This window comes from Mercurialis annua, linkage group LG3 (assembly GCF_937616625.2).
Source record: "Mercurialis annua linkage group LG3, ddMerAnnu1.2, whole genome shotgun sequence".
In the NCBI taxonomy this organism is placed as follows: Eukaryota; Viridiplantae; Streptophyta; class Magnoliopsida; order Malpighiales; family Euphorbiaceae; genus Mercurialis; species Mercurialis annua.
The window spans coordinates 12040911-12112999 of NC_065572.1; the positions used below are offsets into that span (position 1 = coordinate 12040911).

General features: G+C 32.8%; 5 protein-coding genes, 1 long non-coding RNA gene, 1 other non-coding gene and 1 pseudogene across 8 annotated transcripts; 4 read left to right on the forward strand and 4 right to left on the reverse strand.

Moving 5' to 3' along the window:
- Window positions 1-2608: 2608 nt before the first annotated feature.
- On the reverse strand, window positions 2609-5101 carry LOC126674581 (uncharacterized). The gene is made up of 3 exons (XR_007639570.2): window positions 4861-5101; window positions 3243-3318; window positions 2609-2796 (listed from the first exon to the last, which is right to left on the reverse strand). It is a non-coding gene; the product is annotated as an uncharacterized LOC126674581 (long non-coding RNA).
- Window positions 5102-5705: 604 nt separating this feature from the next.
- LOC126672270 (uncharacterized) lies at window positions 5706-6992 on the forward strand. Its single transcript, XM_050366218.1, has 5 exons — window positions 5706-5729; window positions 5834-5872; window positions 6107-6164; window positions 6292-6389; window positions 6549-6992. The coding sequence occupies exons 1-5, from the start codon at window positions 5706-5708 to the stop codon at window positions 6990-6992; spliced, it is 663 nt and encodes a 220-aa protein (XP_050222175.1).
- A 20358-nt stretch (window positions 6993-27350) lies between these two features.
- On the forward strand, window positions 27351-28527 carry LOC126674084 (uncharacterized). Its single transcript, XM_050368458.2, has one exon. It carries the CDS (start codon window positions 27469-27471, stop codon window positions 28465-28467), a length of 999 nt encoding a protein of 332 aa, XP_050224415.1. The 5' UTR covers window positions 27351-27468; the 3' UTR covers window positions 28468-28527.
- A 688-nt stretch (window positions 28528-29215) lies between these two features.
- On the reverse strand, window positions 29216-29287 carry TRNAG-UCC (transfer RNA glycine (anticodon UCC)). Its single transcript has one exon. It is a non-coding gene; the product is annotated as a tRNA-Gly (tRNA).
- Window positions 29288-46942: 17655 nt separating this feature from the next.
- LOC126671285 (cyclic nucleotide-gated ion channel 18-like) lies at window positions 46943-54129 on the forward strand. Its single transcript, XM_050365045.2, has 6 exons — window positions 46943-47598; window positions 47889-48101; window positions 48211-48521; window positions 52351-52462; window positions 52648-52884; window positions 53178-54129. Exons 1-6 carry the CDS (start codon window positions 47113-47115, stop codon window positions 53955-53957), a joined length of 2139 nt encoding a protein of 712 aa, XP_050221002.1. The 5' UTR covers window positions 46943-47112; the 3' UTR covers window positions 53958-54129.
- Window positions 54130-54300: 171 nt separating this feature from the next.
- On the reverse strand, window positions 54301-56866 carry LOC126672272 (nodulation receptor kinase-like; annotated as a pseudogene).
- Window positions 56867-57770: 904 nt separating this feature from the next.
- Window positions 57771-61732, forward strand: LOC126673796 (protein DELETION OF SUV3 SUPPRESSOR 1(I)-like). Of its 2 annotated transcripts, none has more exons than XM_050368067.2 (3): window positions 57771-57875; window positions 57975-58076; window positions 61391-61732. In XM_050368067.2, the coding sequence occupies exons 2-3, from the start codon at window positions 57983-57985 to the stop codon at window positions 61519-61521; spliced, it is 225 nt and encodes a 74-aa protein (XP_050224024.1). In that variant the 5' UTR covers window positions 57771-57875; window positions 57975-57982; the 3' UTR covers window positions 61522-61732. The 2 variants fall into 2 exon arrangements, with proteins under 2 accessions (XP_050224024.1, XP_050224025.1); XM_050368068.2 differs by having other exon boundaries at window positions 57772-57875; window positions 57972-58076.
- Window positions 61519-63205, reverse strand: LOC126673795 (UDP-glycosyltransferase 90A1-like). The gene has a single exon (XM_050368066.2). The coding sequence runs from the start codon at window positions 63139-63141 to the stop codon at window positions 61720-61722; it is 1422 nt and encodes a 473-aa protein (XP_050224023.1). The 5' UTR covers window positions 63142-63205; the 3' UTR covers window positions 61519-61719.
- Window positions 63206-72089: the final 8884 nt, after the last annotated feature.

Sequence of the window (72089 nt, forward strand, 5' to 3'; positions counted from 1 at the left end):
TCTCGGAAAAAAACTTATTTACTTCTTATATGGTAGTAGTATCATTAAGCCTTGCAACAATGGATCTTCCTATCCATTCATTGTTAGGTAATGACAAGTTCCCATCGAGCATAACCTTGATATAATTCAAACTAATTTTAGAAGAAGAGTTTTCTCCTAAATCAGTCCTGGATATAATCTCTCTATAAGATTGTTTATCACGCAGCGCAGAAGAGGCAATCGCCTTGGAACTGTTCACAGAAGATGCATGTGTTAAATCTGCAACGCCCATCTTCTTCAAAGGATATTTTGAAGGAAAAGCTCTGAGTTTGAATCGTCCGATAGAGATCACATTAAGGCGAGACAAGATCCATGAATTATCCTTGCTTGATTGTGGTTGAAAGAAACCAAAACTGCACTTACGTTGTGTCAGTTTTGTTGCTAGAGAAACTCTTCCCACAAATCCATATCTAGCAAAAACCTTGCCAAGTCATGGTATCTCCGCATCCTTGGAAAATTCACAAAGTAAAACACCCTGTTCTCAGCTTAAAACGCTTCAGGTTGCGGTCTAACAATAACAGATCGGATTCTGTTGACAGTTTGCATCGAACGGACGTCTTAGGCAGCATATCCAGTGGCCAGTGCATAGTTGATCGCCGGCTTAGGGTCAGGGTTTATAGGGGGTGGGTTTTGGGAGGTCATCACGTTTTATTGCACGCGCTTATAACAATTGCCAATTATGAAGTTGGAAGAATTATTTGTACCATCTTATTATAAAACTAAACGATTATAAGCAACTTTCATAAAAGGAAAAATAGAAAAATATACCGAGCAAATTTTTAAACTTAATGATAAAGAAAATTTCTTGTAATTTATTACGCGAATTAAAGGAATTTATATAAGAAACTCATTTTTATGAAGACCCATTTTTGTCTGTTTTCCGAAGTGCCTCATTCTTACTTCATACGAAATATATAGTTGTTAAAAGTCATATGAAGCTTTACTAGGTAAAATTGACTGCAGTAAAACGAATTAAAAAATATTCAGTGCATAGAAAGTCTTGCAAGCTATAATAACTATCATTACGAGCTAAATCTAGTGACAAATGTTTTTCAAGAATAATGCAGGAAGCTTATTAACTAATTTTTTTTAGCTTTATGATATTATTAGATATTTTTAAATTTTTTTGTTTAAAATTTTATCTTTTAAAATCTTCAATTTTAGCTTATTTTTCAAGTTTTACTTTCAATTGTAGCTATTTGTCTAAATTGGAACAAATTTGTTTTTAAATATATCATTTATATTATTTCATATTATTCTAATATGTATTTTTATCATAATTAATTTGAAAAATGAAGCAATAGGAGAGATTAATATGGATCTTTTTCACTCTAATTCAAACAAACTGTTATAATTGAAAGTGAACTTTGAATTTTAAAAAATGAGGATATGAACGGAAAAAAAAACAATAAAGGTAGAGTATTTTGGAAGATAAGGCCATAGTTTTTTTCCTAGAAAGATGTTGTATTTAAGAGAATTATTAGTACCTTCCTATTCTTAATATTCTTAATTAAGCGAAAATAAGAAATATTCATTATAGGAATATAAAAATATATTTGGAGAATATTATTAGATTTATTTTTATTTCCTAAGTACACTATAAATATTACTCTATAAATAAGATTTCAATTATATATAATAGTTAAATTTGAAATTAACTAATAATATATGAAAAGGGTATTCATGATTTTTGTAATTTCGGTATTTTTATGAAATAAAACTTGAATTGAATGCCTATATTTCAAAAAAAAAAAAAAAACTTTCTCATAAATTTTTAATTAACTCAACATGTTATATAATACTGTCGTGCGACATTTAAAGTTCGAACTAAATAAGATTTTAGTTTTCTCAAAAAAAATTAAAAAAACTAAGATTTTAGTTCTATCATTTTTTCATTTGTTCATATTTTTCTTTTGTGCTAACATTTCAATGACTAGCATTAGGGGTGAGCGAAAATCGAACCGGACCGAGGAACCGAACCAGACCGAAATAGACTATGGAGTGGTTAATATGGTGTAAATGGTGTGGCTTGGTTTGAGAATTTTAAAATTCTCGGTTTCCGGTTCTGGTTTGGTTTCAGAGCGCGGCAAACCGAACTGAACCGAAAACCGAGGAACTAAAACTACGTCGTTTTATATATAAGGGAGGAGGGGTGATTTTGGTATTTACCCTACCTAAAAATGTAACCCTAATCTGCTAATACCCCTCATTCACTCACAACCCCTCATTTCTCTCAGACTCACTCTCTCTCTAGAAACCTCTCGCCTGTCTCTTCATTTCTCTCTCGTTTTCTCTCTGAAACCCTAAAAATGAAACCCTAATCTCTCATTTCTCTCTGGTTTTGTCACGACCCAATTTCATGAATCGAGACCGGCGCTAGGGTATGGGTATGGTTGTACCAAAACCCGTAGCAAGCCTCGCGGAAATCAAATAATCATTTAAACCTGCAGAAAACTGCTCGGGGGCAACCGAGACTCCAACCTAAGTCTAGCAATTTATACTACAGTTCTAATATAAATAACTTCAATATCTCAAATGTTCAACATCATGCCTTATATATAACAATATCGTAATCCAGAGTAATCATGTCAAATATAATAATCGAATATATCGACAATCCCAAAGTGTAGTATCAAATGAAATAAATAACTAGTTCTACTGCGGTCTAAGAGTTTGAAAACAGAAACTAGTTTAAATAACATAAAAACCTCCGAGGAATCAAAAGAATCGGAGTGGACCAGCTTTCAAATCATAAACCTGGAAAATTTGGGAAAACAACGGGGTCAGATTTACTGAGTATAGTTTATATAACCATTTACATTTATTAAGTTAAAAACCTTTAAAACGTTTAATAAAACATTTTCATTATGGATTATCAATGAAACCCTAAACCACAATTCTAAATCCATTGTCGTGTCGGTGAGACGTATCTCAATAACCGATCCCCGACTATCACTTAATAAATAGTGAGCCCAGGAGACGTATCTTCCACCGGTGCCCTCACTAAGGTGAGACGTATCTCAAACCTACCTCAATAACATAATCATTACCGGTGCGCACGCAGTCCCGATGATGCCCATCGAGTAGCACGTTCCAAATCAAATCCACAATGCCGAAAACAGTTCAAAAGCTGCTTATACATATATATATATACAAAATAATACATTTGCTTAATAAAGAGGTAAATAGAGATATAAACTCACTGCTTGCAAATCCACGTGAAAAACCTGGCAAGCAACTAAACCTGTTTCGACTCCGAAGCACGAGCAGTCGACGTGTCTAAAAGAAGGCATAAAACATAATTAATATCATCCCCTAACTCTAGAGAGTACTAGACAACACGTAGGACTAGCACAGATATCAACCAATCCAAAGTACATACCATCAATATGTAACTACACATATTTAGCCAAAATGTCAAAGCATTAACCGAAGTAGAGTAATCATACATATTCAACATAACCAAAGTCATACGATAGTCAAGTCCAATTGAGTTTCCACTTTTAAAACATAATCTGGAAAACCATTTCAATAACTTAGTTAAAATCATAAAACCAAGTTTAAACCAAAGTGGTGAGCTAACCGAGTTATCACAACTGCCAAGCCTATACTCACGAATTGGGCGACCCAAGTCTAACCCGAACCAAACATCCAACCAAAGTAAAACAATTCGTTTAAAGTCCGGAATCATTTAAATATACCAAAGTTTCAATTTAGAGAAATAAGGGAATTCAAATTAAACATTAAAACCCAAGTATAGCATCATGATTATAATTCGATAAAAGTTCGCAAAGGACAAACACAACCAAATAAGAAAAACACCAATATACAACAGCCCTATCATGCTTAATAATCACATTTTATATAACACATGTCATAGCAAAACATTTGCAATCAATTAATATATTTTTCACGACATCAAGCCAATTAAGAATTCATGGCACTTAGCCCAAAACTAGACCAAACATGAATCGCCAAAACAAAACACCTTAGATCAGTTCATATACATGCCATAATCAATAATATGAAAGTAATTCGGATCTTAAGTCATTACAAAGCATCGAATCTGAAATCAAAGCATTTTAGTGTAAAACTAGCTAGTTTGCAAACTAAGCCAACACGTACCAAAACATTTATAATTCAAACTCCCAAACTCATTTAGATCAGTAGTATATCATACATAATTTCAAAATACCAAACCAACTCAGATCTAAACTCATGCCGACATCCCTTAAACAATCGATAACGCATTTTCGCTAGAATTTGCCTAAACATGCTAAACAAACCAAATCATGCATTCGACAACCCAAATCATATAGCCACTGATCCTAAATCATATAAACATCATATATATCATCTTAGAACAGTAGGTACATCATCGCAAAACATTTATGCAATTACAACTCTTAAAGAACCCAAATTCAGCATTTTACGCAATTTCAGCTAAAACAATCGAGAGCATGCCAAAGTGTTGATACAACCAACAAGATCAGTTCATAAACATCAAATCCATCAAACATATCATACATATCAGTAACCTAAGCATAGAATCTCAATTTCATAGATTCAAACCAGTAAATCGATTAAAATACAACAATTGCTAGAAAAATCCTAACATTGATGAATCATGCCAAACGCTTTTCAAAACATGTAACATCAGTTTATATATGTACAAACCATCAGTTTATCCATACAAACTCAGTAGCATAAGCATGGCATGACAATAGCAACAATTCACTTCATTAAAATCCTATATTATGCATTTCTAGGCAAAATCGCATAGCAATGAATTCATGAATCAAATGGATATGAAAACAATACCTAAGGATGATGAACAATAAGATAAATAATGTATTAACCCAAGGTTCAAGGGGCTGGACCGAATTTAATTTAATCCACAAGCCTCCAACGAAGAACACAACGTAGAAATCGCGTAGATCTTGCGAGTAGGATGTAAAATCATATTCTTAGCGGAATGAATCGCATCCGGACTTGTTAGAAAGAAGAAATCAAGTTCTTTGAGTGAAGAAATTCGTTTTTAGGGTTTGGAGATTAATGGGGGCTAGGGTTTGCAACTTAAGGGGTCTATTTATAGACTCCCGTGGGCTTTATTTGGGCTGCAATTAAAGCCCACAGTTTAAAAGGTAGTTTTAGAGTTAGAAACCTCCAAATAACAATCCAACCGACCAGATTTTAGTAAATCCTCTTAGGAACAAAATATCCAAAGATGAGCCCGATCCGACCGTTCAATTGTGAGATATCAACGTTTTACTAACACATGGCAGTTTTGGAAAACATGGGAAAACAACTTCAATAAATACCCGAAAATGAATCGAATCAATATCTAATACCCACACGATATATGTGTAACATACAAGATACAAAACAAGGCTCAATCAAGGTGTCTCAATGCAAGAACCAATCCGAAATCAAGTAAAAACATAACGAGAAAAATACGGGGTATTACAGGTTTCTCTCTTGTTTCTTGCATTATCAACTTGATAATGGATTAAACACTTCTTTCTGTTACTAATCCATCTGTTGGTAATGGATTCAACATTTTATTTGTTCTATTGGGTTCTAGTTTTTCTTATATGTTCTAATAAACCACGTTTTTCTTTTGCATGTTAAATTTCTGGTTCTAAGAGTTTGAATCGATAAATTTTATGAAGAAATATTTGAAATTAAAGGTAATTTCGGTCGACTGAAATGTTTTTTAGTTATTTCTTGTTTATATTTCCTTTCATGTACTCGATCTAACATTTTTTCTGTCTTTTGATGTTTTTGGTTGCAGATCTGGTATTTCTTAACAAAAAGACTCGATTTATTTGAGGTATAGCAGAGTCTATCTGCTTTGGTTCTTTTTGTTTGTTGATTCTGGATTTATTTTGGGTATTTGAACATATTTGCTCTGTTTGCTTATACAATTTGTTCTTGTTTTTTTTTTTTGCCTTTCATGAACAATAACTCGAAGGTTATTTGAAAATACTTCGGTAGAAGCTTTGTTTGATCATTTAAGAGGTAATATATCTCTTGTTTCATTGTTTGTGTGATTTTGGAAGTTTAGTTTCAATTTGTTATTCATATTGTTCTTGGTACTTGTTGCATGTCTGATGATTTTGAAGGTTATTTAGAAATTACTTCGGTGGAAGCTTTATTTTGATCATTTAAAAGGTAATATAGTGTTGTTTCATTGTTTTTGTGGTTCTGTAAAGTTCATTGCCATTTTGTTATTCAAACTGTTGTTTACAGATGATAAGTCTTTGAGCATGGAATTTCAGCATTATTTCATGGAATTCCATTGGAATTCCTGCATTATTTCATGGAATTCCATTGGAATTCCAGTTGCAGTTGAGTTGCATTTGATGGAATTACATCAAATTTAGAATTCCAGCTTGACTAATAATAGAATTCCAATGGAATTTCATGCTCAAAGACTTATCATCTGTAATATTGTTGGTGGTGCTTGTTTCATGTCTGATAAACTTGTTATGAATTTCATTTTGTAGATGGAGTCTGTAATTTATATAGCTACCCAACTTGAGCCTGGAATTGGCCAAGAAACAGTTGGTGTGGAAGCTAGCCCTAGCCCTATTCCTGTAGTTGATGATACGCCTGCTGACCCTACTGTTGCTGGACAAACTGCACATGTGGAAGCCAATTCAAAAAAAAAAGAGTATGTGCAAAGGTCAGTAGTGTGGGATCATTTTGAATCGATCAAAGATGGCAAAGGTGTTATTATGCAAGGAAAATGCAAATATTGTGCTCGTATATATAACTGCAATGCTAAAAAGAATGGGACTTCCACTCTCAGGACTCACATGATGAAATGCACTAAACACCCTCACTCTATGGAAACCAGACAAGCTCTTCTTTCTTTCCAACCTGTGTCAAATGTTGGTCTTGCTGGTGGTTCTGAAATGTTTAGTCTTACTGCTTGGAAGTTTGATTAGGATATAGTTAGGCAGGTTGTTGCATATATGATAGTTGTTGATGAGTTACCTTTTAAATTTGTTGAGAAGGAGGGGTTTAGGAAGTTAATGAGTGTTGCTTGTCCAATGTTTAAAATTCCTTCTAGATTCAATGTGAACAAAGATTGCTATAGTATGTTTGTTGAGGAGAAGTTGAAACTGAAAAAGATTTTCAAAACTAGTACACAAAGAGTCAGTCTAACTAGTGATTGCTGGACTTCTAATCAAAGACTTAATTATATGTGCATCACTGCCCACTATATTGATCATGATTGGAAGCTAAACAAAAAGATCATTTCTTTTGTCCCTTGCTCTAAGCATAAGGGTGAGTATCTTTCTAAGGCAATGGAAGCTTGTTTGCAAGAGTGGGGGGTTAAAAACATATTTTCTGTAACTTTGGATAATGCTGAAAATAACACTGTTGCAATGACTTTTTTTATGAAAAAAATGCTGAGTTGGGGTAGTACATCTGAAAGATGCAAGTATGCACACATGAGATGTATAGCTCACATTGTCAATCTTGTTATTTCTGATGGCATGAAAGAGTCTAGTTCTTCGTTTTAAAAGGTTAGGATGGCAGTTAGATACATTAAGAATTCACCACTTAGGTTGAGTAAAATTAAAGAATGTAAACTGTCAACTGAAACTGAAACTGAAACTAAGCGTTCCTTGTGTCTTGATGTGCCAACTAGATGGAATTCAACATATCTTATGTTGAGTACTGCTTTATTATATCAGAAAGTGTTTGAAGAGTATGAGGATGTGGAGTCCAGTTTTAAAAAAGACTTAGGTGATGATGTGTCTAGTTTTAGTGATTGGAAAAATGTTAGACAACTGTGTAGTATGTTAGAATGCTTTTATAAAATGACATTGAGAATTTCTGTGTTCTTTTCATGTGACTGCTAACAACCATTTGAATGAGATTTCTGATGTGTGCACTATTCTACAAGATTGGATGGCTTCTACTGATGTGTCTATGAGATTAATGGGTACTAGAATGAAAACTAAATTTGACAAGTATTGGGGTGATCCTTTGGTTATGAATAAAATGATCTTCTTTGCTAATATTTTGGATCCTAGGGATAGGATTATGTTTATGGAGTATACCCTTAAACAAATGTATGGTTCTGTAAATGGAAAATTCTTGTTCACTAGTTTGGTTCATGATTTGAGTCTGTTGTTTGATGATTATGATGTGCAATACAAGAAAGAATTAGCTGGTACTAGCCAGAGTAGCAGTCCTTCTAAATCTCCAGGCCAATTTTCTCAAGCTACTTCTGTGTTGAAAGAAAGATTCATGCAGCAAATGATGGAGACTGAATGTGTGGGTGGAAGCCAAAAATCTGAATTAGATATATACCTAAGTGAGGCAGTAGTTCTTAATGATGAAAATTTGATATTTTGAGTTGGTGGAAGTTCAATTCTCAAAGGTTCCCAGTCCTCTCTAGAATGGCAAGAGATATACTTGCAGTACTAGTCTCCATAGTTGCTTCAGAGTATGCTTTTAGCACTAGTGGCAGAGTTCTTGATGATTTCAGGAGTTGCCTAACTTCTAAAATTGTGGAGGCTTTGATTTGCACTCAAGATTGGCTTAGAGACCCATCAAAGCCTGTTTCTGTTGAGCAGACTTTGGAAGAGTTAGAAGAGTTAGAAGAAGGTTACTAATTCAGTTTCCAAATTTTCTTTATTTAACTTTTTACTTTTAAACTTCTACTATTAACTATGCTTATGTTTCTTTTCAGGGTTTCAAGATGCGGCAAATGATTAATAGTTTGTCTATAAGACTATAACTATTTAATCTTTTTTCATTTACTTGATGAATGTTTGCTTTGAATACCTGACCTGGTGGAAGTTGCTTGCTCCTATTCTGATGCCTTTTACTTATTCTCTGTTTCCCTTTTAATACTAATGAAATATTGGCATACTTAGACATTGTAGAGATCTGCTTGTGGTTTGTCTTGCTGTTTAACTTGTCTGGTTTTTCTGTCTAGGTATTAATATGCTAATGGCTATGATGATGCTTGCCTATCTAAGTAAGAATGCTTTAGATTGTAAACTATGAGGCACTTGTTTTTGTGTTACCACCTTTTTATGATCTTTAGTATTTTATGCTTGATATACACTGAAAATCTGAGTCTTTCTTATCTTAGTATGCTAAATGGCTACGAGGCACTTGTTTTTGTGTTGCCACTTTTTTATGATCTTTGGTTTATTATACTTGATTTACACTATTTGAGCCAAATTTAGCAAATTGACATTGATGAGATCTGTTGAGTAGTTTGTTGTGTAGTGAAAATACTTCTAGATTTCTCTGTCTTATGTTAAATATTCATTTCTGTTCTTGGCTATGATGAAGCTTCCATCTTTAAGTCCAGAACTACTTGATTTTTAATTGTGCGACATCAAATTTTTGTTACCTTTTAAAAGTTGGGTTATCATTGGCTTAAAAACTATGAATGCTGAGCCTAACTTATGAGAATTGTATTATCTATTAGTTAGTTTTATTCAATGTTCAATTGTTTGCTTTATACAAAAACTTATTGAATTTTTGTGTTTTTTATTTTGCAGTTGCTGTTGTTTTGGGGAAGATTTTGAAGGTGGCTTGCAAATTCCTTTTTTTGAAGCTGTCCAGTTTGTGTATATAATTTAGATCTTATACTTAGCCTAAATTTTTTGAATTTGTACTTAAAAATGGTTGTAATTATTTAGGTTTTATTTTTTGATACTTACATTGTACTCCTTGCGTTCCAATAGAGTTGTCAACTTTGCATTTATCACACAGTTTAAGAAAAGCACTTATTGTATATAGGTTTTGTAAATTTTACCTTACTTTTCTTGTCATAACCCTATTTGATATAGGGTCCACTTACAATTTACTTTCAATTTATTCATTAATGGATTTTTAATAGGAGTAATATAGAAAAAAATTAATTATTTTTTGAAAGTGGACAAGAGTTTTTGGACAAAAAAATTTCTCAAAGTGAACAACTCTATTAGGACGAAGGGAGTACACAAGTATAAAATTTTTGTGCAATATATTTAGCCATTTAGGAGTTGGCTAGTTAGGTTTGATTTAAGTCTGTAAAAATTGCTTATTTCAGCTTTGTAATATTTGCAATTTAATTTCAATTTAAGTGTTAATTTAAAACGGTTAACCGACTAACCGAACCGCGGTCAACCAAATTTTCAATTAACCAAACCGAATTAACTGCTAACCGAAGAGGCACAATTTGATATTCATTTTTAAGAATTGGTCTAGTTTGATTTCAGATTTCTCTGAACCGAAACGAGCCGAACCGAGCTCACTCCTAACAAGCATAGTCATTTTAATGTAAAAGTGTATATCTGTATACAATTTATCTTATTTGACGTATATAAAATCACGCCAAATCAAATTTGTGCTGCTTTAAACTAATGAATTGTTATTATATGTTACAATCCTCAAATACTGAACCAAACTTGTCAGGATTAAAATTAGGGTATTATATTATGATAAAAGAAGGCCTAATTACTTAAAAAAATCCCACTTTATAACATTTTTTTTGTTTATATCCTGAACTAGGAAAAAGTTCATTTGTACCCTTTTTTTTGATTTTTTATTTTCGTCTCTACCTTAAAGAGCTAATTTGACCTCTTTTCATTTGAAAAAATATTCAAAATAATCCTTTATATTTAGCTTATATTCTAATTAAACATTAATATTATTAATCATTTATAATGTTTTCATTTTTTAGTTAATTTAATTGTCAAAAATTTAAATTTTAGGGTAGAGATGAAAACGAAAATCAAAAAAAAGGTACAAATGAACTTTTTCCTAGGTGAGGGTATAAACGAAAAAATGTTACAAGTTGGGGTTTTTTTAAGTAATTAGGCCAAAAAAGAATTATAGTTGTTTTATTTTTTGCTTAACATGAACTATAGTTGTTAGTTAATAGATTTATTTTTCAATAGAAATTATTTTTATCTGAGATAAAATTGAATTCCATTAGTAATTAGTGGTTATTAGTTAGATTTTTTTTCAAATTTTAAGATGATCTTAAATAATTAGTCCTACTGAAATTTGAAACGGAAACCTCATAAATATAAGTTAGACCTCTCTGACGTACGAATGGATTCAATGATATATAAAAATGAAGAACAATTTCTGCAGTTGTGCATGTTATAATGGACCCATATGAACTCCAACTTCAGTCTCTTAAATATTTGTTTCTGCTGAGTTGTTCATCGATGAATAAGGCTAAATGCCAAAAAAAGGGACCCAAGAAATCCAACCTTTGCTCTTATGTAGAATCCCACCCATCTCTTGGAACTAATTGTACAAAAGAAAGTCCCGTCAAGCAAAAAATATGGTACAAAAACAGTAAATATTTATCTTTCCTTTCTTTTGTTTAATTTAGTCTTTTTTTTGCTAAAGAAAAAAGGTAAATTAGATTAATTTAAATTCAAACATATCAAGATAAATTAAACGCTATATTTTTTTAAACTAGTTTCGCATTACGTGCTATGCACGTGACTCGTAACGTAACTTTTCAATGAATATATTAGTAATTTTATTATAATTATATCAATTTTTTATTTATAATTAATATTAAATTAGTTAAAAATTCTTGTAAAAGTAAATATAATATATTCGGTTATTAAATTTTCTTTTTTTGGTTTTATAATAACTATAATTAAATAATTAATTTAATTTTATTAATAATATTTTTAAAAATAAATAAGATGGAAATTTCAATAATAATATATTGACCAAATACAGTATTTTAATTTTGTAGTTCAATCAAACTAAAAGATAGGTATTCCTACTAATTTGGAGACAATTTAGCTATTTTGTACATACTAAAAATTAAATTGGAGATAATTTAGCTACCTATTCTAATTAGGACTTTAATTATAATAGTGATTAATTGAATAACTAATTAGTTAATGACTATAAAATCTTTATTTAATAGTAAACTGAAAAGAATTATTCAGTAAATTTGCCTGTCCCCCCCCCCCCCCATCCGTGCTTTTATATATAGTACTAGCGTTTCGCCACGTGCTACGCACGTGAGCGACATTTATATGACCCGTTATACTCATTAAATATTAATTAAATTATTAGATATATAATTTTCATTTTAAAAAATTATTTTTATTTATTTTTAAGTTACAATAATTTGTTTTATTTTTATTTAAGTTATAACTCGTGATTTATATTCATATGACCCGTTATATACATCAAATTTAATTAAATTATTAAATATTACATTTTTTAAATAGATCGTTAAAATATTTAATTTTTAAATTTTATCCAACTCAACAAAAACTAATTCTGATATAGAAATTAGCTACTAATGGAATTATAATAGAGTTAGGATTGCCTTTTCTTTTTCCGTACAAGTGAAAAATAATTAAATGTATGAGAGTTTGATTTCAATATGATTTACAGTTCTTTCTAAATACAAAAACAGAAAAACAGAATAACTCAAAAATAATTATGGCAATAGAACCATCTATTAAAATCATATAATGCGTGAAATTCAGCTAACTAATTTATATTATAATACTCATAATATATGCAAAATTGATTACTTTAATGCAAATAAGTTAAACTATCGTCAATTCAAAATTTGTATTTGAAAAATTCTGAAACTTAAATTATATACATAAGAATACAAATTACTCTTAGCCAAAGGTTTACTTCAACTACTGTCAATCTAAGTAATCTATAAGTATGAAAGTTGAAAAAAAAATAGTTCAAGAAATAGATATTTTCATTCAAATTTATATTTATAATTAAAATTAAAATTAATAATCCACACTTTAACATTTTATTGTTGTCAATTTATTTGTTTATTCGGTTCTAAATTGACAAGAATATAACTTGATCATAATCTTAAAAGACAACACTATAACTAAAATCTATCCTATAATATTTTAACAATTTTATATATGAATATATACTATTTTTAATTGGAGTATCGCAAGGACTCGGAAAACGAACCCTTTAAAAATTGGAAAACAATGCATATATATCTTACCTTCAGTGTTCTTGCATGTGAAGTCAATTGAACTCGGGTCTACTTGATCTATCCGAACTATAGTAATCCAAAGAGGAAAAAATGCAATAAATACAACAAACAGCACCAGCACAATAATAAAATATCGATGAAGAATGGACAGTATTTCTTTGCCTATTATTGTTCTTTCATTCTTTGGATTTGCCTCAGATTATATTTAGACTTCTAGTGAGTGTTTGCTATATCAATATGACTTGATAATAACTAATTTATAGACTTTATTTTATTAAAATCTCCTATTTCAATTGAAGTTCTATTATAATTCTTATTTTTTATGTATTTTGCTACAATTAGACCTCTACTTAACTAAACTTTTCTAATAGTATTAGACTTCTATTTAATATTTTATTTGTTTTATTAGAATTAGATTTGTATTTAACTTCGTAAATTTTTTAATTATTGAAGGTTAAGGTTGTAATTTTGCCTGTCCCCCCCCCCCCCTTCACACTTATAGAATAGATATAGACTAGTTTTTCGCCACGTGCTACGCACATGAGAGATATTCATATGACCCGTTGTTTATATTTTAAATATTAATTGATTTATTATATTCAACATTTTATTTGTTAATAAAGTATTATTTTTTAAAAAGGGAAGTTATAATGCGAATGATATTTATATGACCCGTTATATATTAAATATTAATTAAATTAATAAAAATATTATGTCGTGGTTTCTTATTTAAATTGTACAATTAAAAAAATAATTCAAATAGTTTAGATATTTTCTTTGAAAAATTAAAAATATCTTATTATTATTACTATAAAAATATGTTATCATTGTAATGGCAGCACTGATGTTATTTAAAATATATTCATAATAATTTCACATTAATATAAAAATAACCATCCTGTTATGCAGTTCAACCATCCAATTTAGTTCGGTTTTTATGTGACACTTACTTAATAGTAAAAATATAACGTAATGTATTACTTTATTTTCTTGTGAATTTAAAATTGGTTATTTGTTTATATTTTTTTTTTGAGAAGAATAACCAATTTATGTGTCCTAAAAATACTCTAATAATTAATTTCTCAATGTATGTAAATTTTATACTTCTTTTGGGTTATTATATACTCTAAATATAATGGATAATCAAATTTATTTATCAAAAAACAAATGTTATCACCTAATGTTTTCTCTAGATCAAATTTCAATTTTCTTGTAGGCCATACATGATAACCGGTTATATATTCGTTACTCTTTAAAAAATTTCGACTTAATAACTTAAAAAAATTCCACCTTAAACTCTTTGTTTGTTTTTATCCTGAGCTTGAAAAACAGTCATTTATACACAAATTTTGTATGTTTATGTTTCGTCCCTACCCAAAAGTACTAAAATTGTCTCTTTTTGTTTGAAAAAAAGTTTAAGATAATCTTTCAATTTATATTTATATACTAATTATACGTATGATATAACTTTTTATTTAATTGTTTTAATTTTATCATCCTTTAATTCATTAAATTGTCAATTATTCTTGTATTGGGTAGAGATGAAACCTAAAAATCCAAAATTGGGTACAAATGACTTTTTTACAAGGTCACGTATAAATGAAAAAAAAAATTAAGGTGAGTTTTTTTTAAAATAATTAGGCCAAATTTTTATAGCAAATACTATTACTCCTTAAAAGAGCTCACCTAAACTTTGTTTATTTAAAAGATCTCACCACTCTGTTAATAGTATGTACTACTAAATTGCTGAAAATATATAATGAAAACTATAATTACAAATTTTGTAAGAATCCCATCATTTTAGTACTAAAATATAAGTAAGAGTTAGGATTAAAATAAACTCTTATCGAAATTGACTCCTATTAGAAATAAAACATTCAATCCTTATGCTACAATATCTCATATGTACTATAGTTTTGCTAAAACAAAACTTATACCAGGTAAAACGGATTTTAAATGTTATTCATTATAATTTTAACATTTAGCCATCACCGTGAACTTCTGGATGAATTTTGATTGTAGAATATGGATTATAAGGAAAAGTTATAAACTTTTTTTAGAACAAAAAAGAATTAAACTTATATTTAATCAATTGCTATCTTATTTTTATTGGGGACTTATTATGATATATGTATTGTGGTGGGTTCGCACTTTGCAGTATTAGTTCAGTATAATTTTTTTGTTTTTTCTTTATAATTTTCAATATGATAAATAATAAGTGTTTTCACTATATTCGGGGTTTTTAATGATATTGTTGTGTTTTTGACCAAATATTAGACTTATATTTGGTCCAATCTCGTATTTATGTTTATATTTTAATACTTGTGTTCAACTTTAATTTTTTATAACTACGAAAATCTTATTAATCTTTTAGCTAAAGACTTATGATTTAGATTAAAAATATACTAAATTATTATAACCTTTTAATCAAATATTTATCTATAGTTCAATCTCAGATGTTTTGTAGTATTCTAGTGGTTCTAGTATTACTATAGTGTTTCAATTTCACTAAGTTACATAAATAATTAACAATAAAGATAATTGTTGTACAATTATCTATATATAATAGAGTTTAATTTATTTAAATTAAAATTATATAACGTAAATAATATGTATTTGACCAGCTATATATATATATATATATATTAAATTATTAAATATAAATTTAATTTTTAATAAATTATTATAAAATATTTATATTTAATTAAATTGAACTTTTCGAAAAATTGTGAATTTACATTAAGATTTTTTAATTATTATTTTGAAGTTAAAATTTTATATTTTATATTTATTATATATTGAAATTTGTTGTTATTGTAAAAGGAGGAAAATAGTTTGATTTTAGGGAAGTTGAATCCGAATATCAAAACAAACAAAATAAAATAGATTACAATATAATAAGCAAACATGAATTATTTTCTCATAGGCAAATAGCTTGTAACGTATTGCATTCATGGAAGCTATTAGCTTTTATACATTCACCCTAAGATAAATAAGTTAAAATTAATAAGATTATAAGGTAAAATAATAACATAACATGCACCTTCATTGAAACTTGCATCTTCCCTCCAAAAAAAAAACTTGCATCTGCTTCAATTTTCAATTGTTGATAATGAATTAAATTTCATGGACTCTGCACTAAAAAATTTATCACGATGGTATTCTTTTATATGAGTAGTTGTAGTTGTATTTGTATGTTACACAATAACTTAGACATGCATTTAAATTAAAATTTTATTTAGTTATGTTTTGTAAGAGTTAAATTTATACTTAACTTCGTAAATATATTAATTATTGAAACTTAATAGCGTAATTTTGCCTGTCCCCCCCCCCCCCTCCCACTCCCACATATAAGATACGTACTACGCACGTGAGCGACATTTACATGACCCGTTATATTAATAAATATAATTTTTTAATCTTTTTAATTATTTTTTATCTAAATTAAAATTGTAGCACGTTACATGGTCTATTAGATATTAAATAATATTGATTAATTATTAAATATAATATTTTATTTTTCATAAACTATTAAAATTTCTTTATTTTAATAATCAAGTACCCGTTATTAAAATTAAATAGTAATTAAAATAGTAAAACATTTTTTATTTTAAATATATTATTATAACCTATTTTCATCAAATTAATTCAATTATTATTCGTTTTTATTAATTATTTATATGACCCGTGAACTAATTTTATAATAATTTAATTTTTGGTTGTAATATTTTAATTTTATTTATTATATACTAATAACTCATATATAACCCATTATACATTAGATAATAATTAAATTATTAATTATAATATTTAATTTCAACATTCATATGCCATGTAATGTTTTTTTTATTCTTTGAATTACAATCACCTAATTACCCGTGTAATGTAGTGTAATGTTAGACAAACATGTTAGTAGTATGTGCCCTAGGGCCATTTGATCATGTATATTTGTAGAACTAATTTCAATGGCAAAGATATATATGTTCTAATTGAACTAAGTGTCTCATCAACTAAGTGTTCATTTATTACGTATTGTCCTTATCACATTGTGATAGAATCTATTCTTAAGGTGTTAAGAATATGAGTTGCAGATTTCATTATACATGTGATCTAAATAACAGTTCATGATCGATGGGGTCCTGCGAATAAGGGCATCGCATTATCCTGGAAAGATTGTCACCTCTGTTTATTCTCCTGATTAGTAAAGAGTTACTAATTATAGGAAGTAGTGAGTCTCATACTACTTGATGGAGATCAGGATAAACATGTGGACACTCAAGATGTTGAGTGGGTCGAACAAGTGACGCTAGATGACTTATACATGGTATTTCATCAAAGTCATTTAATGTCATCTAGTTAATAATTGTACATATGTCCTTTAACTTGCGGTGACACTATCTTGTATATAGGTAATTAGAGTTTGATACTCCTTATCCCTAGATCTTTCATGAGCTAGGGTCGCGGGATGTGTTGGCTTTAGTTAGTTGTATATGGAGATAGGGGTTTAACCAAGAGAGGATTTATCACTCCAGATGAACGGAGAAAAGATTCTATGCTATCTCAAATTGTTCTTGATGGATGATAAAACCTGTGCGGGTGTATATGACTTACTTAGAAAGTTGTTTCTAGTGGAAGTCATATTTATCAAGAATAAGAACTGAGATGAGGTCATATGATTAAGACAAACAGTGTTTGACTTAACCGTGACACTAGTCGAGATCGGAATCTTAGATGAAGGGAATTTTGAGTGTACGGTAATTATGAACATTGGTTCATAAGAAATGCATCGAAACATTCATATCTATTTGGGGGTCGTGATATGTTGCTAGACATCACTCACGATCTACGAGAATTAATAATTAATGGGATTTAATTATTTAATGTAAGAAAGGCGTTTCTTATGACTCTCGTTGCCATATAGATGTGAACCTAGTTAGTCACACACAATAGGGTTTGCAACCAATTGAGTTTACGAGAGATCGATTTCATATAGATACTAGCATATCTCGGAAATTAATCTAAGATGAAAAACAAGTATAAATTAGGGACTAATTTGTAAGAGTTATAAATTAGTAGGCACCTAATTGTAATTTATCCAAGTTAATGTGATGATGTCACGATGGTGTCATGTGATGATGTCATGTGATGATGTCACGATGATGTCATATGATGATGTCACGTGATGATGTCATGTGATGATGTCATGTATGTCTCTGTGTGTGACACCTAGCATCCGACGTGTCAGAAGGTGGCAACACCTATGCTTGATGTGTGACACCTAGCATAGATGTGTCAGATGGTGGCAACACCTATGCTTGGTGTGTGACACCTAGCATGTGAGGTGTCGAATGGTGGCAACACCTTTGCTTGGTGTGTGACACCTAGCATGTGAGGTGTTGCATTCTTAAGCAAAGCTCTACCCTATAAATAGAGGTTGCCTTTACTCATTCTAAAAACACCACACTTAAGAGAGCATATTTGAAGGAGTTCAAGTAGTCATCAATCACAAAAAAGCTTGGAGAAAGTTTTTCATACATCCCAGCAAAGACGTAATCGAGGCGAGAGTTTGAGCTTAGGGTTGCTCAGCAAGAGAAACTCTTGCAGATTACTTCAAAGCGAGGATTCAATCGGACGTATACTCGTGTGGACGAGTTTGAGGTCGCCGTACTATCGGGACTACAAAAATCGTTGGAGAATCGACATAGGTATTCTTCTTACGGTTTATAGATGCGTGCTTTAATTACTAGATGATATGACGGTCCATTTGTTATTGATATGATCAATTTCTGGATCTGAATTGTTGGAATTGCAATTTTGAATTGAAATATACGATTCAGACCCTCACGTCCCGCTGCACCAACAAAACATTGGTTTATATAACTTTAGAATTAGACTTCAATTCAAATTTCTACTCTATTTCCTTGTTAAAGGAAAAACCTTTTATCCTCTCCTTTTAATAATTCAATTTTTCTGAATTCGCTTTGTTTTCTCCTTTGATATGCTAATTTAAATAATTAAAATTAAAAAATTCACACTATTTATTTGTGTGCCGTTCTTTTAATTGATCTCTTTAGAGGAATTAAATTCTTATTTAAACTCTTCATTTATATTTATTTATTAAAACTAAAGTTTTATTAGCTTTGTATTCTAATATTAATTATACCTTTAATGAAGACTATTATCGTAATTTTGTCTGTCTCTCTCCCTTCCCACATATAAGATAGTTATAGATAGATATATAGATAGATAGATAAATAAACTGAAGAAATTTTGTTGGTAGACATGATAAATGGGCTAATAATTATCTATGGCACCTCATTTTGAGGCTTTGTATCACTAAACTCTCTAAATTTAATGACGGTGCTCGCTAAACCCTCTAAACCTAAAAATGCCTAAAATACTCCTTTTAAGATCAATAATTAAAAAAAATCAAACCTAATCAAACTCAACTAAACCTAATTAAACTCAATCAAACCTAAAACCACTAACCAACACCCCCCTAACCGGCACCGACCCCCCAACTGTCGAACACCCACTGGCAACCCTCATCGCCTCCGGTACCCGCCATCACCTACATTGGAGGAGCATCAGCTCCTCTTCATTTGAAAAGAAGCACTGCTCCTTCTCACGACGGAGGAGCTGCTCCTTGTCGCACGTTAAAAAAGAGAGTCATCTGTTTAGTTATTCTTCATTGAAAATTAGATTCATCTGCTCCTTCTTGTATCGAAGAAGGAGTTACTCTTTCACACACGTTAAAAACATGCTCATATGCTCCTTCTCGATCTGAGAAGGAGCAGAGGTGGCAGAAGCAGTTTCCGAAAAAGAACAATGGTTTTCGAAAGCAGCAGCGGCGACAGGTGGGTGTTGGGTGGTTTTGGATTTGATTGAGTTTAATTGGATTTGATTGGGTTTGGTTGAATTTGATTTTTCAGTTAATTAATGATTTTTAGGGGTGTTTTAGTCATTTTTGAGATAAAAGGGATTTATCGAGCGTTATCATTAAAATTAAGGGATTTAGTGACCGTTTTTAAAATTTAAAGGGTCTAGTGATAGGAGGCCCTAAATTGAGGTGTTTTGTGTGATTATTAATCAATAAATAGAAATAAAAATTAGTGCATATTTATCACAAGTTTTTTTTCATAGCTTGCTTCAATTAATCATTAAAAAAATTGAATCATTAAGAATTTTAATCTAAATTCACAAATACCAAAAGATTTAAAATAATTCAGGATTTAAAACATATAAATAATGATTATCTTTTTAAAATAATACATCAAAACAAACTAAATTTTATGTCGAAGTAAATGTATTGAATAAAAAGTTATATTTATAAAAAAGTTATAAAAAATCAATAAAGACGAGGTTTGGTTAAGATAGAAAAATCGTCATTTTCCACCCACTAAAATCGAGTGAGAGAAAGTGTTATTGAGAAAAGAAAAAGAAAATGTTAGGAGAAAAAAAATAAAAAGTTGACAATTACTTGGTATAAGTTAATTTAGTAGAAACATAATACAGTATTTGGTATAATGGTCTAAAATTCATTCATTTGGGCATCTAGTTGCAGGTTCAAACCTTAGATATGCCCTTTCTAAAATGGTTGGCGCTGGACTGCTGGCTATTATACCTCGAATTTATCAGGTATGTATGTTTGCGGCGTCCATATTCCAAGAATTGACAATAATCTTGAATTTCAGCTCATGGAAGTGAAGCTTTGTCACTAAAAAATAAAGAAAGAAACAAAATATTATAAAGAGCAAATTACTCTAAGCCTCCTCGTATATGTCATAATTTACAGTTTGTTACCTCTTATTTGAAAATTAAACGATTTTGTATCTCAATTTTAATTTTACAAACGCTTACAACCTTCTATTAAATATAGGTATTAAATCGTTAATAGAATTACATAACAAATCGTTTGAAAATGAGGTACAAAATCGTTAATATAATTGAAGTGAGGTAGTAAATCGTTTGATTTTTAAACAAAAATTTGGCAAATATGGGTGGTCTTAGAATAATTTTCTATATTATAAATTAATACTTTTTTTATATTTCCTTTTACTGTAGATGATAACCGACTGCTAAAGTCTCTGGTGTTAGAAGTTAGTCATATAATTAATGGGGTCCTACATATATTCCTTAAGAGATTTAATCTTTTAGTGTTCATTACATATAAAATCATGACCTTTTCACCAAGTTTCAAAAAACAATAGGACTTAATAATAGGACCTTTAAAATGTGTCAATCATAGACACTACCTTTCATTTCTTTTCAATTTAATCATGAGCATATTTTTCGATGAAATTTCACTGGCTTAGACATCCGATTGATCTGCCATGTGTCGTGTCACGTTAGTAAAAACACCATTAAAAATTATCGATATTATTTTTGAAAAAAAAATGAAATGTGATGTCTGTGATTGACACGTTTAAAAGGTTATGTTATTTTAAAACTTGGTGTAAAAATTATAATTTTATATATCATTAACACAATCTTTTAAAATGTGGACGTGGAAGTTTGAACTTAAAACTTTTATCGTGTAGGAGAGCGCCTCCATCACTAAAACACACCATCTAATGTAAATTGGTCTTTCACTTCAAATAAAGTATATTGGTAAAACACTTTAGTCCTTAAAATCGAAATTGGCTCACTTCACTTCCTGTAGTTGTCCATAACGGTTCACATTACACCGCCGTTAGTTTCTTCAGTCAAATGATGACGTGGCACGTAAGAAAAAATTTCAAAAATATCCTTAATATTTAGAATACTTACCAATTTTATATTTATAGTTTTACTATTTTATCACTCTTCTCCATGTAAATATCAATAATTAAAAAATATTTAAAGTTAAAATATTTACTAAAACAATTAAAATAAAATTAAATACTTTGAACCCTCGCTTCAAAATTTAATTAATTAAATCAAAATTTAGTTAAACCAATTAAAATTAAATTTAAACCTTATTAAATTAAAAATTTAAACCTAATTAAATTTAAAAATTAAAATAATAATAAAAATAAAAAAATGCACCGAAAAAGATGAACAGGACGAACCCGTTCGTTTTCTCCGGTTGTTCTTCCATAGAGAAGAACAGCCACATGTTCTTCTATTCCACAACCGATCTGTTCTTTCCCATGGAATAACAGATGGGCTGTTATTCCATGGGGAAGAACAGCCCGGAGAAGACGAACATGTTTGTCCCGTTCATCTTCTCCGGTGATTTTTTTTTTAATTTTTAGTTGGATTATATTTTTGTTGTAAATTGCAGATGTGATTTTCGACAGGTGTTTGATGCTAGGTGGGTGAATTAGATTTAATTAGTTGGATTTTGAAGTGTTTAATTGGATTTCGAAGCGTTTAATTTTATTTTAAAATGTTTAATTGTGTTTCAATTGTTTTAATAAATATTTCAATTTTAAATATTTTTAACTATTGATATTTAAAAGAAGAAGAGGGTGACAATTATTAAAAAAATTGGAAGTATAAAATTGGTAAGTATTTTAAACATTAAATTTTTTTTTGAATATTTTTTCAATATGTCACGTCATCATTGACAGAAAAAAAACTAACGGCGTCAAATTTTTTGGTGTAATGTGAGCCGTTTTGAACAATTATATAATATAAAGTGAGTCAATTTTGATTTTAGAGACTTAATTATTTTTGGTCCACTTTCAGAAGTTAAAGTGAGCCTTTTATCAAGTTTATATAAGTGGGAGCAAAGATTAGATAAGAAAATGTGCTGAAAATGAACAGTGGTGCAAAACAAAATTGAAAAGGAAAAATAAAAGAGATAAGAGGAGAGACCCACTGACACTCACTATTAGTGAAACATAAATGTGAATTTAAAAATAAAATAAAAAATAAAAAAGTGGCCAATTCCAGATTTGTACAAATGGTAATGTCATGTTGCTCTTTTTAGTGGGTGACCACTTTCCACTATACTATGAATTTATTAGAGCAACTCAATATTATATTTAATTAATTTTTTAAATAAAAATATTATTTGCACGATCACTGCTGAATCATCACAATATGTTATTTTAGTAAAATAATTCAGTTATATATAAAGTTTATTGATGAAAGAATATTTTAGTAGATTCAATTTTTATAGTTTGATTCTGTAAAAATAATTAATTAATTTAGTTAATATTATATCATATTATTATAAATAGAATAAACAAATTATGATAGATTATAAATAATAGATGAAATAAATAAGAATACTCAGAATGAAACATTCAAATATATTTTCTGAATAAAAAATCTTTTTAAAATCAAATCAAATTAAATATTTAATATGATCGTAAACTAATAATTTTCCTGCATGATTTTTTCATGGTTGAAAAATATTTGTCATCACATTTGGCTTGTAACAATGATTGTTATAGCTTGCTGAAATCTTCTAGGTATATTAAATATGTTTCAAATAATTTTACTGCGGGCGTCCATTCTACTAAATAAACTTTTAAAATGTTTAAACGTCACAAAATGTTTAAACGTCACTTTATTTCAATTTAAAAAATAGTTCTCTCCCTTCTCTCTAAAACTAAAAAACTCCTTTTCTTCTTCATTTTCTTCAAGGGTGGGAGATGATGATTTTTCCGGTTAACCGGAAAATCATTTTCTCTCCACCCATAATACTATTAATCGCAGATCTACTTTTTTGTCGCAATAATTTATTTTTTAAGGTGTTTATTTGAATGTTATTTTGATTGAATAAAGTCTTTTAACTGCTCTTTGATCCGTTCGAACTTTACATCTATGTTCTTGTAGATCTAAAAATTGAAAGATCACTAATGGATCGATATTGAAGATGTGATTTGGAAAGTTTGAAGTTTTAAGAATCAAGCGTTTCAAGATCGTATTTTCAATTTGAACCATGTATGTTTTAGGTAACCTTTTGATGGTTGAAAAAGCCCTAATCGATGACTGTATTAACAGCTCTCATCATTATTTTAGAATAGTTCTTTTAATTTATTGAAGAACCATTCATCTATTTAATTTTCATTTTCATCAAAGAAAGTTTTAGCCTTTGTTAAAAAAAATTAATATATTTTGTGACAGTATAACAAGTGATTAAACTCTCCAAATATATTTTTTGAGGTTTAAGTTTTGAAATTTAATAAGGCCAAATATCTTAAAAGTAATTTAACATCTAATCTAACTATTAAATTTTATACAATTTTGTTCGACCAAGTTCCATTTGAACCCTAATTTTGAATTTGACAATCAATTTAAAGAGTCAAATCATGTTTATTAGTATGTAGGAACATATAGAAACCATCACGGGTCGAATCGGAACCTTCTAGCGATAATCGAAAAATCGGATATTCTTGAGAAACAGAAGAGTTTCGCGCCCGCTACCCTGAGGTAGTTGCGGGCGCTACTCATAAGTCGCAGGCACGATCATGATTTTATAAAATTAAAATAATTAATTATGATATAAGAGTTTTTAATTTTTTTTTAATTTTAACTATAAAGATTAGAATATGATATTATAGAATTAATTAATTAAAAAATAAAATTATGTACTAATTATAATCTGATTGTTTCCCATATATTATGATCGTGAGTTAGAAAATCATACCAACTTTACTAACAGTGGGCAATATTTTGCCGCCAATTGCAAAACATGCCTTTTAATTAAAGTTGGGATGATATTAACAGTGGAAAATTCAAAAAAATAAAAGCAAATTATATAAAGCAAATAAAAGTAATCAGCGAGAATAGAGCTGACGCGCACGTCAGTAAATTGACAATGTGCGTCATATCTTTTCACTCTTTTTTATGAAATGTGCTGTCAATATTTGATCGGTAAGCTATCAATGTAAATATTTTCTATTTGTTGGTACACGCGTAATAAATAGGAATAGTTAGTATTTTTGTAAAACTGGCAGCATTATTGGATACTTTTATAGTTTTCTCTAGATTTTTTAACATCTCATTAGATAAATGCATGAAAAATTCATGTACCAGATTTAGGTAAGAATTTCCCTTAGATACCAAATGTTATTAGTATTAAATTGAAAGATAAATGTTACTAATTATTTATCGAAAAGAAGATTTTAGAGGAAATTACACCATTTACCAAAAAAAATGATAATAATTATAAAACTACATGTTGACTTTTTTTCATTTACAAAAATCTTAATAATATTTACAAAAGTACAAAAAAATAAAAAATAATATCAAACATACGGTGTATACTGTGAGTATAATGTCAGTATACTAATAAACTAACATATATCAACATTATACCAAAATTATACAAACATTATATATACTGAAATTTTATTAATATTAAATAAAAATTTACCAAAATTACATCAAAATCGTATACTAAAAATTAAATTAATAATATACCAAAATTATACCAACAGTATACCAAGAGTGTACACATCAAAATATACTGAAATTTTATTATTACATCAACATTACATCACATCGCATACTAAATATTAACCTAACAATATACTAAAATTATACCAATAATATACAAATTCTCTAGTTCATTACCAACTATAATAAAAAATACATATAAAAAAAATATACTTGTTATGAACTAGAAAGTATATATAAAAATTTATAATCGATATATCAAAAATATACTGAAATTATACCAATATTAAACCAAATATTATTTTTAAATTATCTGATTTATAGTTTTAATATTCTAAAATTATACCATAATTATACCGACATTATACAAATCGTATTTTTATAATTAATTTTCATTTTTTGGTACTTTTATAATTAATTTTAAATCAGTCGTATTTTTGTAAATAAAAAAAGTTTACAGGTACTTTTGTAAATATTTTTAAAATTTTATGTATTTTTGTCATCGTCCCAAGATTTTATTCACCTCAATCTTGAAAGAGTGTAGATGTCTAAGCCCACATCATTAGTGGTACAAAAAAGAGACGATGACAAAAGTAACTAAAATTTTAAAAATATTTACAAAAGTACCTGTAAACTTTTTTTATTTACAAAAATACGACTGATTTAAAATTAATTACAAAAGTATCAAAAAATGAAAATTAATTACAAAAATACGATTTGTATAATGTCGGTATAATTATGGTATAATTTTGGAATACTAAAACTATAAATCAAATAATTTAAAAATAACATTTGGTTTATTATTAGTATAATTTCAGTATATTTTCGGTATATCGATTATAAATTTTTATATATATTTTTTAGTTGATAGCATATTTTTTTTCATATGTACTTTTCACTATAGTTGGTAATGAACTAGAGAATTTGTATATTGTTGGTATAATTTTAATATATTGTTAGGTTAATATTTAGTATGTGATGTGGTGTAATGTTGATGTAATAATAAAATTTCAGTATATTTTGATGTGTACACTTTTAGTATACTGTTGGTATAATTTTGATATATTATTAATTTAATTTTTAGTATACGATTTGATGAAATTTTGGTAAATTTTTATTTAATATTAATAAAATCTTAGTATATATAATGTCGGTATAATTTTGATATAATGTTGATAAAATGTTAATATAATGTTAATTTATTAGTATACTAACATTATACCCACAGTATACACCGTATGTTTGATATTATTTTTTATTTTTTTATACTTTTGTAAATATTATTAATATTTTTGTAAATGAAAAAAGCGAACATGTGATTTTATAATTATTTTCATTTTTTTTTGATAAATGGTGTAATTTCCTCTAAAAAAACTAGGGCTCCTTCAGAATTTAGACCCAGCTATTGATAAAGAGTCTCACTGTCTAGTTCTAGCTAAAATCAAAGTCCATATAGAATTTAGACCCAGCTATTGATAAGGAGTCTCACTATCTAGTTCTAGCTAAAATCAAAGTCCATATATATTCATCAAAAACAAAAGTCCATATAGCACAAGAATAAGTAATAGAAATGGATACATATAGAATAAGAATAAGTATTAAATAAATACTCTCTCCGTTTTATAAAAATAGACTTAACCAACTTTGCACAAAAAATAAAAAATGAAAGTTAGATTAGTTATTTATTATTAACTTTCTATTATACCCTTAATTTAATAATTTAAATATTTTAAATTTTTTTAATTATTTATTTTGGAAGTAACAATTGTTATTGAAATTGTATTATAATTTTAAAAAACTAAATTTATTATTAATTTTTATATTGGATAGACTAATAATCAACAATGATTAAAAAAATATAGTAAAAATGGTTGAAATTAATAAGTTGACAATAATTATAATTCAAATTTTTGTCCATTTTTACGAGACCGAGAAAGTACATAATTTGAGATATAGTAATTAATTGAATGGAAAGTTAGGATGCTTCCTTTGAAACTTCAAATTAGCTACTCAACAGTCAACACAAGCATTGGTATTTCCACAAGCCTTTTGACTTTATAATCAAACAGATCTAACCTAAGAAAAAAAATCAAGAAAATAGTGAAGAAATGGAGAACAACCAAGTTTTAATGATGAAAAACAAGCTAGAATTCTTGGGCATAATCAAAGAATCCTCAAAAATAATTTTCAAAAATCCAAAATTCATCATCTTCATCCTCCTCACATCCTCCCCTTACTTCTGCACCTTACTTCTTCTCCAAGTCAACTTCCACCAAGCTTTACTCCATTCACTCAAATCCAAACTCACAACTTTATTTGATGATCATCATCAAACTGAACCAACACATGGTCATTTGCACTTCTATTCTCCACCAACTACAACAGAAGTTTTTTTTGAAATATTTCAAAATGTCATCCCACCATTTATATTACCAGCTTTATTCTACTCAACAATTTCACATCTGGTATACCTTTTCACTACCATTTATGCAGTTTATTTAACTTCCATGGTTTATTCACAAGAAGAAGATCATGAACCAGTTGAATTCAAGAAAATTCTACACAGGCCCTTTAAAAAGGTAGGGTTTAAAGGACCTTTAGTTACATTAATTTATGTTGTTGTATTAACTTCACTCACTTGGATTGGAATTATTTCACTGTCCACACATTTTATTATATTAAATCATCTATCTAATACCATACTTAAGGCTGTGTTTGGATTGGCTATTTTAGCTTTGTTAATGAAATACATAGAATGGAGTTGTATTTGGAGCATGGGCATGGTGATTTCAATCTTGGAAGAAAAACATGGTGACGTGGCACTTGGGGTTTCTGCTTATATTAGTAGAGGTAGGAGAAAATGTGGGTTTTTGGTAATGTTGGTGTTTTTTGTTTGGTGGGTTGTGTTGAGATTAATGGGTGTGTATGGAATGTGGAGTGGTAAGAGTAGAAATTGGGTTATGGTTTGTGGTGGGGAAATTTTCTTGGGTTGGTTGGGAAATGTGGGGAATTGGATTGTTGTTACTGTTTACTATTATGATTGTAAAAAAAGATTTCTAGAGAAGAAAATTGATGTGGAGCAAGGATTTGAAGCAGTTAAATTGTAGAATGTATAATTTTCTCTTTGTAATTGGTTATGTTATATGAAAATTTATATAATTGTTATATTTTGCTGTTTTGGCCTATTTTTCACTCTACTTATAATTTAAGTAACATAGAAATAATCAATAAATTATACCAATTCAAATGGTGGATGGATTAGATAGCAAAAAATTCATTAAAAAAAAGATAGCAGAAATTGAGGATAATAATTAAAAAACTGAGTGGAACGGACCGGCTAGTTAAATTAGAAACCGACCAACTGTCCAGTTTGATTTATCTTAAAAATTGAAATTTAGTTGTAACTGATAACCGATTGACCCGATATAAATCACCGATTGAGTCTAATTTATTTTTAATTATAAGTTATTCAATTGGTTGAACCAACAGTTGAAAATTGATAGTTTTACCAATTCAGCTTTCAAAACACTAGTCCTAAAACTAAATCCACTAAAAGCGTCTGAAATCTCCCCTTTCAATAAATCACGCCTAAAACACTGGTTTCTGCATTTTGTTTTCAGTTTTGAAAACATTTTTTAAATTCTTTTTATAATTTGTTTTGATATAAAATACTATTTTGGCGTTATCATTTTCGGTATTTCCATCTTGGTGCTGCATATGTAATGGTGTTAGCATATGCAGCAGAAAAACTGTTTAGGCTCTATAAAAATAAGATTCATAAATCACGCTAAATTATTTTTCTGCAAAATTGATGTCCTATAACCTAAACAATTAAAAATTTAATAGCAAAAAGAATGCGTCTGCCGGGAGTCGAACCCGGGTCTATTGCTTGGAAGGCAATTATCCTAACCGTTGGACTACAAACGCAAGCTGTTTTATTTACTTAGATTACAGTATAATAACAAGAATATTCTTTATTTTATGTATTTTCACAAATTAACTGAAAGGACAATTTATGCTCTTTCTAAAAATAAAAAATGGAGGAGTTTGCTATCTTTCTATTTTTAAAATTTGTGTATCTGTATCAATTCTATCATTGAAGAGTTTACAAACACCAATCATAAGTACAAATTTAAATATATGACCATCTATAATTTAGCATGGAAAATAGCAACATGTTAAATACAATGTATTATTTTAACTTCAACATACAACGCTAGTATTATTTTGACTTCAACATACAATGCTACTCCTACGCCCAGAAAGATAAGCAAACTTGAATTTCCACAAAATTAAAAAATTAAAATTAAAATAGCTTTTCTTTTTCAACTTCCAACAATATCCTTAATTTAATTATTTATATATATTAAATTTTATGAATTTATATTATGAAAAAGAAAATTACGTTTTAGGATTGTAATTAAATTTTAAAAAATTAAATTTGTTAGTTCTTTATATTTAATAAAGTGATAATTAATGATGATTTAGAAAATATAACAAAAATAGTTTAAATTAATTAAAAATAATGTTGGTATTTCAAATTGACTATTCAAATAAATATAGCAACTTTATGTTGAAATAAATTGAATTTGGAAAATAAAATAAAAAGGAAGTGCCTTGTTATTTGAAATGAGAATATGGAGAGTTTATGTGTTGTCCCACATTGCTTAGGAGAATTCAAGTAATTGAGTTTATTAACTTGGGATTTCTCACTTGGGTTTGGGCCCCAAGGGGTACCCAATTTTATGAACGGGCTAGGAGTTACATCCTACCGTATTTACCACACGCGCGCGCCGGCCCGGTCTGGGTTGGGTGGTTCGGTTGGCACTATTATTTTTTTTTGATACATAACAGATTTTTATTTTTCAAATAAACCTTTGAACTGCTCCATACGTTTTTGACTGTTGTAAACAATTTATTATCAAAAACGTTTTCAGTATTTATGTTCCATCTTTATGATTGTCTCAACAGCTCTTTTCCTCCAGCCTATAAATACTGGTCCCTTTTCCATTTCTAAATATACAGTGCAGTGAGAGCAGTATATTTTCCGGCTGTTTTATCCTAGGGACGCCGCGGTTGCTAGTCAGCTTTGCACCACCGAGCTGTGTCGCGAAACGTCTAAAAGAGAGCGACCTAGTCCGCGACTCAGCCTCATCGTGATTCTGTTCAGTTTCAGCAATTGTTCCAACAATTTTTAGACGTTTCCTTTTACAATTGCTGCCATGAACTCCGATGAGGTTGCTGCCTACGGTTCCTCTAATGTTGATGCCAACAAACCATTCCGGTTTGAAGGTTTGCATTTCAAAAGGTGGAAACAAAAGACTGAATTTTTCCTAACAATCAAGAAGGTGGTTTCTGTGTTGACAATGGCAATGCCTGTCGTTGATGAAACTGCCGAGGAAGAAGAAAAGGAAAAACAGAATGGTGAACTTCAACAGTGGATGACTAATGATTACTTGTGCAAGAATTTTATTCTTAATGCACTAAGTGATGATCTCTATGATTACTACAATGATGGAAAGACTGCAAAGGAAACTCGGGAGGCGTTGCAAAAGAAATATGATACTGAAGAGGCGGGGACTAAAAAGTACGCAGTCAGCCGCTACCTCAAATATCAAATGAGTGATGAAACATCTGTCGAGGCGCAATCTCATGAATTGCAGAAAATAGCTCATGAGATCATCTCCGAAGGTATGGTTCTAGATGAACAATTTCAAGTTGCTGTTTTAATTGACAAATTACCTCCTTCGTGGAGGGACTTTAAGAATTCTCTCAGGCACAAAACGAAAGAGTTCTCGCTGGAAAGTTTGATCACTCGTCTTCGGATTGAGGAAGAGGCGAGAAAACAGGATCTAAAAGATGAAGTGTTGGTTGTTTCTAACAACACAAGAAAGTTTAGTTCGATGAGTCTGAAGCCTAATGGCAAGAATTTTAAGAATCAGAATCGCAATTCGAACCAAAACCAAAATGTGAATCGCAACAAAGCGAACCAGAATGGTAATCCTTCAAGGAACCATATTGTGAAACAAGCACCACCTGTTAAGAATGACCTGCCACCATTTCTATGCTTTAACTGTGGAAAACCGGGTCATATGGCACGCAAGTGTCGGAACAAGCCAAGTACTGCTCCACAGGCTAACTTGACTGAAGAGCCTTTTACGGCTATGATAACAGATATGATGGCTGAGATCAACCTTGTTGGTGGATCAAGTGGTTGGTGGGTAGACACGGGCGCTAATCGCCATGTTTGCCACGATCGTGCTATGTTCAAAACATACACTGCCGTGGATGATAAGAAAGTATTACTGGGTGATAGTCACACCACTACTGTTGCTGGAATTGGAAATGTTGAACTGAAGTTTACTTCAGGAAAAACACTAATCTTGAAGGATGTGATGCACACTCCTATGATGAGGAAGAACTTGGTGTCTGGCTATCTTCTCAACAAGGCTGGATTCTTTCAGACTATTGGTGGAGATATGTACACCATTACTAGAAATGGTATCTTTGTGGGAAAGGGTTATGCTTGTGAGGGTATGTTTAAGTTGAATGTTGAAATTATCAATAAAGATGTTGCTTCTGTTTACATGGTTTGTGATTTTAATACTTGGCATGCAAGACTCTGTCATGTAAATAAAAGAATAATTAACAACATGAGTACCCTAGGATTAATTCCTAAAATGAACCAAACTGAGTTTGAAAAATGTGAATTATGTAGTCAAGCTAAGATAACTAAAAACTCACATAAATCAGTAATTAGAGAATCTGAACCTTTAGATTTAATACATTCTGATATATGTGAACTTGACGGTACCTTGACCAGAAATGGTAAAAGATATTTTATCATTTTTATTGATGATTGTTCTGATTTTACACATGTGTATTTGATGAAAAATAAAAGTGATGCACTTGACATGTTCAAGTTATTTGTAACAGAAATTGAAAATCAATTCAATAAGAAAATCAAGAGATTTTGTAGTGATAGAGGTACTGAATATGAATCTAGCTTGTTTATAGAATTCTATAACTCACATGGTATTGTGCATGAAAGAACAGCACCTTATTCTCCTGAAATGAACGGTAAAGCCGAAAGAAAAAATAGAACACTTACAGAAGCAGTAGTGTCTATTTTATTGAATTCTGGAGCTGCTTCTTATTGGTGGGGTGAAATTTTGTTGACTGTTTGTTATGTACTCAACTGAGTCCCGAAATCAAACAGGAAGATTTCACCTTATGAGATCCTAAAGAAAAGACAACCAAATTTATCTTATATGAGAATTTGGGGCTGTTTAGCCTATGTTCGGATTCCTGATCCGAAACGAATAAAATTAGCAAGCAGAGCCTATGAATGTGTTTTCATTGGGTATGCAGTCAATAGCAAGGCTTATAGATTTTATGACTTGACTGCACGAGTTATTATTGAATCAGTAGATGCTGATTTTTATGAACAGAAATTTCCTTTTAAATTAGGAAATAGTGGGGGCGAATCATCTAGTAATGTTCATGTGGTCAGGAATAATGAGATTACTAATGATAAAGAACCAGAGATCAGAAGAAGTAAAAGAGCTAGAATTTCGAAAGACTTTGGAACTGATTTCCATGTCTATTCTTTAGAGGAGGATCCTACGAACCTCCAGGAAGCTTTAACTTCATTAGATACTGATTTGTGGCAAGAAGCCATAAATGATGAGATGGATTCATTAGAGTCCAATCATACATGGCATTTGACTGATCTGCCTCCCGGTTGCAAAACCATAGGTTGTAAATGGATCTTAAAAAAGAAATTGAAACCTGATGGCACAGTAGACAAATACAAAGCTCGACTTGTAGCCAAGGGTTACAGACAACTTGAAAACGTTGATTTCTTTGATACCTATTCACCTGTTACTAGAATAACATCCATTAGAGTGCTGATTTCGATCGCTGCGCTGTATAATTTGGTCGTACACCAAATGGATGTTAAGACTGCTTTTTTAAATGGTGAACTGGAAGAAGAAATTTACATGGATCAACCTGAAGGTTTTGTAATACATGGTCAGGAACAGAAGGTGTGCAAGTTAGACAAATCTTTGTATGGTCAAAAACAAGCACCTAAGCAATGGCATGAGAAATTTGATAATCTTGTCATCTCAAATGGTTTTAAAGTGAATGAAAGTGACAAATGTATTTACTACAAATCTGAAAAGGAACTTTGCACTTTCATATGTCTTTATGTAGATGACTTGTTGATTTTTGGATCAAATATTCATGTTGTGAATGCTGTGAAATCAATGTTGAGTGCCAACTTTGATATGAAAGATCTAGGTGAAGCGAATGTCATTCTTGGCATAAAGATAACTAGATCTGAAAAAGGAATTTCTTTAGATCAATCTCACTATGTTGAGAAGATTCTAAAGAAGTATAACTACTTCGACTGTAAACCTGCATGTACACCTTATGACCCAAGTGTAAAACTTTTTAAGAACACTGGTGATAGTGTACGACAGTCTGAATATGCGAGCATCATTGGCAGCCTTCGGTATGCCACTGATTGTACTAGACCCGACATTGCATATGTCGTTGGATTACTGTGCAGGTTTACTAGTAGACCTAGTATTGAGCATTGGCATGCTATTGAAAGGGTTATGAGATACCTTAAAAGAACAATGAATCTTGGATTACATTATCTGAAGCATCCTGTTGTACTTGAAGGGTACAGTGATGCAGATTGGAATACATTGTCAGATGATTCCAAAGCCACGAGCGGCTATATTTTCAGTATAGCTGGTGGAGCTGTTTCTTGGAAATCAAAGAAACAGACGATTCTGGCTTAATCTACGATGGAGTCAGAAATGATAGCACTAGCTGCTGCTAGTGAAGAAGCAAGATGGCTAAGATGCATGTTAGCTGAAATTCCCTTGTGGGAAAGACCGATACCAGCTGTGTTGATCCATTGCGATAGTACCGCGGCTATTGCAAAAATTGAGAACCGTTATTATAATGGTATGAAACGACAGATACGTCATAAGCACAACACTGTTAGAGAATTCATCTCAACAGGAGCTGTTAGAGTGGATCATGTACGCACAGATGATAATTTAGCAGATCCTTTGACGAAAGGATTAGCTAGAGAGAAAGTCCATAAAACATCAAAAGGAATGGGACTAATGCCTATACAATGACTCATTCATAATGGTAACTCGACCTAACTGACTGGAGATCCCAAGAAATAGGTTCAATGGGTAATAACAAATTATGAATGATATGAGCCAGAACATGCAATGTTAATGCATGATTCCTGAAGCGAGTAGAGGATGAGTTAATAGAATATCTTAATGAAGTCTATACTCCATATGGAGTGGAGTACCTAGCTATAGGAGTACTCTTGATAGCTTCACCTTTGTGAATGTGGAAGTGGGGCCGCTTCCTATGAAATTTGAGGCAAAATTTCTAGAGCGTTCACTAAACTGGGATAGACGTGCAGGGCCATAAATGCACGGGCTTTAGAAAAACACTTATGAAAAGAACGTGCGTGGTTTGATATCCGAGATAGAGTTCAAGACTACGAGTCACTCTTGTTGAATCAGAATCTTACTCACTACGCAAAGGTTCAAATCAAAAGATACCTTTGTTTATGCACAATCTTAACAGAAATTGCTCGAGAAACTATTTTTAAAATTCAAAGTGGGGGATTGTTGAAATTAATTGAATTTGGAAAATAAAATAAAAAGGAAGTGCCTTGTTATTTGAAATGAGAATATGGAGAGTTTATGTGTTGTCCCACATTGCTTAGGAGAACTCAAGTAATTGAGTTTATTAACTTGGAATTTCTCACTTGGGTTTGGGCCCCAAGGGGTACCCAATTTTGTGAACGGGTTAGGAGTTACATCCTACCGTATTTACCACACGCGCGCGCCGTCCGTCCGGTCGGTCGGCCGGCCCGGCCCGGCCTGGTCTAGTCTGGGTTGGGTGGGTGGGTGGTTTGGTTCGGTTGGCACTATTATTTTTTTGATACATAACAGATTTTTATTTTTCAAATAAACCTTTGAACTGCTCCATACGTTTTTGACTGTTGTAAACAATTTATTATCAAAAACGTTTTCAGTATTTATGTTCCATCTTTATGATTGTCTCAACAGCTCTTTTCCTCCAGCCTATAAATACTGGTCCCTTTTCCATTTCTAAATACACAGAAACAAAGCAAAAGAGCAATACTCAGAAAGTGTTTTCAGAGCTGCTTTCACAGTGCAGTGAGAGCAGTATATTTTCCGGCTGTTTTATCCTAAGGACGCCGCGGTTGCTAGTCAGCTTTGCACCACCGAGCTGTGCCGCGAAACGTCTAAAAGAGAGCGACCTAGTCCGCGACTCAGCCTCATCGTGATTCTGTTCAGTTTCAGCAATTGTTCCAACACTTTATCTATATTTTAAGATGCTCAAAATAAAAAAATTGTCTATCTTTGTGTGATAAAGAGAGTATATTAAATGACGAATTCAGAACGATTTTTTTGAAAGATAAATGCATGTATAACGAGAGTAATAATCCACAAATATGACAAAATATTTAGAACTACCCATAGTAGTAGTAGGAGCGTGCCCCTAAATACTAGAATGAATAAGGTCAAATGGTGCAGAAGAAACATAGTTACTAAGATTAAACGGAAATGTATGATCTTTCGAAAGTTGACATGAGATACAATTAAAATGATCATTTTTAACAGGTCCAAAACATCCATTGGAAATAAGGATCCTAATGTAAAGGATGAAATATGACCAAGACGTGAATGCCAAGTGGAAGAGGTTACTGCAACAATAACTTTAGAAGACAGTTGAAGCGAAACAAGCTCAAATAGTCGTCCAACTTTACGCTATGTTCCAAGAACCTTCGCCGTCATGTATCATGTACAATACAACCTCGACTAGAAAAGGTTATATCAACACCAAATTGACCAACATTGTTTGAACAGTTTATGAAATGGAACGAATTTACCAAATACAGTTTCTGGCCGAGTCGCAGACTAGGTCGCTCTCTTTAAGACGTTTCGCGGCTCTACCTCGGATGGTGCAAGCAGTCGTACGTACCACGTCGTCCCCAGGATAAAACAGCCTAACTCCGATGAATACTGCACTGTATTCAGCGGTCAATTACACCTTTCTGATTATTGCTCAAGAATCTCTGTTTTTGTTTTTAATTAAAATAGTTGTTGTTAAGATATGTTTTTCTGATGGGGAAGACAATAGTTTATAGCTGATTGAAAACTGAAACGGTCAAATCAATAAATCAAAACGTTTTCCTTTAATAAATCAAAGAGTCAAATCGTGGGAGGAAAATCAGGGATTGTGTTTTATTCAAAAAATAAAACGTTACAAAAAGATTTCAGAAATAAAAAGTTTATTATGTGCTAAAACCGAACCGAACCTAACCTGACCTGACCGGCCGACGGATGGACGGCGCGCGCGCGCGTGTGTTAAATTGAGTAGGATGTAACTCCTAGCCCATCCACAAAATTGGGTACCCATTGGGGCCCAAAACCAAGTGTGAGTGAACACACTTATAAGCTCAATTAAATGAGCTCTCCTAAGCAATGTGGGATTCCACAATGCTCTCTTTATTCTCATTAGCACTTTTCTTTTCCTTACCTTTTCAAATTCAATTTTGTACCAACAATCCCCCACTTTGAATTTTAAAAATGATTTCTCGAGCAATTTCTGATCCAGTAAGATTGCGCATAAGCAAAGGTATCTTTCGATTTGAACCTTTGCATAGTATGTTAGATTCTGATTCAACAAGAGTGACTCGTAGTCTTGAACTCTATCTCGGACATCTAACCACACACAGCCTTTTTTAAGAGTGTATTCAAACGCCCGTGTGTTTATGGCCATGCACATCTATCCCAGTTTAGTGAACGCTCTAGAAATTTTGCCTCAAATTTCATAGAAAGCGGCCCCACTTTCACATTCACAAAGGTGAATCTATCAAGAGTACTCCCGTAGCTAGGTACTCCACTCCAAATGAAGTATAGACTTCATTAAGAGATTCTATTAACTCACCCTCTAATCGCTTCAGGAATCATGCCTCAATTTTGCATGTTCTGGCTCATATCATTCATAACTTGTTATTACCCATTGAACCTATTTCTTGGGATCTCCAGTCAGTTAGGTCGGGTTACCATTATGAATGATTCATTCTATAAGCAATAGTCCCATTCCCTTGGATGTTTTATGGACTTTCTCTCTAGATAATCCTTTCGTCAAAGGATCTGCTAAGTTATCATCAGTGTGCACATGATCCACTCTAACAGCCCCTGTTGAGATAAATTCTCTAACTGTGCTGTGCTTACGACGTATCAGTCGTTTCTTACCATTATAATAACGGTTCTCAATTTTTGCAATAGCCGCGGTACTATCGCAATGGATCAACACAACTGGTATCGGTCTTTCCCATAAATGAATCTCAGCTAGCAGGCTTCTTAGCCATCCTGCTTCTTCACTAGCAGCAGGTAGTGCTATCATTTCTGACTCCATTGTAGATTGAGCCAGAATCGTCTGTTTCTTTGATTTCCAAGAAACAGCTCCACCAGCTATACTAAAAATATAGCCGCTCATTGCCTTGGAATCATCTGACAATGTATTCCAATCTGCATCACTGTACCCTTCAAGTACAGCAGGATGCTTCAGATAATGTAATCCAAGATTCATTGTTCTTTTAAGGTATCCCATAACCCTTTCAATATCATTCCAATGCTCAATACTAGGTCTACTAGTAAACCTGCACAGTAATCCAACGACATATGCAATGTCGGGTCTAGTACAATCAGTGGCATACCGAAGGCTGCCAATGATGCTCGCATATTCAGAGTGTCGTACACTATCATCAGTGTTCTTAAAAAGTTTTACACTTGGATCATAAGGTGTACATGCAGGTTTACAGTCGAAGTAGTCATATTTCTTTAGAATCTTCTCAACATAGTGAGATTGATCTAAAGAAATTCCTTTTTCAGATATAGTTATCTTTATGCCAATAATGACATTCGCTTCACCTAGATCTTTCATATCAAAGTTGGCACCCAACATTGATTTCACCGCATTCACAACATGAATATTTGATCCAAAAATCAACAAGTCATCAACATATAAACATATGAAAGTACAAAGCTCATTCTCATATTTGTAATATATACATTTGTCACTTTCATTCACTTTAAAACCATTTGAGATGACAAGATTATCAAATTTCTCATGCCATTGCTTAGGTTCATGTTTTAGACCATACAAGGATTTGTCTAACTTGCACACTTTCTGTTACTGTCCATGTATCAAAAAACCTTCAGGTTGGTCCATGTAAAGTTCTTCCTCCAATTCACCATTCAGAAAAGCGGTCTTAACATCCATTTGGTGTACTACCAAATCATAGAGTGCAGCGATCGAAATCAGCACTCTTATGGATGTTATTCTAGTAACTGGTGAATAGGTATCAAAGAAATCAACATTTTCACGTTGTCTATAACCCTTAGTCACAAGTCGAGCTTTATATTTATCAACTGTGCCATCAGGTTTCATTTTCTTTTTCAAAATCCACTTACAACCTATGGTCTTGCAACCGGGGGGTAAATCAGTCAAATGTCAAGTCTTATTGGATTCCAAAGATTTCATCTCATAATTTATGGCTTCTTGCCAAAGATCAGCATCTAAAGAAGTTAGAGGTTCCTGGAGGTTTGCAGGATCCTCCTCTAAAGAATAGACTTGGAAATCTGGACCAAAGTCTTTCGAGATTCTAGCTCTTTTACTCCTTCTGATCTCTGGTTCTATATCATCTATAATCTCATTATTCCTGACAACAGGAATGCTACTAGATGATTCGCCCCCACTATTTCCTAATTTAAAAGAAAATTTATGTTCATAAAATCAGCATCCACAGATTCAATAATCACTCGTGCAATCAAGTCATAAAATCTGTATGCCTTGCTATTGACTGCATACCCAATGAATACACATTCATAGTCTCTACTTGCTAATTTTATTCGTTTTGGATCAGGAATCCTAACATAGGCCAAACAGCCCCATGTTCTCAAATAAGACAAATTTGGTTGTCTTTTCTTTAAAATCTCATAAGGTGAAATCTTATTGTTCGATTTTGGTACTCTGTTTAGCACGTAGCAAACAGTCAATAATATTTCACCCCACCAATAAGAAGCCGCACCTGAGTTTAATAAAATAGACACTACAGCTTCTGTAAATATTCTATTTTTTCTTTCAGCTTTACCGTTCATTTCAGGAGAATAAGGTGCAGTTCTTTCATGTACTATACCATGCGAGTAATAGAAATCTATAAACAAGCTTGATTCATATTCAATACCTCTATCACTGCGAAATCTTTTGATTTTTTTATTGAATTGATTTTCAATTTCTGTAACAAATAACTTGAACATATCAAGTGCATCACTCTTATTTTTCATCAAGTACACAAAAGTAAAATCAGAACAATCATCAATAAAAGTGATAAAATAACGCTTGCCATTTTTAGTCAAGGTTCCATCAATTTCACATATATCATAATGAATTAAGTCTAATGGTTCAGATTCTCTAATTACTGATCCATGTGAAGTTTTCGTTATTTTAGCCTGACTGCAGAATTCACATTTTTCAAAATTATTTAAAGTCATTTTAGGAATTAATCCTAGGTTACTCATATTATTAATAATCCATTTATTAACATGACAAAGTCTAGCATGCCAAACATTAAAATCAGACAACAAGTAAACTGAAGCAGATACTTTATTAATTTCAACATTCATCTTAAACATATTCTCACAAGCATAACCCTTTCCCACAAAAATACCATTCTTAGTGATGGTGTACATATCACCCCCAATAGTTTGAAAAAACCCAGCCTTATTGAGAAGATAGCCAGACACCAGATTCTTCCTCATCATAGGAGTATGCATTACATCCTTCAAAATCAATGTCTTCCCTGAAGTGAACTTCAGTTCGACACTTCCAATTCCAGCAACAGTAGTGGTGTGAGTGTCACCCAACAACACTTTATTATTTTCAACAGCAGTGTATGTTTTAAACATAGCACGATCATGACAGACATGGCGAGATGCGCCCGTGTCTACCCACCACCCTTCTGATCCACCAACAAGGTTGATCTCAGATATCATCTCAGTGATCATAGCCACAAACGGCTCTTCAGTCAGGTTAGCCTGAGGGGCTGCCCCTGCTCTGTTCCGACACTTGCGTGCCATATGACCCGGTTTTCCACAGTTGAAACACAGAAACTGTGGCGGATCATTTCTGACAGGTGGTTGCTGTCTCACAATATGGTTCCGAGCAGGATTACCATTCTGATTATTTCTGTTACGGTTCACATTTTGGTTCGAGTTCCCATTGCGATTCTGATTCTTAAATTTTTTGCCATTTGGCTTCAGAACCGCGGAACTGAACTTTCTGGTGTTGTTTGAAACAACAAGCACCTCATCTTTCTGGTCCTGTTTTCTCGCCTCTTCCTCAATACGAAGGCGAGTGATCAAACTTTCTAGCGAAAATTCTTTGGTTTTATGCCTGAGAGAGTTCTTAAAATCCTTCCACGAAGGGGGCAGTTTATCAATCAATATAGCAACTTGAAATTGTTCATCAAGGATCATACCTTCAGAGATTATCTCATGTGCAATTTTCTGCAATTCATGTGACTGAGCCTCGACAGATTTTTCATCCGTCATCTGATATTTCAGATAGCGACTGACAGCATACTTCTTTGTTCCAGCCTCCTCCGTATCATACTTCCTTTGTAGCGCCTCCCAGATTTCAGTAGCTGACTTATAATTATCTGAATTATAATAGTCATACAAATCATCACACAAAGCATTCCGAATATAGTTTTTGCATAAATAGTCATTGTTAAACCACTGTTGAACATCAGCAGTTTGTTTATCCAGTTCATCACCATCGGCAGTATCAGCAACAACAGGTAAAGGAGTAGTAAGAACAGCAACAACATTTTTCATGGTGAGAAAAAATAAAGTTTTCTGCCTCCATCGTTTGAAATGGAGACCCTCAAAACTAAATGGTTTGTTAACATCGAAGCGACCAGAATCTAAACCAGAAACATCATCATTAGCCATCGCAGAAACTGTATACGTCTTAAAATTGTTTGAACGGTTTATGAAATGGAACGAATTTACCAAATACAGTTTCTGGCCGAGTCGCAGACTAGGTCGCTCTCTTTAAGACGTTTCGTGGCTCTGCCTCGGATGGTGCAAGCAGTCGTACGTACCACGTCGTCCCCAGGATAAAACAGCCTAACTCTGATGAATACTACACTGTATTCAGCGGTCAATTACACCTTTCTGATTATTGCTCAAGAATCTCTGTTTTTGTTTTTAATTAAAATAGCTGTTGTTAAGATATGTTTTTCTGATGGGGAAGACATCAGTTTGTAGCTGATTGAAAACTGAAACGGTCAAATCAATAAATCAAAACGTTTTCCTTTAATAAATCAAAGAGTCAAATCGTGGGAGGAAAATCAGGAATTGTGTTTTATTCAAAAAATAAAACGTTACAAAAAGATTTCAGAAATAAAAAGTTTATTATGTGCTAAAACCGAACCTGACCTGACCGGCCGACCGACGGACAGACGGCGCGCGCGCGCGTGGTAAAATGGGTAGGATGTAACTCCTAGCCCATCCACAAAACTAGGTACCCCTTGGGGTCCAAAACCAAGTGTGAGTGAACACACTTATAAGCTCAATTAAATGAGCTCTCCTAAGCAATGTTGGATTCCACAATACTCTCTTTATTCTCATTAGCACTTTTCTTTTCCTTATCTTTTCAAATTCAATTTTGTACCAACAAACATAGATAAGATTAATTAAGTGACAATTTAGGAAGATAAAAAGTATCATCCAAACATAAATGAGAGTTTGAAATATTTCCAACATTCTTAATTTGTAAAGTAGAATTATCAGTAGTGTGAATAATTGGTGTATTTAAGGGTGTGTAAACAGTCGAAATAATGTAGAGCCAAAGGTCATTTGATTACAACAAGCACAATAAAAAAAGGAAAAAGGGTCATTCATGCCCTTATGGTTTGGGGTCTGGATCAAGTAAGCCCTCAACGTCCAGAAAGGTTCACCCATGCCCCCAACGTTTGTAAAAATGCACAATCAGGCCCTTCGGTTTAACACCGTTTTATTGCTTCTAAGACTCCGTTACTGTGATCCTATATGGCAAAGATAAAAGGATCATTTATGCCCTTAAGGTTTGGCTCCGGGATCAAATGAGCCCTCAACGTTTGAAAAAGGTTCACTTATGCCCCCAACGTTTGAAAAATGAACAGTTAGGCCTCCAGTTTAACATCGTCTCATTGCTTCCCAGACTCTGTTAGTGTAATCCTGCGTGGCTAATTTTACCGTCAAATTTTTCTCTACGGTGACGGTCTTTCTCTCAGCAACAATAGTCCCTTGTTACAAAGCCATTTTATTACAAAACCGAGTTAAACCGATAAACTATCCTTCTCCAACAATCGAATAAGGAATTTTCTTCATTAATCAGTATCTTATTTGATGAAACTTACAATGCCATAGACGGAGAAAAGAAAGTGTTTGGTGAGGTAGAAGAAGACAGTGCATGAGATGGAAGGCCAAATGAAAAGGAATACAATTTTGATTCTTTTAGTTAATTTTTTATATAACTGTTGGGTTTCTAATTTTTGGAGGAATATAATTGTCGATTTGAAATACATAAATAAACTGATTTTTTATAATTTACGTTTCATTATTAATTACGTTTAATCGTCTTCAATGATAGCGGATAATTATTACCGATTCAATATTCGACGCTGGTTACCTATGGTTCGATTAATGGAAAACACTAAAAATTAGCCACGTAGGATTACATTATTAGAATTTGGGAAGCAATGATACAATGTTTGGGGGCCTAACTGTTCATTTTTTTCAAACGTTGAGGGCATAAGTGAACCTTTTCAAACGTTAGGGCATAAATGAACCTTTTTTAAACATTGAGGGCTCATTTGATCTCGGACCCAAACCGTAGGGGCATAAATGATCCCTTTATCTCTGCCATGTAGGATCACATGAACGGAGTCTTAGGAGCAATGAAACAACGTTAAACCAAAAGGCCTGATTGTCCATTTTTACAAACGTTGGGGGCATGAGTGAACCTTTCTGAACGTTGGGAGCTTACTTGATTCAGACCCCAAACTTTAGGGACATGAATGACCCTTTTCCCTAAAAAAAACTAAAAAGTTGGTGTACCTAGAGTGAAGTGACAAATAAGGCTGGAGAAGTAGAAATACTAGAGTTAGGTTGAAGTTGTTGGAGCTGGACTTGTATCTCCTGTAAGGAGTAACTAGGAGAAATATCCCTAGAAGAAAAACTCTCAATGATAGCAACCATTGTAATAAACCAAAAGTATGCTAGATATTCTAAAATATACATCTATATACAGCATTATTTTCAGGGTTAATTCCATAAAAAGTCACGACCTTTACACGAATTTTTATTTTAATCACTACTTTTAAAAATTGCCATATAAAACCACAACCTTTCATTTTTATTTTAAATCTATCACTGACTATTTTTCCGATGAATTTTACCTTTCATTTTTTTTCAAATCTGCCGGATTATGGTGGCCACGTCATCAAAAATAGACCAAAATTGGATTTTGTGATAGATTTGGAAAAAAATGAAAGGTCGTGCTTTGAAATGGCAACTTTTAAAAGTCGTGATAAAAATGAAAATTCGTGTAAAAGTCGTGACTTTTTATGAAATTAACCCTTATTTTTATGATTATACATCTTTATATCTATATAGATGTAATAACAATATACTAGAATATACCGGATAATCTAGATATGTTAAAATATAGGGAAGTCTAAAAATTCACCAACTTTACACGTTTTCTCAATTTGATTATGTTTTTTAAAACTTTTCATAAAAATATACCAACTTTTATTTTTTCCTAAATTCATACACGGTACTGACGTGTCACTCATTCATTGGTTAAAAATAACTTACAATTCAGCAAATTGCACCAATGAATGAGTGACACGTCAGCGCCGTGTATGAATTTAGAAAAAAAATGAAAGTTGGTTTTTTTTATGAGAAGTTTTTAAAAACGTGATTAAATTAAAAAACGTGTAAAGTTGGCGCATTTTTATGACATTATCCCTAAAATATATTAGAATATACATGTCATCAGTTGCCATGTTCTTTTGAATTGTAATGTGCAATTATGGGTCATCATCATATTTTAGTTGTTTGATCAAAAAGAGCATACCAGGGAGATGAGAGGGCACTCTAATTTTCTTATTAGGCTTTAGTTTTATCTTATTTTTTATAATAAAATGAATTACTTAAAAGAAACAAAACATTTTGACAAAAAAAAAAAACGAAACAAATGATAGATAAAAAACCATTAAAAGCAAGAAAATTAATATTAAAGTAATAAAAGAGATACCTTTTTTCCACATTTTTCAATCCTAACAGTGTACATCAATTACTCAACTATGAAAATTGATGGCAAAGTAATTTCAATGGCGATGGAAAGATAATTGCAACTGACGCTTGTCTCCTTTGGCGCGAGCCATTACCGCCGTTCTTCGACAATTATACAAAGGCTCTGGGCAACAAATTGAAATTGATGACGGTTATTAGCGGTTCTTCATGAAGGACCATTGAATTTGCCGCGCCACTTCCTCTTCAGTGCTGCCATTGAATTTCTGGTATTTTCTTTCTATTTTCGTCACATGCATCTTCAGGTTTTTACTTAATTGAATATTTCTTTAATTAATTATCCTTCCCTTGATCAAAGGATCAATACCACCATACCTAATTTTTAAATAATCTTGTTTTGTTTTTTCAATTTTTACTTGCTTTTCATCATTTCTACTACAATTTTTCTTCCTTTTTGCAATTACAGTATGATTTTCTGCAGTTTTGCTTGCTTCCTAAAAGTTCTACATGATTCGCTCAATTTCCGATTACGTAATACATACCATTTTCTATAGAAAATTATATTATCTGATAAGATATTTTTTTTCAACTTCCTCTCTTTTTTTGTCTCTTTAGAATTAAATATCTTTATATTTTAGACTATTCAAATTCAATTATATAAATTTGTGAATTCAAATCCACATTAAGCATGAAGAAACAGTTAATAATTGTCCTTATCAATTTGTTGTATACTCAGTTTGATAACCGGATGTGCTTAACAAAACTGTTTATTCATTTAATTTTTGATTTTATATCGATTATTAAAAACAACAAAATTTAGAGTTTGAAAAGAATAAATTTACATGCATGCAATATTCTTGTGTCTTTTAGGCAGTCTGATTTAAATGATATCTAATCTTGTCAATATATTTATTTTGATGTCTCTTCAGTGACTCCAATTAGAAATAAGTTTTGTATTTCGAATTCGAATGTCTTGTTTTGTTTCATTGGATAATACGTCCATATTTTTATTTGTTTAACTATATATTGTTAAAATATTTTATGGTTAAAATCTTCTAACTTGAAAACTCATTCGAAATTTAATCCTTATTATAAATTTTTATATTTAAATTACCTATTATATATTTCATGTTTAAATATTTATAGAATTACATATTCTTTAACTCATTCGAGATTTCATCTATTACTCATAAAATGTAATAGTAAAAGAAATAAAATGAATAAAATTACCTACTAAATATGAGATTTAAATAAGAGTAAAAAATAACATATAATAAATATGTAAAATAATATATAGTAGGTAAAATTTGTCATTTCAATTCGTGAAGTTAAAGTACTCCTTGTGAGGTTAAAGTACTCCTTGTGAGGTTAAAGTACTCCTTGTGAGATTTCATACTCCTTGTGAGGATATTGTACTCCTTGTGAGGTTAAAGTACGTTGATGAAAGCCTCTACCGTCTGCAATGTTCCAGATAAGTTCTGATTCAGCTATAATATAGTAGCAGTCGTTAGTATGATTTGTATGAAAATTTTGAGTTTTATCACTTATTGTAGTTCTCATTGTCTTTCAGGGATTATGTCACCCGAAGTTGCGAAGACACTGGAATAAGTCGAGAATGATATTTCATCAATAATAGAAGTCATAATTTTATACCGTTCGCTTACTTTGCATATGTTAAGCGAATGTGTACTTGGATGGCCCATGAAGTGGCTAAAAAGTCCTTAAAGCCTCCTTTTTAGGAGTTATTATTGTAATCTCTGTTATTTAGTTCTCTCAAACATTATGTACTTCTATTTACCGAAATTAATACAATTGTTACTTTGCCAAAAAAAAAAAAGTAATAAAAGAGATTAGTATTTAAAAATAATAAAAAAAAGAAAATGAAAAAGAAACTACCATATCATCTAAAAACTTGTCAATTTATCCCCTCAAAAAATAAAAACTTGTCAATTTACTCTTCCAGACGTGTACATAGATTTAGAAATTTTCTGCTAGAAAATAGGAGCAGTTTCCAACAATATTCCCCCGTTTCTCCATGTCCTTTTTTATATGGTCATAATTAATGTATAAAACCCTTACTATTTTTAGAAAATTTGCCTCCCTACTTTTTTTCTTCTAAACCACTAAACAAAACAATTGCAAAAATTCTAACAGTTTCCTATCAGTTTTATGCTAGTTTCTTATTATGTACCTCATTCATTTGGGACCTGAGTAACTTCTTTTCTTATTTTTACACCTTCAGGTTCTCATAGTGCTCAAAAGTTTTACGTTCAATCAGTTTCCAACCATGGTGGAAACATAATGAACAAATTAATCCTTCATAATCCGACCTCCAAATTCCGCCATTTCGGGCGTCTCCACCGCCACACAACCACTCCTTCCACCGCCACTGCCTTATCCGAGGCTAACCCTCTTCACATTCTATGGCATTACCAAATCCTCGACCCGGACAGCGATATTGTCACGTACTGGAACTACATTTTCCTTATCACCTCTATCATCGCGCTTTTTATCGACCCTCTTTTTTTCTTCCTCCCCTATGCAGACACCGATGGCGTTTGCTTGACCAACGACAACAGCCTTGCCGTGTTGATCACGTATTTTCGCTCTTTCGCGGACTTGTTCTTCGTTTTCCATATCATCATGAAGTTTCGTACCGCTTTTGTTGCTCCGAATTCTAGAGTTTTTGGACGTGGCGAACTTGTTATGGATGCTAAGGAAATCGCTCGGCGTTATCTTAAGTCTGATTTCGTTATCGATTTAGCAGCCGCGCTTCCTCTTCCTCAGGTGGGCTTTAATGTTAAATAAATTCTTAAACTGTATGTGTTTTCTCAATTTAATAACAAACTTTGAAATGTACGAGTTTTATGTAAAAATTTGCATTTTTGTCTCAATTCGATATGAGAGATCATAATATACTAACGTGGATGCCAAATATGACTTATGTGTGGAATTAAGAAAAAAATGCAACTTCTAACATACAATTGACACATTTTAAAGTTCGTGATTAAATTAAGAAAACAATTATTTTTCCAAGATTTAATTTTTGCTAAAGATTTTTGCTTGTGATGTTGCAGATTGTGATTTGGTTGGTAATTCCAGCTACAAGAAATGGAAGGGCTGATCATGCAAACAATACGCTCTCTCTGATTGTATTAACTCAATATATTCCAAGGCTTTTCGTTATCTTTCCGTTGCATCAACGAATTGTTAAAAGTACAGGGTTTATAGCTAAAACTGCCTGGGCCGGAGCAGCATATAATCTGCTTCTTTACATGCTTGCTAGTCATGTAAGATTCAGGTCACCCCTTATCTTTTTTTAGTTTCCTCACTTTTTTTGTTTGCTAGAAAGTAAGAAATGTTATGAATCCGAATTTTTCGTGTTTTTGTTTGTTTCAGACATTAGGATCTTCATGGTATTTGTTGTCGTTGGGGCGACAGTTTTACTGTTGGAAATCGGAGTGTTCGAAGGAGAATAAGTCTGGATTTATTGGTTGCATTGACAGTTTTCTAGATTGCAACAGTTTGGAAGAACATGAACGTCAATATTGGAGGAATGTTACTCATGTTCATAGCAATTGTAATCCATATAACACCAATATCACATTTCAGTTTGGAATATTTGCCGGTGCTTTTACAAATGATGTTGCTGCCTCGCCTTTTGTTGAGAAGTATTTGTACTGTCTCTGGTGGGGATTAAGAAATCTGAGGTATCATTTCAATGAAATTTATAATTCGATATGGATGATTCTACGACTTGTGTTTTTCTGCACGAGTCGAATGCACCTGATGTGGTTAGGAAGCTAAATAAGATTGGTTTTGCAATGCAATGTTCTTGTAAGATGCCCATGTTAAGAATATAGGAGGACTTAAATGAACACAAATATTTTATTAGTACTAAGAGTAACTTTAGTACAACACTTTTAGTACTTACTCTCACACTTTTCTCACACACGTCACCCACTCACACTTGATTTTCTCACTTTCTCTCATATGTACAAAATGAAATAGGCAGCCCATATATATAGATTGTTAGGTCGGTGGTTATATTTTCTAGGTGTTCTATTTTCTAGTCTTTTCTTGATTATACATTAATTATTTAGCCATTTGGATTCTAGAAAATTGGAGAAGAGAGTAAGTCGGTGGCATTTAACACTCCCCCTCAACGACTACTCTCTTGAAACTTTTCTTTGCTTTCTATACCAAGTCGCGTTTTAAAGTCTTCAAACGTTGCACGTTTTAGCCCCTCAGTAAATATGTCGCCAACTTAATCTTCAGTCTTCTCGTATTTCATTTTTAATTTTTCGCTTGAGACTGTCTCTTCAAATATTGCAGGCTCTTTCATATTGTCATTCTCGATTAGTGCCACATTCGCATATTTAGGATTCGGCTTCCTTTGTCTCTCACTACGTCTAAGTTGTATTTCACGTTCCACTGGAATGTCTTCTTGAATATCGTCTTCAAGTTGACTTGGTCGTTCTTCTTCCGGTGTCCGTCGGTATACTCCTGTGCGCCACGGAGACTTAGCCCTTCTCGGGGATTGACTTCTTCTATTTTCTTCACTTGACTCCACTTCTCGAATACTCTGCTCGATCACTATGTCTTCTTGAGACTTTTCTTGTAGCCTCTCTTCTATCTCTTTGGAGTCAGGAAGAACTACTCCTTGAAAAGACCACCACGAAGAAGTTTCATCAAATATTACATTTCTCGAAGTGTAACATTTTCCTGTATTTGGATCACAACACCTCCACCCTTTTCTTTCGTTGTCATACCCCACAAATATGCACTTCAACACCTTCTTATCAAATTTGCTCCGCAAATGATCAGGCACAAAAACATAACACACACATCCGAAAACTCGAAAGTGACTTACAGTGGGTTTTATATTCTTGAGCTTCTCATAGGGTGAAACAGATCCAATCGGTACTTGCGGTAGTCTGTTGATCACGTGAGCAGCTGTTTTCATACACTCTGCCCAAAAACGAGGTGGAACATTCTTTGCGTGTAACATGCTCCTGCACGTTTCCGCCAGATGTCTATTCTTTCTTTCCGCCACTCCATTTTGTTGTGGAGTGTTTGGACAGGTCAGCTGACGTCTTATCTTGCAATCTTGCAAATACTTTGAAAACTCACGTGAAGTGTATTCTCCCCCATTATCGGTACGTAGACACTGAATTCTTCGACCGAGTTCTTTTTCTACTTTCTCCTTGAACTCAATAAATTTTCGTAATGCCTCCGATTTTTCTTTCATAAAGTAAACCCAAACGTACCTTGAACAATCATCAATGAAAGTAATCATGTACCGAAAGCCACTAATTGATGGATGCTTCACCGGTCCAAATACATCTGAATGGACTAGCTCGAGCGGCTCCTTCGCTCTATACTCGGAATCCTCATATGGTAGCTGATGCGCTTTCCCGAACTGGCAGCCAGCACATACAGTGTCTTCTCGAACATTTAGTTGAGGAAGTCCCCTGAGTATAGACTTTTGCATCATCACCTTTAGCTTGTGATAATTCACGTGTCCTAGACGTGCATGCCATAAGTCAGCCGTCTCATTTTTCCTCGTTTTGTCTACGTATGCCGTTTGAGCAGACATCACATAGACAGAATTTAGTCTTCGTCCCTCCATCAATGGCTTATTTGGTAATCTCAAATTTCGATACACTTTCACATCTTTGGGTCCGAACACCACGTAGTTTCCCGAAGATGTGAGTTGCGACACCGATATTAGGTTCTTCTTCATCCCCGGTACATGAAGCACATTTTCCAATGGTACTTCTTTGGAGTTGTATCGAGGCACTACCATTGTCTTACCGACGTGAGTGATAGGTAGCTTCGAGTCATTTGCAGTAACTACGACTCGTTCTCCCTTATACTCCGACATGCTTAGAAATTTCTTTTTATCTCCACTCATATGATTTGAGCATCCGGAGTCTAAAATCCAATCATTATCATAATTAATAATGTTATCACTCACCACAGCAGATGCTTGAAAATCTAACTCCTCCTCGGTCTCCACCTGTGGGTGTGTGGATGCCACATTTCCTTCAACTTTTCTATACCAACAGTCGCGAGCATAGTGACCTCGTTTGCCACAAACGAAACATTGATTATTTGTACGTCGTCTCGTCTCCTCTCGTCGATCATTGTTGGTTTCTCGTTGAGCTCCCCCTTGTTTCCAGCTCCTTCTTTCTTGTTGTCTACGCCAATTTTCTTGCATTGGCCTCCCTCCGTTGTTGGATCTCACACTTTGTGGATCCTTACTATTTTTACTACTGAAGAGGGCTCTCCCCTCTTCTTTAATTGAGGTTTTAGACATTTGCTTGTCTAATTCCTCTTGATTTGCCAAGACATTTTCTAACTCATTCAAAGTTGGTTCTTTTGACCATCCACGGGTTGCCGTCACAAGAGCATTAAACTCTGGACGTAGCCCGTGAGTGATTATTCTTCTCATTCGTGTCTCCGTGATTTTATTTTCAGGATCCAACTTTGAAATTTCTTGGCATAACGATTTAACTTTAGAGAAGTATTGACTCACCGTTAAATCTTTTTGTGATATCGATAATAACTCATTCTCGAGTTGTTGGAGCTTGGCATCATTCTTCCGAGTGTATACTCCAGCAAGAGTGTCCCACGCCTCTTTGGGCGTTTTTGCGTCCTTGACATGTTGCAGCAAGTCGTCCTCCACTGATATCGATAAAGCATATAAAGCTTTACCGGCCCTGACCTTCCACTTTTTAAGGTCATCCTGACTTGTCGGGGGTGTCGTTTCACTCCCTCCGACGATCTCCCAGAGATCTTGGCCGAGCAAATAAAATTGCATACGAGTACTCCATGTGCTATAGTTACTAGCATTGAGTTTTTCAAGGGTACTCACCGATATTGAAAAATCCGCCATTTGTTTGGTTATTTTCTCCACTTAACCAAATTACTTGGTCCCTGACCAATACTCTGCACGGTCCCTGACTGCGTGCTTGCGGCGATTCAAAGTACCACGATCCCGGATCGTTTGCTCGACCTTTTCTCGAACCGGTCCCTGACCGTCCTGCTCTGATACCACTTGTTAAGAATATAGGAGGACTTAAATGAACACAAATATTTTATTAGTACTAAGAGTAACTTTAGTACAACACTTTTAGTACTTACTCTCACACTTTTCTCACACACGTCACCCACTCACACTTGATTTTCTCACTTTCTCTCATATGTACAAAATGAAATAGGCAGCCCATATATATAGATTGTTAGGTCGGTGGTTATATTTTCTAGGTGTTCTATTTTCTAGTCTTTTCTTGATTATACATTAATTATCTAGCCATTTGGATTCTAGAAAATTGGAGAAGAGAGTAAGTCGGTGGCATTTAACAGCCCAGTCAAGGCTTAATATGTTAGAGCAGAACCGGGGATTAATTCGGGATAATGCAATGCGGATTAACATTAAAACATGATAATGTGCTTGTGATGAATCATTACTTGTATTTCTGGTGATGTTGTTGATTTTCATCCTGATATATCCTTCTTTAAAACTGTTGACAGCTCGTATGCACAGACTTTGGAGACGAGCACATTTCTGGGTGAGAATCTATTCTGCATTGTCACTTGCATTCTCGGTTTGGTTCTCTCCGCACAGTTGATTGGCAACATGCAGGTATTTCATGCTATCATCTTAGTTGAATTGTTATTTGTTTTCTATAACTGGTAGCTATCAGAATACTATTTTATGTTCTGTTTTTTGGTATGCAATCTTATTTGCATCTATATGTTATTTTGTGCAACTTGAAATGGTTGCAAACATTGGTCTTGCTAATTATGTTCTCGTTCTCTCTATTGAAGACTAATCTGCAATCTATGACGGTAAGAGTTGAAGAGTGGAGGATTAAGCGCAGAGATACAGAAGAGTGGATGAGGCATCGCCAATTACCTCCGGATTTGCAGGAGCGAATTCGTCGGTTTGTTCAGTATAAGTGGCTTGCTACAAGAGGAGTTCATGAAGACTCTATATTGCGCTCACTGCCACTGGACCTTCGACGAGAAATCCAGCAACATTTATGTCTTGCCCTCGTTCGTCGTGTATGTTACTTACCCTGGTTTTCTTTTCTGTGAATTTACTTTCATGTTTTAGCATTCTATAGATACGGAGACAACCTCTATGGATGCTTATCTATAATGCCAATCTATGTTGGATGGAAACTTCTCGAGTCCAACGTTTCATTGTTTCATTTGTGTTTCTGCAAATGCTTCTAAAACTCCAAAAGTCTATATGATTTCGCCCGTTTTCCATTTTGGTGTTTCTTGTTCCAGCGTTTTCATTTCCGCACTACACAGATGCCAATCTGAAAAATTGTCGTTCTTTTATCTCACAGGTTCCATTCTTCTCACAAATGGATGGCCAGCTACTCGATGCTATATGTGAACGCCTTGTTTCCTGTTTGAGCACTGAGGGCACCTACATAGTTTCAGAGGGTGATCCTGTAAATGAGATGTTATTTGTAATTCGAGGAACATTAGAGAGCTCTACTACGAATGGAGGAAGGTCCGGATTCTTCAATTCCATCACCCTTAGACCAGGGGATTTCTGCGGCGAGGAGTTACTGACGTGGGCGCTAATGCCCAATGCTGGTGGACACCTGCCTTCTTCAACTAGAACTGTCAAAGCACTTTCTGAAGTTGAAGCTTTCGCACTTGAAGCTGGAGATCTAATCTTCGTCGCGCAGCAATTTAAGAGACTTCAGAGCAAAAAGCTGCAGCATGCGTTTAGGTACTATTCGCATCAATGGAGAACATGGGGTGCTTGTTTGATTCAATCTATTTGGAGAAGGCATCAGAAAAGAAAGATGGCAAGGGAGTTGGCTTCAAGAGAGAGCCTTTCGTACTATCCGAGTCCTGATCAGGACGGGTATTACTCTAGCAATGAGCTGATCGAAGGAGATTACGACGAAGAACACAAAGAAGGACTATCAATGGAAAGTCCAAACAAAGCACAGCAGCTTGGAGCCACAATCTTGGCTTCAAAATTTGCTGCAAATACTAGAAAAGGGAGTCATCAGAAAGTTGTTGATTCTTCTGCTTCCAGTTTAAAGATGCCAAAGTTGTTTAAACCCGAGGAGCCTGATTTCTCTATGAACCATGGTGATGATGTTTAGTTAGAACAAAATTACTAATTGAACAGAAATTCAAATGTTATGAGATAATTAGAAATTAGATAGGAGCTTGTGTAGTAATATAATGTAAATTTATAGTCCTAGACTAACATTTGGTTTATCATAAATTATTTTTCATTATGATGTTAACTGCTGAGTAAATTTCTAATGCTACTTATGGATATTTTAGAAATTCCTGATGGTCTCTGGGATGGAAAACGGAAAAATGACGTTTTTATAAGAAGTCTGTTATAGATAGAAAGTTTTATTGTTTTAGAAGCGTTTTTCAGAAACGAAACAATAGAATGCAGCACTCGGCAAGTTTCTGTGCAAGATAAGCTGCACCCAAATGGTAACGATTTCTCTCTTTCTTTCAGATTATGATCTAAAACTTCTGAATATTATTACAATAAAATTGTTGAACTGTTGATTCTTCTATGGAGATAATCAGGATGGTCTGAGATTTCAAAATTGTTGAATTGGAAGGCAGTCGTGTGATGTTTCAGGAGTTGAGGCCTTGGCCGTTGTTGATATTACGAGGGCTTCTTCTAATTTTACAAGAACTTGCTCCATGGATGGCCTTCTCTGCTTAAGTGTTGTGCATGACAATGCAAGCTGAAATATAAGAACAAAAGCTTCTGCTGAGTACTCACCATCCAACTTCCGATCTGCGAATTCTATTATGCTGCCTCCCCTGGTAAGTGCTTTTGCCTATGAAATGATATGATCAACCATCGTTCCAAGATGAAATTGGAGAAAAAAAATACATAAATGAATCGTAATAATGATTCTGACCATTTTATCCAGAGGCATTGGTTTCTTCAGATTCATATTAATAACTTTCTTGCCTGACAGAATCTGTAGAAGTACTATTCCAAAGCTGTAAACATCGCCTAATGAATTAACTTGGCGGTTATGTTGGTACTCAGGATCCAGATAACCAAATGTTCCTCTTACTTCTGAGCTTGCATAGGTCTCTCCCTGGTTAATAACCTTGGACAATCCGAAGTCCGAGAGCTTTGCTTCAAAATTATTTCCGAGGAGAATGTTTGTCGGCTGCAGAAAAGAAAAACAAGAAATGAAGATTGTAGCTCAGTAAATAGAAATGACATTTTTTACAAGAATTTATCATGAATGTAGAGTTTTTAATTTTCAAAAAATGAATTTTCAAATAGACCTTGATATCACGGTGAACAATGCATCCTTCTGAGTATGTATGCAGAAACAAAAGTCCTCGAGCACTATCAATTGCAATCTGAATCCGTCGAATCCACGATAATATCTTATTCTTTCCTGTTTTGAGTAAAGTTTCTGTTCATTTTCACGATCACATAAACCCGAAAAGCGAAAAAAAATTATGCAGAAGGCCATACCGAAAATCCATTCAGAAAGATTTCCATTGGGGCATAATTCATAGAGGAGAAAACACTCATCTTCTCTCACACAGTATCCCAGCAAAGCAACGAGATTCGGGTGTCTCACGTGTGATAAGCTTGTGACTTCTCGGATGACAGTTTCTGCATTTCCATCATTGATTATGTGCTTAACTGCAACATGCTCATTATTTGACAGTACACCTTTATACACCTTTCCTGACACACCAACAAAGTCTGTTAGATCACACATTTTGTGCACTTTAGTGTGTATGCGCAAACAGAAACGCTGAAACGGGAAAAAAAAAAATCATACTTTACAAGAATATGTTGTAAATATAAAGTTTTAGAGTTTCAAAAGCGTTTCAGAAAATGGAGTGGATACTCACCTGAAGTTCCTTCACCAATGAGATGTCTATCATTTAGATTATCTGTAGCCAAAAGGACTTCTCTGACTGGAAACTTGGCGCAACGAGATTCCTTCAGCTGCATATTCTTAAATGCTATCAATTGAATTTGCAGAATTAGCATACCAGATGAGCAAAATCTTACATATTCTTGTGAATTTTAAGTATAGCTGTGAATATACCATTCTTTGCGGTCGGATGTTTCCATCGAAAACGTCCCCTAGATGCAAAATTTGTCAGAATAGCTATTAAAATCACTGCAGCTCCGAATACGCATCCAGTTAGAATCCAGATACCTGTAACCACATTCCATGATCAGTTATGTTTTTGCTGATGCCATGTAAAAAGACTAAAGAGAATCACCTGCACTAATTTTGTGCTTCTTTTTACCGTCTGCTTCTGTTGGTTCTAAAAAAGAATTGCAATGCAGATATTTTGAGAAAATTATTACATAAACCTGAAAGGAATTCCGAATCAAAATTACTACCGGTGCTGTTATCTTGATTCGCAAGGCATCTGTAAACATTACGAATATACGATTTGTCATCAATCCTTGTACTTGTTACTGAAACCAGAACAGCAAACCTACAGATCATATTATCAGTTTCAGTGGTGGAAAGTGAATGCTTTTCTGTAATTTTCTGCCAACTGTTTACACAGGAACTGCATAATTCATTATAGTCTCCATCAGAATCCTGAAATGTACAGTTTTCTGCCAAGCTCTTCAATTTTCTTCCAAATCTATGAGTAACACTACCAACAGACAAATCAGAACAACCCCCACCTCCACGTGTCAGCTTCTCAATCCCACAGTTGAAAACATCAGCTTCAGAATTTCTCATTTCAGCTAAACAACTCATTTGCTCTTCAGGATTCAGGTATATAAGTCCGGTTCGGTTCGCTCTCCGGGCAAGCGCATGTAAGTAAACCTGAAATGTTGATCCACAGCAACTTTCTGATAGGAATCCGCCCCAATCTCCGTCGGTACAGCTCGAATCGTAGTAATCAGGCATTGAAAACGGCAAATCAAGGCTGCAGCTGAGTTCAAGAGGCTGAGAAACTTGAAATTTGAGGGTGATCATGACAATAAACAGAGGTGTAACATAATATCTGACAGGTTTAACCATTCTTAAGATCATAACAATGGAAATAAAATGATTGGACAAGAATTTGCACTAATAATAAAACAAATTTCATTGCTCCCTATCCAAAGTTTTGTTTCATGGTGTGGCCGGCCGATGACAAAGAGAAAATTATTTGTTTCTTCTTCTAATATTTTCTTTTTATATGCACAAAATAAGATGGCAAACAAGGCAATGACAATAATGAAACATTCCTCTTGACAAAAGTTCCACTAATATAATTAAAGTAAAACAAGAAAAAATAAACTGCAATTGGATATTTTTCGGCCAATAATGAAATTTATTTGGATCTCAATTTTTGAAATTCTCAAATTTTTATTTTGTTATATTCTCTGAATATACAGCATGAAATAGAAATTGAGTATGATTGAATTAACTATATAATAAGTATTGAACTAATCATATAACATATTCTTTATATATACATTGCTTAAATTTTATATTTATATTTATGCACATATTAATCTTTTTAGAAGATGAAATTATTTCTTTATATTGTAGATTTTTCTCTTATTAAATATCTTATTTATTTTTTTTATTTTTAATGAATAATTAAATTAAAATATAACATAATTTTTAAAAATATATTAGATAAAGACCGTATTTTTTGCCTTAAAAAACATTTTTTTTCTCTTAAGGTCGAGTTACATGCATTTAAAAGTAATTTAATTTATATTTTAAAGTTATATATTTAGATATATGTTCATAACATTCTCTAGTTGATCAGAAGTTCTTACATTATTCTTATTCTAATTTGACATGTAGGATTATAGACTTAGCAACTCAAGTAAAAAAATTGCTTCACAATAAGATTTGAGGTTTAGGAACCTGATTAAATAAAATTAAAGTTAGAGGATGCATGTACAAAAGCAATCAAAATATAAGGACTTTGTTGTAGATTTTGCAAAAAGAAAGCAAACAAAACAAATACATAAGTGTATACTCGGAGAAAAAGAAAATAGGAAAAACCCTTGAGCAAGAATCTCTCTACTTTTTCAGGTATCTTTATTCATTGTGTAATTCGCAGCTTGTTTGCTTCTATAATTTCAATCTGTGATTTTATTGTTTATTATGACAAAATTTAATTTTTGAAAGAAGCTTGAAGAATGGACAAGGAAGCTAAACCAGCAACTGATCAGGATCCCAAAATCGACTTGTTTGAAGATGATGATGAGTTTGAAGAGTTTGATATTAATCGAGGTAATCTATAATTTTTTATTTAATTTATTAACTTTTTTTTCTTGTTCAATTTCTTTTTGAAACTAAAACCCTAAAAAGTTTTCCCAATTGTAAAATATTTTGTATTATTTTTTTGTGTTTTATTCATTTGAATTCTTGCAAATTTAGACGCATCGAGAGATGTATTCGGGGAAGTGGATTTACGGTTACCTGATTGTTTGGATGGCGTTTTAAATTTATTTGTGGATTTAGCTGTTATAATGTTTGAACTTTTAGGGAGGATAGGTTAGGATTGTAGTAGTATTTAAGATATACGGTAACCGATGTGGGGATATAAGATCAATCGTGTCTCAGAATGAAGAAGCTGTTTTGGTTTTTAAATGAGGAAAAATTATGAAATCTTCCTTGGTTTATGTTCTTAAGCATAAGTTTGATTTAGTATTTGGTAGAGCTGGGTGTATCGATTGTATGAATTTGGAGGAGGAAAAAATGCAACATTGTTGCATTATGATTAATTTGAGTTTTCTCAATACTATTGTGGTGCATTGCTGGCCTTTAGATGATCGAAACCAGGCGGTTTTTGCTGTTTTCAGACAACAGTGGTCCATTTGAAGAGTGGTCTTGGTCTTTGTCTGATTGTAATATAAATTTAACCTCGTCGGAGATGGGAAACTTATATTGGGTTGCCAATTTGGCAATTTCCAATTTGAAGTGGGGTGGATTTGGAAGGAATTAAGTAGGAAACTAGGCATAAATTGATCTCATAGATGTTGTTCTTAGGTTCTTCAAATCTAAGTATGTAGTTTCTTTGTAGATGCAATGTGTTTTTCCATAGCAGCTTACTGAATCATATAATCCTGTGTTTTCTAATATATAAGATAACACAGCACAAGTTAATTTCACAGACATATATGATTTCTTCTAATTTTGACTGGTCTCAGCATGGCTCGCTTTGCATACTATTTTTTTAACTGTTCATTATTTTTAGAAGAAAGAGGCATTTCTGTATGAGCTGCAATGTTTTCCTTCTCCCAGACCTCTTTCTATCTCTGCTAAAAGCTTTGACGTGATCCTTTACTCGTACCTAAATGGCGTTCTCTATAATGGTCGACAAAAGAATGATGAATGGCTTTTTTTTTTCTGTTTCAAATTTAATTGAGTTTAGACAAGTTGAGAATTGTGGCTCTTGATCCTGTGCTATGATAAATGGTTGGTGAGAGAATGTTGCTACATTCGTCATGACAGCGTTTTAGTCTCTATATGTGTTGTTTTGCTGTTATGCAATGTGTTTAGCATACTGATTAGTGCCATAGTGTACATTGAATAAATTTTAATAGACAGCATTTAACTGTGTGCTTCTCGTACATATTATCTATCACGTGTCTTACTTTGCAGTCGTATTCAGTTTACGACTGGTCAAATGGACGACTTAGCTGGAAGATATACATTTAGTATACTAGCTAGATACACCGCGGACATTGAGTAAGAAATCAATTCGTAGAGACAGCTGTAATTTTGTGCTTCTCATATCACCAATCAGTTTTCTTAGTCAAATGCATTTACTATGAAGTAGCATTTTGGTTATTTAAATGAGGAAAAACAATAAAATCTTTTTTGGTTTATCACTTAATCATAAGTTTGATTTAGTATTTCGTAGAGCTAGGTATATCTATTGTAGGAATATAGAGGGGGACAAAATGCAATTTTTTTGCATTATGATTAATTCGAGGTTTCTCAATACTATTGTGTTGCATTGCTGGCCTTTATATGCGGTTCTTGTTAAGGTGAGCGAAACCAGGCTGTTTTCGGACAACAGTCATCGATATGCACAGTTGTCTTCTTGGTATTTGGCTGATTGTATAATAAATTTAACCTCATTAGAGGTGGGAAATTTATAATGGTCAGTGCCAATTTCGCAATTTCCAATTTGAAATGGGGAGGATTTGGAAGGAATTAAGTAGGGAACTAGGCATGAATTGATGCCGTAGATGTTGTTCTTAGGTTCTCCAAATCTAAGTATGTAGTTTTTCTTATCGATGCAATGTGTTTTTCCATAGCTGCTTACTGAATCATATAATCCTTTGTTTTGTCATTTATAGTATACACAGTATAAGTTAATTTCCCACCATATATGATTTCTTCTAGTTTTGACTGGTCTCAACATGGCTTGCTTTGCACTCTTTTTCAACTGCTAAATGCTTGCACGTGATACTTTCCTTGTACCTAGATGGCATTCTCTAAAATGATCGGCAAAAAAATGATGAATGATTTTTTTTATTTCTGTTCTAAGTTTAATCGAGTTTAGACTAGTGAGAATTGTGGCTCTTGATCTTTGCTATGAATCCAATGATCTGAAAATAGTTGGGCCAAATAAAATAAAGAATATGGTAGGAAAAAATAGTGGGTTGGACAGAAATAATCATGTCGCCTTGTGCCTAGGCAGTCCGAATTCTGAATCTAGCAAGGACCGGATAACACAAAAAAACCAGCAACCTTCTTCTATACTTTGGAGATCAGGAAGAGGAACAAGACCGCCTGATAAGACGCGGACAGTTTTTCTTAAAGGAAAACGAGTCTCTATGAAATTTCATAGTAAATCTTTGAGTGCTATATTTAAAGCAGCAAATAAGGTTAATATTGATGGTATGATGAACGACGAAAAAGCTGTCATAGGAAAAAATGATAAAGGAAAAGGAGGTGATTTGTCACTAATAACTGTGACTATGGTCAATCTTCAATGTTGCCGCAAATAGCACTCAAGTTTCTTTAATGTAATTTGTAATGGATATACATCTTCTTAGAATGTATGTTCATTAATGTAAGGGTTTTACCCTGTTTTCTAATCCCAAAAAAAAAACAAAAAATAGACAATGAGAGATTGTTGCTGCATGCTTTCACGAGATTGTTTTTAGTCATTATATGTATTGTTATGCAATGTGTTTAGATTTTAGCGTACTGATTAGAGCCATAGAGTACATTGAATAAATTTTAATAGACAGCATCAACTGTGTGATTCTTGTACATATTATCAATCATGTGTCTTACATCGCAGTCGTATTCATCTAAGTTTACGACTGGTCAAATGGACATGACTTTGGAAGCTATCCATTTAGCATACTAGCTAGATACACCACGGACATTGGAAATGAAATTAATATGTAGTAGGCACCTTTAATATTGTGCTTCTCATATCACCAATCAGTTTTCTCAATCAAATTCATTTACTATGCATGTCAATTGATAACTACATGATGGGCCTAATACTGGTCTCAATCTTTTTTGTTGTTATTATTGTTGTTGACATGACGATGATTGTGCTGTGTTTCTATTGACAGAATGGGACGATAAAGAGGAAGGAAAAGAAATAACACAACAATGGGAAGACGATTGGGATGATGATGATGTGAATGATGACTTTTCTCTGCAGCTTAAGAAAGAACTTGAAAGCAACTCAGAGAAGAAATGAAATCAAAATTTGCAGCATTTTGTTTGTTTATTGAGCTCTCAATTTCCCTAGCTCAGTAGATCAAACTTTTGGCTGATGATAGCGCATCAGCACCAGAATGTATTTCTACTGTTTGTTAGTTAAGATACTCCATGATGTTTATGATATGATGTATGAAACTTTTTATTACATAAACTAGATTTTACGGTTAAATCAAATTCATTTCACTTCTTGTTGCTGTTTCCGGCATATCTCATTTATCAGCATGTCTAACGTGCGCCATGACGACCCAGTCCCTTCCGCCATTGCTGTCCTGGCCGTCTCTGCATATTCCTTCACTCTTTTCGCCACTTCTTTTCCTTTATTCCCCCACATCAGCTCTCTCACCTTCTTCTCCAATCTTTCTCCCTTCACCAACTGTCGCTCTGTCCCCATACGCGTTCCTAGTCTGATCCCTATTTTTATCTCTTCCGCCACCATTTTTGCATTCAAAGGTTGTTCTGCCATCATTGGCCACGCAAGAATAGGCACTCCTGCGCATATGCTCTCTAAAACTGAATTCCATCCGCAATGGCTCAAGAATCCTTGAACGCTCCGGTGCTCAAGTATCTCCATTTGATCTACCCAGTCTCTTACTATGGTTCCTCTGTCTTTAACTCTCTCTTCAAAACCATCTCCTAGATCTGATTCCTTATTTCTCGTCACCCACAAAAAGTTCACATCTGACTTCTCCAATCCTATTGCGATCTCCTTGAGTTGGTCCGGCGTAATCTCTGCTTGAGACCCGAATGCTACATACAGAACCGGCTTCTCTTGCTCTAGTTTTTCATCTAGCCATTTTATCCAAATGGGTTTCTGATGATGAGATGAAGATTTAAGGACGACCTTCGGTAGCTTGGCTAAACAAAGGGGTCCGACACACCAAGCCTTTGCTTCGGATTGACGGTTGAAGTAATCAACGAAAACCGGTTCTAGTTCATAGAAACTGTTGACTACATAGCCATAACTACTTTTTGAAGCAGCTACTACCTTCATCATATGCTCGATTTGATTACCCTTTTGTTCATCTTCTATAATAGAAGGCTCAAAGTCATTTCTAGTGATCTTGATCCATGGATACCGAGCGACTGTGATCTGTTCATCATCAGACTCCGCTCGAGAAAGAAGTCCTTCATCGCGTACAGCTCTCGTCAGGCATATAGAGTAATTAGACATGCCATAGGACACCAATCTTGGAAAACCAAACTTGTTTGCAGACTCTAACGTCCACCACAAGAAACCATCAGAAACCATGAAACTCACTGGTCGAAGATTGCCGAGGGCTTGCTCAAAATCTGGCTGCATAAGCTTGGTGGCGAGCGCAAACGAAGGAAAAAGTGACATGGAAGGGAGCTTATCAGTGCTCTCAATACCAGTAGGAATATTTGGGACATTCTGAGGGAAGGGTAAAACAATTAAAGACGCAGTGGTTTCATCAGCAAGATATGATGCCATGAAGGGTTTGTTTGCCGGAGTGGTGAAGATGGTGACCGTGATGCCGCGGCGGAGGAGGAGGTGGGCTAGGTGGAGGAGGGGAATGGTGTGGCCTTTAGACATGAAAGGGAACAAAGCGACATGATACTGTGATGTATTTTCAGTCATCTTGTTCTCTGTTTTGCTTGATTCAAGATGATGCCAAAAATGATAACTATTGCTTCAAATTTCAATCATATATAGATAACATCACTATCCACTAGATGTGTTACTTTAGCTAAAGGCTTCATCATTAAAAAAATATTTCATCATTTCTATTTTTATTGTCAAAAATTGTCAATAAATTTTAATTTCAATTGGAGTCATTTATTTAAGGCAAAATCCATATAGAGGCCCCTGTACTATACCGCTTTTGTTCGAAAAGCCCCTACTCCAAAATTGTTCATGTTCGAGTCCCTATACTTGAAAAATTCTGATTATAACACCCTTACGTGGACGGAATTCAGCAAGTGTGTCTCACTCTCCGTTATGTGAGAGTATAAAAAAAATTGTCCGGTCTTTTTTAATTTTCAATCCTGGATAAAATACATAAAAAATAAAAGGACCTTTAAATGAATTTTTCCTTTCTTCTTCACTTCATCTTCTTCCCTCCATCTTCTTACTGTCTGAATTTGTGTTCTGCGTTCAAACTCCATTACAACACTTTCAGTAACCCTTTTTCTTACTTTTGCTGTCTCAAAATCAAATTTTCACATGTACCATCTCCCAAAATCCACCATAGATCTCTCCTCTTATAAATCCACAACCAGAGTTTGATTTTTTGAATCCGGGATATGATTGTTTCATTCGCTACATTTTACTGTCTCCTAGTTTTAAAGATCGAAAAAAATTCAGTTGGATTTTCCAATTTGAGCTCTTGTTTTAACGGTTTAAGTGATTTTCACCGTTTGGTGTCTGCCTATCACCAAACAGAAAACCTTCACCTGGGCGTTTATCGTTGTTGTTTAGTTTTGAAGATCAAATTGAGAAAAAAGATTGAAGTTTGAAGATCAAGCTATGTCTGAGTTGCTCTCTAAAGAAAAAGATAAAATTCTTGTTCCTAAGGCATCAAGCTCTTGATAATAACAATGGCAAGAATTATTCGGGTTTACTTACATATTTGGATTCGGATTTTTACGTTTGAAGAAAATTTGATAGAGATTGATTTATCTCCAGCGATGAGATATGATCAGTGACGTAGCCAGGATTAAAAATTATGGGGGGCAAAATTTTAAATTTTTACATATAATATATAAAAATTGAAAATTATTTAAAATAAGGGGGTCAACATGTGCTATTTTTCAAGGTAGTATGACATACTTAAAAAAAAGTTGCTTGAAAATTTTGTACTTTTTAAAAAATAAGAGGGGCAAATGCCCCTCTTATCTCTCAAGTGGCTCCGCCACTGGATATGATGATTACAACTGAGATTAATTTTTAAGGATTGCAACTTCTTTAAATAATTAATTTTGAAGATTAACTTTTAATTTTCTTGATTTTCCAAGATTGAATATTAATTGGTTTATGATGAATCGTTAAATGTACTGGCTTCTGAGAGTATTGTTCCTCTGATTAAAGAAAAAGGGAGAAGATGATGGCAAAAGTACTGTTTTGCCATCCAATTTACTTTGTATTATAATAATTTTGTGAAGTTATAATTTTGTGTCAGAAAAGTCATCAAATTTACGCCACGTCATATTTTTTCTGTTAATTAACGGAGAGTGAGACACACTTGCCAAATTCTATCCACACAAGGGTTTTAAAATCGGGATTTGTCAAGTACAAGGACTCGAACATGAACAACTTTGGAGTAGGGGCTTTTCGAACAAAATTGGTATAATAGAGGGGCCTCCGTATGGGTTTTGCCTTTATTTAAATTGAAATAGAAAAAAAAAGGTTCAAATACATTGTTTACATTTACAATTTTGATGGTAAAAAAATTAACTGAAACAATATAAAACAATATAGAAAATATTGTTTTTATTTTAATTAGAAAAAATAGTTACAATTAAAATTAAAAATTGAAAAATAAGTTAAAATTGACGATCTCTAAAAATTTGGTTGGATTTCACTATCTCTAAAGATTGATGTGCCTGAAATCGAGACTCGTTTAGTCGATATTATTTTTCATTGAAATTTAATCTTTGGTAAAAATAATAATAGTTTTTTATGTTATGTTAAGTGGTATTTCATATGATTTTTTTTATCACGACAACCTTTCTTTAGTGAGAATTTCAAAATATTGTCCATGTAGGATATTTAAGTTAAGGTCAATGAGACAATATATATTCTCAAGTAAGTTTGAAGTTAAGCGTGTAAGACCTAATTTGTTTTTTTAAAAAAAAAAAATAATCCGTGTAAGACCTAATTAAATTGTTAAAAAACTGCTAGATTTCTCAATTGCAATTCAATAAGTACGACTGCCAATCAACTTGTTTGTTTGGGATATGTAGGTCAAAAAAAATAAAGTTCTTTTCGACAATGTTTTTAAAACCGGACTGGAGATCGAACCAGCTTCGTCGAGAATTTATGGTTCAATCGGTTCGACCGGATTCGATCAGATTTTTTAATTTTTATAAATATAAATTATTTAAATTAAAAATACATAATATTCTAAATAAAATAAATATTTTTAAATAAATATTTTTTTATTTTATATTATATAAAATAAAATTATTAATGATCAATATTTAAGATTACATAAATTAATTACTATATATGAGAAAAAACAATGATTTTTATCTTAATAATAATAGTTATTAAATTAAAATTATATAATCAACGTTTATAAATTAAAAGTACAATGCCTATTTAAATAAAATTAATATTTTTTATAATAAATAAAATTAATTAATAAATGTGAATATAATTGGAACTGCTCAATATATAAGTGTATATGAGAATGAAAAAAATTTAAAAAATTTATAATAACAATTATTAAATTAAGTAGTCAAATTTAATAAATGAAAAATATATTTAAATGAGAAATAAATTTTAAATCTTATAGTGTGAAATATAGAAATAATAAGTACTAGTAGTATTTTGTAGAATAGTTAATGTGTTATAGAGAAAAAAAAGTGTTGAGTATGAAAACAAATTGTGTTATGAAAGAAAAAAACATTTATTGGTAATGAAAGAGACAAAAAAACAAACACATAAATAAAAAGACATGGTGTGAAAAGACACATGGTGTGAAAAGACATTAGTATGGAGGGACCACACAATTATTTTTGACCCAGAAAGTAATATTTCCAACATATTTCTAAAAACCGAATTTTGACCGGTTTTTAAAAATTTGACTTTAACAACAAATTGGACCGGACAAGTGGCCGGTTTCCGGTTAATCCGGTTCGACCAGCCGATCCGATCCGATTGTAACAACATTGCTTTTCGAAAGTAGTTTTTCTAATTATAAAATCCTTCAAAAACCAAAAAAAATATGTCAGTGATTCAGATAAAAAAAAATTAATCAAAAATCCTTTCTTTTTCTTAAAATAAACTTCTCTATCTATCTTTTATGATTTCTCTTCCTATTTTATTCTTATGGTATATTTTAACTATTAAATTTTTATTAAGCTCAACAATTTTTGCTTCTATGGTGTATTTTATTTATTGTATTTTATTACACTCAATAATTTCCTCCATTTTTTATTGTCCGGGGCATCGTCGGTAGGACCATTATGGCCGGACCCCTGCTGGTCAACAGCCGGAACATCTGGTCAACGGCCGTCAACTGCGGCCAACAGCAATCTGATACACAAAATCGCAAGTTTACAATGTCAAGCAATCAAGTAATAAATTGATAAGTAAAGGTCGAATCCATAGAGAATTAAATTTAGTACCAAAATGGGTCAAACCTGATGAAGGCTGTTTGAAAGTAAATGTTGACGCCAACTGCAAAAGTGATGGGAGTTCGATAGGCGTAGGGATAACAGTTAGAGACTGTTATGGAGTTCTTCTTCAGGCGAGGGCAGTAAACTTTGTTGGCAATTTCGAGCCAAGAGTTGCTGAATTAATGGGAATTCGAGAAACCTTAAGTTGGATGAAAGGCGTTCGTAAAGTGGTGATTGATCAGATGCTATGGACGTTGCGTTGGATAATAGAAATCCCGACCGCTGTGAGTTGGATTTTTTAATTTTGGATTATGGAGTTAGCGAAGCAGTATTTTAGTTTGAATTTTGTTCTTTTTTAAGACGATATGCGAATTAGTCTGCACATGTTTTGGCGCATTATGCCCGTTACATGTTAGGTCATCAGGATTGGTTTAACCAATTTCCTGAATTTATTACAACTGTTATCGCTTCCGATTTGATTAAATAATATCACTCTTTTTTCTAAAAAAAACTAATATTTGAACTAACGAATTGAGTTTTGGAAGGTTTTTAATTAAAACTAATAAAAACATAAAATAATAATTTATAGAATTAACAATAAAGATAAATAACTCAGAACATTTCCTTCGTATGGATTATCGATACCTTACATATCTAACTTATATCAATCAATTCTAATTGTTACTATAGTATCCCGTATATTTTCGGTTTTCCCGACGAGTTTCCGGTTGTGTTTTGAGGTTATTTTTTTTTTGTTCGGTGGTTCGGTTCTCGTTGTTTCGTGGTTGGCTTGGCAATACGGTGGTTCAACCATATTGTATCGGACCAATTGCTTTAAGCAATTGGTCTCGTTCGAGACAACCAGGGGTCTCGAACAAGACCCTGGTTTTGTATGTGGTCTCGTTCGAGACCACAAGGGTCTCGAACGAGTGCCTGTTATTTCTTCAGGTCTTGTTGGAGACCACAAGGGTCTCGAACGAGACCCTTTGCATTTTGCTGAGGCACGAACGTGCCTAGCCTTCCTCCCCCCTATTAAACGTATTCTTTCACGTTTCTTCTATCAACTAAACTATCATGACCCGAATTTCACCCTAATCCAAGTCACGACCGGCGCTAGAGAATGAGAATGGTTGTTCCGAAAACCGTAGCAAGCCTAGAACCTCTAGAAATTTTTCTCAAATATTATTAGTGGATCGTACCTCGCGTACGATCTGTTTTCAAAAAACACCGTTAAAACCTTTCTCGTTTAACGCAAACACATTTCTGAAATATACATATAAGCGAAATATGGTTTCAGAAGTACTTGTTAGATAACCTTGTTATCTCAACCCTCACTTCCTTCTGAAAACCTGGCGTGGTGATTACTGGAAACCAGAGACTTATCTTTCGCTTGCCTTAACACACAGGCAGCCCTGTTCCCAGCCACACGCCACTGTTAATATGTTTAATAAACTAAGCGGACACCTTGCGTCTCGCAACAGATTAAACATATTAAATTACACAGCGAACCGGTTACACATAGCCGGCGTTTATAAAACATACTGTTTTTGACCCTCACAAAAACACACGAGGCCGACTCGGTAACTAGATACAATATTTCACTAAGCAGCCACCACGAATTTTTAAATTCAAGAATTAATAAAGTAATTATATTATAATAAAATTCATATATATTTAAAAAAATTAATATATTTTATTTAACGGTAATCAAATTTAATCTAATTTTTTTATTAAGCTTAATTGATTCTAATAAATTTGTATATAATTAATTTAAATTCCATTAAAAACAAAAAATGTCATATTCATCTTAAAATTTATGTTTTCAAAATTCTAATCGGCGGTTCGTCGACATCGTCGCCGTTAAAACATAACCACTTTTTTTATTACCTAAACTCAACACTTATCAGTTATAACAAGATCTCAATAACATTAAAAATAATAAATCAAGCTAAGAATCATCATGAACATTAAACACTTTCACCAAACTTAATTCAACATTAATTCCTAAGTAGTACATTAATTCACCTTTTTTAATCAAAAATGGCTAAAAATTTAAAATTATCTTTTAATTTTAATTTTAAATAAATTAGTTATATTTTTATTAAAATATATTATAAAATAAATTTATTAGACTTAATTAGGTTTAATAAAAAGATTATATTAATTTTAATTAGTATTAAATAGAAAATATTAATTATTTTTAAATATATATGAATTTTATAAATGATATAATTAATTTACAAATTATTGAATTTAAAAATTGGTTTGATTTTAAATTTAGGTTTATTCACCTAAAAATACCAAACCTATTTCTTTTGTTTCAGTTATAGCCAGACCTATTTTAAATATGTCAGTTGTCATGTCGGGCAATTCCTTAGTTGGCAATGATGTGGACGACAAGGTGTCAAAAAAACCAATTCGATTCAAAAATAGCTAAAAAAGAAACATAACATATAAAGTTTGGCTAAATCTGGTGACTTTTAAAGGTTTGGCTATAATTGACACAAGACGTATTGGTTTGGCATTTTTTGGTGATTAAGCCATTTATATATTACATTCTTTACTAATACATGAGTAAGACTAATAAGATATTCTACTTGTCAAAAATGAAAAATATAGTGGTTTGGTGGTCGAACCCGAGGTGGTCGTGGTCGGATATGTGGTAGTGGGACCCGCTGTGGTTTGTGTAAACTCAATATAAACTCAATGTAAAATTAATGTCAACTTTAAGTCTGAAATAAATTTAAATAAGATTGATTATAAATTTAAATTAACTTATTCTAATTAAATCAATGATAGTATAAATTAGGTTAATAATCACCCATGACCCCTGAACTTTAGGGGTACGGGCGCTAAACCCACGATGTTTAGAAACGGGCGCTAAACCCCCTGATCTTTGTGGCGGCGCTCACCATGGCCCTTATGGACGAAAATACCCCTAGCGCCGTCTTTTTTGGTCAACTGACATTTTTTATTAAAAAAAAAATTGACGGCGCCATGTCAGCTGCCACGTCAGCAAAATACCTTAAAAATTCAAAACACCCAAAATACCCCTAATTTAATTTAGAAAAAGATAAAAAAAAAATCAAATTTAACCTAAACCACTACCCTAACCCAACAGCCGACCGAACCATACCCCATCAACTACCCAACCACCGCCGGAAAATTTTCCGGTCATCTTCTCCGATTTTAAGATGACCGGAAAATTTCCGGTCATCAACAAAATCTGTTCCTCAGAGGAATAGAGATCTATTCCTTGAGGAACACATCACGCCGATCTGTTCCCTGAGGAAGAGATCGGCGATCTGTTCCTCAGGGAACAGATCCGCAATCTGTTCCCTGAGGAACAGATCGGAATCTGTTCCTATGAGGAACACATTTGGTGTTTGTTGATGACCAGAAATTTTCCGGTCATCTTCAAATCGGAGAAGATGACCAAAAAAATTTCCGGCGGTGGTCGGGTGAGGGTGGTCCAGTCGGTTGTTGGGTTAATCTTTTGATTTAGATTAAATTGGGTTGATTTTTTTTTGTCTTTTTCTAAATTAAATTAGGGGTATTTTAGGTGTTTAAATTTTTTATGGTATTTTGTTGACGTAGCAGATGATATGACAGTGTCAGATGTTTTTTAATTATGTCCGTTGACCAGAGAAGACGGCGCCAGGGGTATTTTGGTCATATTTGGGGCTTAGGGGGATTAGTGAGCACCGACACAAAACTTAGGGGGTTTAGCGCCCATTTTTAAACATCAGAGGTTTAGCGCCCGTAGCCCTAAAAGTCAAGGGCCTAAATGCACTAAATATTAACTCAAAGTAAAGGCCTAAATGCACCAAAAATCACTAAATTTCGCGTGTTTTACATATTTAACATAAACCTTTAATTTTGGTAAAAAAATCACGAACTTTTCAATTTTTGCAATTAAGACACCGACACCGTTTTATATATAAAACGGAACCGTTTTGAATATAAAATAGCAAAATTAAAAAAAAGACGCAAACGTGGTCTTAATTGTAAAAACTGGAAACTTTACGTATTTTTTTGTCAAAATTAAAAGTTTACGTTAAATATGCAAAATACGCGAAAATTGGTGATTTTTTATAAATTAAACTAAGTTAAAATAAATTTTTTATTAAATTTAATAGTAGATTAACTTATTCAAATTAATTAATTAAAAATTTATATTATTGAGAACCAATATATAAAGTGATATATACACTATTAAGAAATTGAAAATAAATTATCTATTTTTTGTGGTGACATGTAATACCCCGTAAATTTTTAGCGTTTTTCCGACAAATTTTTCCGATCGTTTTTAAGAAAAATCGAAGTTAACGGTCTGACTCATGTTGGTTCGTGATGGAATTATTTTGTGGTTCAACCATTTATTTTTTTTAATTCAAAAAGGAAAAAATAAATAAATTAACATGAGTCTCGTACGAAACTACAAGTTTTCGTACGAGACCCATGTGTTTCAAGTCTGGTCTCGTACGAGACCAGGATTCCCGAACGGGACTCAGCCTTAAAAGGCTGAGTCTCGTTCGAGAATACATCAGCTCTTAATGAGCTTAGCGACCGGGCCTCTTGTCACTCGTTTTTAACCTAGATCGGTGCGGTATTTATAAACGCTTTCTAAATAGAAAACCTTCACCACACTTCACTGAAATCCTAGCCGTCATCTTCTTGCTCATTCTCTGAGAAATGAAACAGTTATCGTCCTCCAAAGGTTGCTGTCCGGTAAGCTTCTTAATTCATTTGAATTCAGTTTATGTTCAAAGCGGCAATTTCATATTTTTGATCGTTCTTGCTCGTTTCTAGATCGAAATTGATTCCGTTCGATCTCTAACGTTGTGGACTCAATTCTCTACGTTTCCCTATCTAACTTACGCCAAACGGTATGCTATCAATTTCGTTTCATTCGCCGTATGGTTTACCGTTTTGAGTTATTATAAATCTGTTTTGGTAATTGAAAGTTTCTGCCGAATGTTTCCATTCCCTTTGACTTCGTAATGGTTATATTCATGATTAAGGGTCTCTTAGGATGCTATTTGTTGATGTTTGAACTCTCGGTTATAGATTGATTCCATCGATTTAGATCCATCGTTGCTTGACGTTTCTTGGTTGCGTTTTGTTAATTAGTTACAGTGTGTGATTATGCTATGTGTATTTGATTATTGCCTTAGGATTATGTTTGAAAGCTTGCAATGTAATTAAGTTGATTTCTTGTTAAGGTTAGGATTCACTAGCTAA

What these genes read in the sequence shown, in the direction of transcription:
- LOC126672270 (XM_050366218.1), top strand. Translation starts at nt 5,706, where the DNA reads ATGAAGAAATATTTGAAATTAAAG. An exon ending in AGAAATATTTGAAATTAAAG is followed by an intron (nt 5,730 to 5,833) that starts GTAATTTCGGTC and finishes TTTTGGTTGCAG; the next exon opens with ATCTGGTATTTCTTAACAAA. An exon ending in CCATTGGAATTCCAGTTGCA is followed by an intron (nt 6,390 to 6,548) that starts GTTGAGTTGCAT and finishes TTCATTTTGTAG; the next exon opens with ATGGAGTCTGTAATTTATAT.
- LOC126674084 (XM_050368458.2), top strand. Translation starts at nt 27,469, where the DNA reads ATGGAGAACAACCAAGTTTTAATGATGAAAAACAAGCTAGAATTCTTG.
- LOC126671285 (XM_050365045.2), top strand. Translation starts at nt 47,113, where the DNA reads ATGAACAAATTAATCCTTCATAATCCGACCTCCAAATTCCGCCATTTC. An exon ending in CCGCGCTTCCTCTTCCTCAG is followed by an intron (nt 47,599 to 47,888) that starts GTGGGCTTTAAT and finishes GTGATGTTGCAG; the next exon opens with ATTGTGATTTGGTTGGTAAT. An exon ending in TGGGGATTAAGAAATCTGAG is followed by an intron (nt 48,522 to 52,350) that starts GTATCATTTCAA and finishes AACTGTTGACAG; the next exon opens with CTCGTATGCACAGACTTTGG.
- LOC126673796 (XM_050368067.2), top strand. Translation starts at nt 57,983, where the DNA reads ATGGACAAGGAAGCTAAACCAGCAACTGATCAGGATCCCAAAATCGAC. An exon ending in AGAGTTTGATATTAATCGAG is followed by an intron (nt 58,077 to 61,390) that starts GTAATCTATAAT and finishes TTCTATTGACAG; the next exon opens with AATGGGACGATAAAGAGGAA.
- LOC126673795 (XM_050368066.2), bottom strand. Translation starts at nt 63,141, where the DNA reads ATGACTGAAAATACATCACAGTATCATGTCGCTTTGTTCCCTTTCATG.